Source organism: Rhipicephalus sanguineus, chromosome 8 (assembly GCF_013339695.2).
Source record: "Rhipicephalus sanguineus isolate Rsan-2018 chromosome 8, BIME_Rsan_1.4, whole genome shotgun sequence".
Lineage (NCBI taxonomy): Eukaryota > Metazoa > Arthropoda > Arachnida > Ixodida > Ixodidae > Rhipicephalus > Rhipicephalus sanguineus.
Genome location: NC_051183.1, coordinates 51,883,959 through 51,956,047, shown reverse-complemented (window position 1 = coordinate 51,956,047; position 72,089 = coordinate 51,883,959). Strand labels below are relative to the sequence as shown.

The 72,089-nt window shown below is 45.4% G+C and overlaps 1 long non-coding RNA gene across 1 annotated transcript; it reads right to left on the bottom strand.

Annotated features, from left to right (window-relative positions):
• Positions 1–23,203: 23,203 nt before the first annotated feature.
• Positions 23,204–35,778, bottom strand: LOC119401883 (uncharacterized). Its single transcript, XR_007417111.1, has 3 exons — positions 35,649–35,778; positions 34,923–35,000; positions 23,204–23,436 (listed from the first exon to the last, which is right to left on the bottom strand). It is a non-coding gene; the product is annotated as an uncharacterized LOC119401883 (long non-coding RNA).
• Between the last annotated feature and the right edge of the window lie 36,311 nt (positions 35,779–72,089).

Below are 72,089 nucleotides of genomic sequence, written 5' to 3'. Positions count from 1 at the left end.
ATATCGGGCATAAAAGTGGTCGAAATGCTTTGTAAATACTTGTCACTGGTAATAAATTGTTCTCTCACGAGAAATTAAATTGTGATTGTTGGCGTCATGCTATTCTATTGCTGAAAGTATCCCTTGTGCAAAAGACAATTATAAAAACATGATATCGGTTACTGCTAAACATCATGAAATGTTTTGAAACATTTATGATTGCTCCGATTGATGCCTGCATACCGTCATCATGCTCCGCCTGTGGGAATGTAGTTGTGGACACAGGGCATTTCTTTTTCTTTCTTTCTTCCTGTCGCCATGTTTCTTTTACAGAGAAGCTCCAATAGGCGTCCAAACTTTAGCGCGTGGAGACGCTTGTTTCGAGTTCACGAGCACTCAAAGTCCTACAGAATTGAAGCAAGCGTCTTAGGAAGGGGTCCACTTTCTAAAAAAGCAAAAGCGAAATCACACGGTAATTAGTGCAGAGTTGGACACCTCAAAGAATATGGTCTCAGGGAGGTCAGGTGCACTACATCGCGCATACTGCGAAAGCATACATTCTGGACAGTGTAGGCAGCGCGCGCCACAATACGTCGCAGCGTGATTACAGCCAAGTAGTTACGGATGCGACAAATGAGAACCGAAACGCGCACATTACCCATCTACCACCGTTTTTCTAAGTTGCTTGTAATAATTTTGGTGGTAGGGAAATATTCTGCGCAAATTATATTAGAGGGCATGCACATGGATATTCTCTTTTGTCTCACCAACATGTTAATGTTATTAAAACCCTTTCAGCCCGGGATTGCTTATTTTGGTCTCACAGTTTGTGGGCGTTTTTTTCTAATAGTTAGGACCTCAGAAGACCACAAACGAAAAATTGAGCCAGCGGTGCAATTACATATGGAATAATAAGCATGGAGTCAAATTAGGTCATCAGGGCTCAGTGGTTGTGAAATGATAAAAATGGCTCATTTATTCCTGCTATTCACTAGAGTACTCAAAATGTGAACCAACGACATATTTGTCAGTGTGATACTCCTAGAAACAGCTTCGGTATGTCGTCCCGAAAATGGTGCTTGCCCGCCTCAGCTGAGCCGCCCAGGCGTCACCCACGACTGCGGACAGGCTTCTTCTTTGTGGCTCCCAGCTTCGGAAGCATGCCGAAATTTCGGTGTCAGTCGCAGCGGGGATCATTGAAGAGGTATTCCCCTAAGGATGAAGAGTTTCAGTTTCATCTCTGAGGCGCTAGGAGAAATGTTGTGTGGTAGTGTCAGTTGAGACCGCCAGGGCTGAAAGGGTTAAGAGAGGAGCAATGAATAAATTATGATTGAATGGCTTTAACCCTTTAAATTACGGGGTCTATCTAGCTGCACAAGGAATTTTTTTTTGCATATATGCAATAAAAATACAGATGAGAATTCAAATGGTCCGAAAATGAGAAAGAAAAGTTAGCTTTATTTCTTGAAGATATCGAGTGTCCAGATATACAGATGCAGGGTACACCAGGTAGTCTTATCCATCACGATTCTTCATCTCACATGGGAAATTTCTCGCCGACGGCTCTGTTTCAACGCGTTAATCATTATCATCATCGCTCCTTATCATAGTCTAGGCTTTCATGATGTGCTCGACGAGTTTATCATCCCTATTAATATTATCATATTGATTCATGGTGCATATTTTTGCTTACGTCTCTTTTTCAACGCGTTCGTAATTATCTTTCGGTGTCGTGATGATCAACGCGTTTATTAACATGCCCAAGTTTTCCAACACCATCATTATCCTCACCATTCAAGGCTCTCTTGGTTGCTCGCGGCTATGCTTCGACGCGTTCTTCATCATCATTATGAATGTGCTCACTGTCATCTCCAAATTGAATGCTTTCATCGTCATCAGCAGCGTCGTTCAAGAGGCCTCTGCTTGCAGATGGCTTTGCCTGAACATGTCTATCCTCTAAGTTCTCCAACTCCGAACAATACTTTGCGCTATACCACTCGAACTTATGGCATATATGTCTTTATGGCATAGTCGTCTCGAATAACAGAAATACACCCTAAACACTACTTCAAAAAAGCATATTTATGCCTATTGCAGATAACTGTTTGTGCATTGTTGAACGGCATCCAAGCATTTCCTACTACCATAGGCGTGCTGTGAACGTCTCAAAAGAACTCACCTGGCGACCTCAAGCACGGACGCCACAGCAACAACTCAACCTAAAAAACACTTCCGTTGTTCACAATGCAACAATAGTTGCATAAAAGAAGATAAACTGTTCCTTTTCTCGAATAAAGATAAATAATCAAGAATCCCTTAGGTATGGATGGTAATGACAAAAAATATTGGCATACACCTTACGGGCTACTTGAGGCGTTCGTCATTGCTCTTTGCGCAATTACCGGTGTTTGTTCACCGCAGTTCCCATGCGTACATTTATTTATGAAGCTTTGGAGTAATGCAAAAATTTGACATCAATGCTGAGCAAAATGCGTTGGCTTGCTTAGCACATTTTGCTATATATTTTTTCCACATATGCGGGCGCTGGAATACATTGTTAACGCAGAGAAGGCAAGTTCAGCATTGACGTACGCCGAAGTGCTGTATTTGTTCAGTTTGATCCACGCACAAAGCTTGAAAAAGTGTTTTTATTGTTGTTGCCAAGACTTGTCGATGCCTGTCGAAATATGTCAGATGTGCTCGGCATGATGAGCCTTGAAGTAAGACGTAGGCTGCAGCCACTTCGCTAGCTTTGTTAGAAGAAGAAAAAACAAACCATTTGTGAATCGATTTTTAGCTTGTCCGTACTCTTATCAACCTCAGATGTAAAGACTTGCAAAATGACTGTACACAGTGATGATTCAGGAAACCCTTGCGAGCGAATATTTCGCAGCCTTCTTCATTAAACTATTCCAAACACGTTTTCAAAGCAGTAACAGGTGTGTATTGTCAAAAGCTGATGTCATAAGGCGTAAACAATACATTTCTGAGCAGATACACGGATAATCATGCTCGCGGTCTTTACATAGAAAGACGATTTTCAGTACATTTTCGAAAATACTATCGCAATGTGCTATAATTTGAGGCCACACAAGTACTCTTATTTTTTTTCTCGTTCCTTTACCAACAAATTCAAGCTGAAAACGTCCAGCAAGCTATTTTTGATCAAACTTAATTTACGCGTCATAATTCGCAAACTTTGCAGATGGATTTTGCAAGGTATGTACAATTGTGTAATTTATATAATCAGCGAAGCAAAGGCCACCTGATTATTATTTTACATTTGCCTTGCGGCGAAGGCTGACCCTCTGTTTTGTTTCCGCATTTTAAAGAAATATTTGGCACAGGTTTTGCATCTGTACTAGCACATTGTATATTTTGCTGTTCAAATACCTTTTTAGACGCAGCCATGCTTGCATAATTTTAGTCCATCACAATTTCCGCAAAGGAATCGCCTGGTGATGAAGCGAAGCGCCACTTCATACATACAAGCTGGTCATTTGTTCTCACATCAGCTCTGACTAATGCAAGTTCGCATATTAGCCTAGTCTAACTATGCACAAGGTCCATGGGAATACCCGCGTCTTCCACGTCTCAACTTCTTTCTTCCTGAGAACATCCAGTGATTCATATGTCTTCAAGCCAGTAGGCATGTAATAACGCCTTCAGCTTTGGGCGCAAACACACCATTGGTACAAACGAAAGCCTCTATTTGCTAGCAATGTGGCGTCCCTTGTTGCGTCAGCAGAATGTTTATGGCTGAGAACATCGTACAGCCATAACATTCAGAATTCCCCTTTATGTCCACCAACATAGGCAATATCACGAATGTTAGATAAGATCAATATTCAAAGCACTCGCTCCCGGTATTAGATCCCTGTAAGAAGGTTCCGGGTTCTCGCACTAAATAGAAATTGAGAGCGATGACATCGCTCTCTTCTTCCTACACCCTTCATGCCACACTATTCCGAATGATGCAGGTGCTCGGTGCGCGACCGTCATCACCTTCCATTTTCAACAAGGGCTAGTATCCTCAACAGTTTCATGAAAACTCGTTCACGCGGACGAAACTCTGAAGGAAAGACTGTTTTGCGTTATAGGGCGCTTAAATTTGGGGTAAATATACATGTGAGGTCTTTCGACTGTTCGTGCGGGCGCATCTTATAGCACGCATGTTGCAATGATATTAGAATTCTATCACACCAGCCAATTTTCGCAAAGAGGTCATATGCCTAAATTAATCACTATTTCTCATCTTGTAGTAAAGGTTTTAGTGCTACCTCATAATACTACTTAGCAAAGCTTGCCAGTTCGCTATCACGATGTGGACACTGTCGCGCACTCTCTAGTTCCTAGAGATCAGATAATTCATTCGGTATACAGTTCGCCGATTCTACATTCGATTTTAAGAGTAAGAAATGAAGCTCCCCATATTTTTACTGTGAATATCTTTTTGTGCAGAGCTTTGCCTAAAGTGTTTTTCCATCCCCAAGGCTATCTGCATGTAGCACGTTGTCTTTATTCAAGAACCCTTAAGGCGTTATCCTCCGAACCATGATATGACATACGTCACGCCAATGCACATGGAGTTATTCAAATCAGGGTTTCCAAGTGTTGATGATCTTTCACCACTGAGACGTCATTGTGCTTTGTTTTTATGTTACTAGGCTCCAGGGTTTGTTTCCTGTATTGTCGGCGTACCACTGTATGGTTTCAGAATAATTCTAGCTTGACGTTTCACATATCGACCTCAGTCTTCATATATTTTCGTGCGAAAAGCTCTTGCTAGAACATTCGTATTGATGTTTATATACAGAATTTTCCACGAAGCCTCGACCTAGTAACTGGCTGAGGAAAAACATTTCACGTGAAAGCACATCATGCATTGATGTCTTAACAATCCAGATTACACACATGCTTCTTGGAAGGAGGTAAACGCTTCGTATTCGGTGCCTTACGGCTTGCCCTGCCTATGACGCTGCACATCTATTCAAAATTTTGTTTTATCTCCACGCGTGACAGTATATTTTCGAAATTATTTTCGCCAGAATTCTCTTCAGCACATTCTTGGCAATTCTTTTTCCTCTGCTCTTAAGAATATTTCTCACTTGGTCCTTCTTCCCGACTTTATTTTTCACTGCTTTACATAAAGCAATTGATGCCCTGGGAATAATCTCGTTGTAGCTTATTTTCGCTCTAACAACAAGTTCCTTTCTTCCGTAAATTTAATCGCAGATTGGAAACAGACGTGCACATTGTTCGGTTTTTGGAGAGCGGTATTGATATATTCGCGCGCAAATCACAAACTACCACTAGTATTCCTGGGCTCCCATATCCCGGAAATTGTAACGGAAATTTGCAGTTCGAAACGGTTAGCACGAAGTCAGGATGCCGATAATTCCTTCCTACTCAGATGGCGGAAAGTATATGATGATCTTCATGCAGGCCGCAGTGAGTGGCCTCTGTAAAGCGGGACTGAGGACACCTAAGCTGCAAGATGTGCATCATTTCGGAAGCTTGAGGTTGTCTTGGTAGCACAGCTACTGACTGGAAATCACTCATCCAGTGTAGATTTTAGAGATTGTTTGGCAGCTCGTGTGGGAAGAATATATCTATGGTGTACACCCGTGAGCAAAAGTTGTACCGCAGGGTGTGCCGAAGTTGCCGTCGGCGAGGTCTAGTGGCGACCCGTTTGCTGTCGGGCTCATTCTTCTGGCTGCATATTCACCCGAACAATGCTCGCGACCGCAGAAGGCTCGCCACTGGATGACATAGGCAGCAATTTCGACACGCCCACCCGTCGTCCGCATACGATGTACCCTCCCCCCCCCCCCCCCCCACACACACACACAAGTTTGCGGAAGGTGAAAGTTCTTAGAGAGCTATAGTAAGCCTTTGGGAACACATTCTCTAAATAAATGTTCCAGCGTCTAGTACTAGCGAAGTACACAGCTAACCGCTAGGTTAGAATGTGCCCTGCACTAACAGAGCGGCCGTTAGAGCTTGCATTGGAGCCCCCAGTCCGTAATGTTTTACTGGCGGGTGTAATTCAAGAGGTTATTCTTTCCACTCACGGGTCAATTGCTGATTGGATTTGTTCTCAAAAGTCATCTTGCTGCGCGCATGTATCCAGACGCAGCGAGATGTTTGTTCTCCTGCATCCACACTAATATTAACACTTCTTTTTCTAGCGACAAAGGGTGTTAAACGGTTACGTAGGTGGTAATATATTAAAATACGAGGGGATGTCATGTCATCAATTGCTAACTAGGTTGCCATACCTCAACGCTGTATAAGCGTTGAGATATGGGCTCGTTGATGTAAGTCTCTAATAAGAGCGCAAAAAACAATAGGACTGGGAAGAAAAAAGCTGACAGCAGGAGCGCTCGTCCTATAAGCTTCTTTTCCACTGGCCTGTCCTTTTTCGCGCTCTTATGAAAATGGCACGGATATCGGGTGGCATTTCTTAGAGAGCGGTCTCTATCAAAGCGGGATTCAAGTGATCTGGGCAGTTAACGTGCGTGCAATTTCGAAAGCTTGTGGTTGGCCTGGCAACACAAACGCTGAAGTTAAAGTGCCCACTCTGGAAGGTTGTCAGGAACGCGGTGGCGGCGTTCCGTCGGGAGAATACGTGTGTGATGGAAGCGCTTTCATGATAAAATAATACTTGCGCCAACAGTGTGGAAGCATCGGCCTGACATAATCGAGAAATTCATAACAGAGTTGGAGAAATCTTTGATTCTTATCGCAAGTTGGCACTGGTGAAGAATTCACGAGGGTCCTGCAAGGAATCACCAAAGACGAATTTGGTGCTGATACGAGACAATCTCTTAACTTCAGTATCCTGCCGGTAATTTCTTCCAAGGAGCCTTGCGAGAGACAGTAGTGTCCTCGTATTTCTTCACCTTATAATGAATTTCTTCGAAGACGCCATATTAATTGCCAAGAATATATTAAATAAATGTCATTATGCACTTTTAATTCGCATGAATTTAGGCCATTATGCAGCAATGCTACACTATCACCGAGAACTTTCCAAATTGTATTGGCGCTCTATGGCCCTCAACCGGCCTTCTGCCACTAACCACCATTTAACATCATCATCATTAATGTGTCGACCCCCTTCGAAAGCTTTTTAGAACTAGCGTGCTTTTGCACCGCCTGCAGGATCGAAGGCATTGCAAGCTTTTTGCACCTTCCCTGGTTTTGCAGTGCGTCCTTCCACGGCCTACTTTTGACCAAGATATAATATCATGCAGTGGCATGATCATGCGATGCCACGCTTTGTGACGTCATCCGTGTTGGTGATCTGCGACGTCAAGGTCAAAGACAAGCACTGCTTTTCACCGAAACACACTGCTGTACATGTAATGGCACTGAATTCAATGTGAAATGTTAGTATGTATATTTAAACAGTGGCCAATACAGAACTTTTATGTGCGTAGCACTTCAGGGGCCCGGTTTTTCGCCCCTCCGGTGTCTCAGTAAGATAGTCACGCTCAAAACGAAGTGGTCAATACTGGCCTAAAATAAGGCGAGCGGTGCTCAAAAGAGGGTTAAAATATACGAACAAGATCTAAAATACTGTGTAAACAGAAATAGCCTGAAAATAATCGAAACAGTTAACTTTATATCTGTAAAAACGCATCGGAAACATACAAGTGACACCCACTCCGCCCAAGAGAAGGCGCCACTGCCTCGCCAAGCGACGATTGTTGCACCCGCCGGCACACAACAAACCGCACGAAACTCGCTGCAGACGACACGTACCTCAACTGCCGTAACAAGCAGCAAGTCGATAAAGCGCAGCAAGTCGATAAAGCGCAGCAAAAAGTATCGAGCATGTCTCACACCCAGTTTGCGCATCTACCTAACAGGATTCAACTCGTCCCTAGGAAACCGTACATGCTTACCTCAAACATTGGCGTCATCGATGGTTTGGTAAACGGAGCTGCGGGAACTCTACGAACGGGAATCGCTGGGTGCCCGTGTTACGCACTTTCTCAGGTTTCACAATAGAGGAGCTTCATTTAGCACATGATTCAGTAACTACACCAATCATTGCACAAGAAGGATGTTTTTTTGAAATGCGAAGGCATTTCTTAGCCGAGCTTCTGCGACTTTGAGCGTATCTATCTATCTATCTATCTATCTATCTATCTATCTATCTATCTATCTATCTATCTATCTATCTATCTATCTATCTATCTATCTATCTATCTATCTATCTATCTAGCCGCCTACGAATTTGTGCTCTCCTGGTCGCTTGGTTCATCGAATGTGCACCAAAATGGGTATGGCGTATTATGACTGTATGACGAACATAAATGACAAGTCATAACATGAAAATCATGACACGCATGTCATGTACAGCATGATTTACATGCTACGCTCATGGTGCGCTGGCGGCCGTTTCGCTCGCTTTATATACACCAAAATTAGTATTTTGTGACGTGACTGTATAACGAACATAAATAACACGAGTTCACATGAAAATCATGACACGCATGTCATGTACATGACTTACGTGCCACGCTCATGGGGCGCTGGCGGCCGTTTCGCTATATTTATATACACCAAAATTGGTATCTTGCGACGTGACTGTGTAGCGAACATAACACGAGTTAACATCAAAATCATGACACGCATGTCATGTACAGCATGACTTACGTGCCACGCTCATGGAGCGCTGGCGGCAGTTTCGCTTGCTTGATCTACCCCGAAATTGGTATTCCGCGACGTGAGTGTGTTACGAACATAAAAACACGAGTTAACATGAAAATCATGACACGCATGTCATGTACAGCATGACTTCGTGCCACGCTCATGGAGCGCTGGCGGCCGTTTCGCTAGCTTGATCTGCCCCGAAATTGGTATTGCGCGACGTGACTGTGTGACGAACATAAAAACAGGAGTTAACATGAGAATCATGACACGCATGTCATGTACAGCATGACTTACGTGCCACGCTCATGGGGCGCTGGCGGCCGTTTCGCTATCTTTATATACACCAAAATTGGTATCTTGTGACGTGACTGTGTAACGAACATAAATAACACGAGTTAACATGAAAATCATGACACGCATGTCATGTACAGCATAATTTACGTGCCACGCTCATGGAGCGCTGGCGGCGGTTTCGCTAGCTTGATCTACCCCGAAATTGGCATTACGCGACGTGACTGTGTAACGAACACAAATAACACGCTGCTGTCCGTGTTTTCTTTTCTCTACAACTGCGTCACAATGAAACGCGACCGCGATAAAAACAAGTGGTAAGTTTTGAAATACCTATGCTTCAGTATGGATTAATTCTCACAAGTCACCAGCGGAGACATGAAAAAGGTGAAAGTGGTTTGGATAGGATGAGTATTTGGATTGTGCCTGCTTTAACAGAACGCCATGAGCTTGTGATGGGGCCTCAACAGCCGATCAAGTATATATAATTTATAGCGCGATGAGTTAAATGTGTGCCGATTGTTACAAAGTATAGGAAGCCCGGTGAGTAACGTCGCACGCGCGTAGATGAGACCTCTATAATTCTGCCGACCTTGCATGGCCAAGAGCCTACGTAGCATGAAGTATTCTCCCTGAACACGGGCTATAATTTGCGAGATAAATAGGACAACAAACATGCAATGGAGACGTGGAGGCGTTTGCGAATCGTGTCTACGGAATCGGTAAGTATTATCTCAAGTTGCTGAAGTACGCGAGGGGAAGGTGCCGCCAGGATGTGTGACTCTATTTGCACATCATAAATAATGCAACCGATTCGCGATGATTATTCTTTCTAAAAGGTCAAGTACAGCAGTCCTACAATAAGGAATCCTACAGTAAGAAACATGTGTCAGTGAGAATTGCAAAGGTACTGAAGTGCAAAGGTAATATTAAATGTAGGCTTGACTTCACAGAATAAACGCCTCCAATACAGCTCTTAGGCCGACGTAGGGCATGATTCTAGCTATCACTACCAGATCATCGGCATTGTGCACAAGGATACCGCCAAACCTGTTGAGAAAGCGCCTCACCCGTACGCAGAGTATCACCACATGATAACGTGTCAGTTTGAGGAAGTTGGAACTGCGTATTTGACCACCGTAGAGCGCATAACAATTGGACGAAAGGATGAAAGGCAGGGACAGGCAAAAACTTCGAATTTCTTGACTAGACAGATATAGTATAAAAGAAACAAAAACCTGATTTATTTATGTATTTCATTTATTTGATTGATTCCTACATACTGCAGTCTTGAGGGGTGACCAAATGAATTCGGGTAGTAAATGCAAAAATTGCAAAATAGGACAAAACCGATTGAGCAGGAAGAGAAATTGTTAGTAACTGAAAAACAAACTCACCAAGTGGTAAACATTTAATATGGGCGGGCAAATCATTCCATAGTTCAATAGTGTGGACAAGAAAAGTATATTTATGCGCAGCAGTTCAGTGATGAAAATAAGACACATTAAACTCATAATGATTGCTGGTGGATATTGGCTGAGCGGGTGCGTTGTATTCCCTTAGTCAAGGAAACTGTGTAGCTTGAATCAATGTCTAAAGAAATTTCAAATATTGAACGTGACATAGAGAAGAAAGTTAAGGCTACCAAGGTGGGATCTAGGTGAATGTTTGTGATAGCGTCCATATATGATGAGCATAGTTTTCTTCTGGGCACAATCGTTTTTTTAATGTCAATATTTTCTGAGGGTTCCATATGCGAGACACGTAATGGCGTATTCGATGGACCAGAGTTTTCAAAGTGAGGAGTCGTGTTTCTTGGGACCGAACGTAGTGTACGTTGCAAATATCCTAGACTCATAAGCGCAATGTTGCAGATATGTTCAATGTGATATGACCGAGACAGATACTTAGTGAATCTTAGAATAACAGAGAGCTTGGCATATCGAGAATAGTGGTAGTGCATGCGTGAGCCAACCGTCGATTAACTTGCATAAAGATGAAATCAAATGCCTTAACAGTTATCTTCCACGTAGACCACCACGCGTGCCGGATTGATAGGTTCGCTTGTTGCATGGGCATGCGCAGATAAGTTTTCGTGCCTTCTTTCTTTTCAGCCGTTGTGCGTCTCTTCAGTTGTTAGTCGGCGTTTGTGGTGTCCTCACTTCTTTCTTGTGTCCGTGTTTGCACGCCCTGTCTTTTTAGAATGAATACTTAGTGAATATAAGGCTTAGATATTTGTATTCAGGAACATTGCTTAGAGGGGAACCATTAAACGGACATGCAAGGAGGCAGAGAAATAACGCTTGGTAAGTGATATGGAAATCGCTTTTTTCGGAAGTTAATTCACACCTGCAAAGATTTACACCCTGATTGGTATAATGAAAATAGATTATTAAGGTTGATATGACAATTAAAAATTTAAATCATACGCTACAAAACACGATCATCAGCATATATTGAATTTCGTACACCAGCGTACAGAAAAATTAGGGCACACAAGTGCACAATATACAAGCACGTATCCACTCATCAGATTAGTAGATTTATTGGTGCATAGATTTACCGATGTTCCTCACGCTATTATTGCTCGTTTAAAAGATGCTCGCAGCATCGCTGATTTTACATTGCGGCTGCAGTTCCCTCCGTTCCTCCTAAATCCGCAAGACGACGCGCGCTGCCTGTCTAGCTTCCGGCCCCGCGGAAATGCCTCGGCCGGCGTCTCGGTCGGTGACTCGATAGCGCCGATATCGGGGGAGGTCTGATAGCGAGGATACCAGGTTCATTAGGCCCACGTATAACCCACATTGAAGTTTTACAACGTAAGCTGCTCTGAGCTCACAACGCTATAGAGAAAACGCTATACAGACTGTATCATTGCGTGGTAAAAGGGCGTCATTGAAGAAGACGTCACATCATGGGATTGTTGTAACGAATGCGTGGTTTAAAGCTTCCCAACCGTTACACAGGCCTCAGCAATAGTTCTTTGTCATCCTCGTTATCATCCACCACAGCAAAAACAAAGTGCGCAGCCACGCAGGTCCGCATATTACCTTAAGAACGCGTAGTGAGTGCTTCGCTGCTTACTTGAATAAAATCATTTATTGCCTAAGGGTAGCTTAGAGGCGTACACGCAGACGCCTTAAAACAGTTTAGAGCATGGTCTATGAAGGCCGCTGCACCAGCTTACACTGTAACTGTGCTGCGTGTTCTGCGCAGGCGCGGCATTTTTCCACGGTAGTCTGTTCATCACCTTTAGAAATTCGGCTCATGGGCGGCGAATCTCTTTGGAATTTGGCGAGCAGGTACATGCAGCGTCCGGCTTTTGCTAATAAATCTCGCTAAAGAAATCTGGCACTACTCCAGCCTTAAGTCGCCGAAATTGGCAGGTGGCTACGAAATCCCATTCTTGAATGAGGAAACTGCCCATTACCGAGCAGTTCGAGGTTAGCGTGGTCATTCGGTTCTCCTCAGGAGTAGCCGCAAACCCTCGAACACGCAATTATGTACTGCTGTCCACTGGTACATCAGGAAACTATACGCCCGGTTATATCCTCCGAGTGCTACACTTACAGAGCGGCACCACACAGATAGAGGGAAGACAACTATAGTATTTTTGGGCACAACAGAGAATTCATTTATAGGAGACCTTACATTGACACAAGGTAAAATGGCCCAATGACCGCGATCGTACAGCGCCGGTCTTCAACAAACAAGACAGTTCCACCAATAAGTATGCCCACTAAATATCTTTCAGAAGCAAACTTATTCAAAGCAACGCGTCTGCTAGGCGCGGTATGGTTCCAAGTGCATTGTTTTTATATGTGCTTGTATCCCACCGTGGTGGTAAGCGGTTAAGGTGCGCGACCACTGACCCGCAGATCACGCGATGGAATCCCCGCGGTGGCGGCGGCATTTTTATTAGCGGCGAAAATGCTAGAGGCCCGTCTCCTTAAATTTAGGTGAGCGTTGTTAAAGAACCCCAGGTGGTCAAAATTTACAGAGTCCTCCACTACCCTATCGGAAAAAAAAACAGTGTTTCCAGTGCCTCCCAGTGCCTTTCAGCACACTGGGTGGCACTGGAAACGCTGGACAGTGGGCCCCAGTGTACTACAGCTCTCTGGGAGGCACTGGGACAGACCGTACAGCGTGGCCAGTGCCGCCAAGTGCGCTCAAAGGCGATGGGAATATTGTACAGTGTGACCCAGTGTCTTACAGCGCACTGGGAGGTACTGGCCACGCTCTACAGTGTCTGCCCGCGCAGTGGGAACACTAGCGACGCATTGGAAATAACTGGGCGAGCTGGGTGGAATTAGTATAATATCTTGTATTCGGTCACGAGAAGTCGACAGAAAATCTCATCCCATATTTTGAAAATAACATTCTATTCTGTCTAGCTTTATTATTGATAAAACGACGGACGTTCGTATAAGCTAAGGCAATCATCTGTCGAGGGCACGCTTTCTCAAGTGTCGTGAGGGTAGTTCATATAACTGCATCGAAATAGCGTATCATTCGCAATACAATATGACACATTATTATTAGTCTGATATTAACATCAACCTACTCTAGCAGTCACTCCTTCCGTATGGGCTCGTACGACTGAAAGCCGTACGTCACCGGCAGCAGTGAGCCAGTGTAACGCTCAATCTGGGTGTTTTTAGCTTCTGATTTATGTAATCGAAGGTACAAATATGGCCTCCCTTGAGTCAGGTATGACCGAATGTACAGTTGAACGGGTATTAGATTCTTCGTAATTGAATATTTGCGTTCTTCACAACGATCGTGGTGCACGGAGTACAGCTCTAAGCCAACGGTCGATTCGGCTAGAGTGAACTACTGCGGCTGTAAGTACTACGCGGAACGTAAACAAAAAGCACAGAAAATATGTTCAAACGGGTGACGAAAACTAAAGTGTTCATGGTACAGTTCAGATGCACATTGATTTCTATATTGGTATGACTAACTGCTTAGCGAATCAGTGCGATTGACGCAGTGCATCTGCGGTTACGCTAATTTGTTTTGTGGAAAAACGTGCCAGGTAGACGTTCTGATCCTAGGCAGCACATAACAAACAAATGAGCTATATCATGTTAGGTTCTCGCGGGCATGAAGAAACTGAATTCTGCGTTTCTAAACGAGATAAATGAAAATACTGGCTACGGGAAGTAGTTATAATATGAAGAAAAAAGAGGGTCACTGTAGTCTTCCAGATGTGGTGTAGCGGTGACGTGTGGGACTCGGGGTGTACGGTGTGTCGAGGTGGTGGGTTAGACTCCTGCTAGCTCGTTTCTTTTTCTTCCTTTTTTAAGTGTTTTTTCGCAGTGCTCGTGTTTAAGCCATAATTACAATTTGGGCATGACTACGGTTTTAAAAACAGTTTAAAAGCCCGATTTCGCACGTTAACGGGTGGCGCAGTGTGCAGCGCGCGAGCGTCCAGTGTGCCTCGTGCAGAGTGCCAGCGCCTCAGTACCCAGCGCCACACTGGTCCAGTGATCATGTATGGCACTGGGACTGTGCCGCTGGTTTTTCCAAAAGGGTACAGCGTCTCTCATAATCAAATCGTGGTTTTGGGACCTTAAACCCCAACAGTTATTATGTCGACTCAACGAGTAAATTATCCATCCGCTCGCCCATCTGTCGCACAAGACGACCGCCCATATAAAAAATACTTCAGGCTTCCACACCGCCTCTAGAGTTTGAACCTGTCACCTCACGCTCGGAAAACGATTTCCTTAATCATAACGGCACGCATCCGTGCTTGCGAAACACGGGCATGTGTGCCCTACATAGATGTCTTTTACCCGCGATGCAGAAAGAATGTAACAAGATAGCACACTGAAGGCTTAGTTGAATTTCGTGGAAGTATAATAAAGGCCCTCTGCAAGGAAAGATGTAAAGCCAACAGAAATGACTATACACATAGGGAAAGTTGAAACTTAGCGAAATTTCACTGCTGAACACATGTTTCAGTGGTTGAGAGATGCACGTGCCATGGGACAACGTTTCAGGCACCGTCCCATGGCAGGCGCACTTGTGTTAGAGCAACGCCTCCTCTAGGCACTGGCTACAGAAAATATGAAACACTGAGGAATTCACAGAGAAATGGAAAGACGCCACGCCTGTGCCACCCGAAAATGGTATTTCATGGACGACAGATACGTAAAATAAAACGCAGCGCCTGAATATGACCTAAACCAGGAGTTTGATGTTGAACACTCTTACCCGACTCGTAAACACCTTCATGAAGGTTGCTTACCGACAGGCGCACAAAGATGTGCAGCAGTTCATTAGTTAGTCGTGAACGAAAGTTTCAATTGATGAACATCGTTTTCGAGAAAAACTGTTCGCAGACGTATGCATTGACGAACCTGTTATCACGGCTATTGCAAGTTTCTTCGACCTTTCTTTTTCTGCTCCTGTCCAATCACACTTAAGGTAAAATATTATACCGAGGGGGTGGGAAAGCGTAGTGGGCGTGCGGAGGAGTGAACGGAAGAGGGGCAGTTTAAAGAAAAGCATAGTCGTGCATGGCATAGTATAGAAAGGGGGTACGAAATGGAATTGAGGGTAAGGAGGAGGAAAAGAAGGAGGGGTACGTAAAGTACACTAAGATAAGTATAGTAAAGTATAGCAAATGATGGAAAACACGCCAGGCCTGCGCTGACACCGCAGCACAGTCACAGCGAAAGCTGGAAGAGCGGCGTTTCTAGAGCCCGTTGTTAGCTCTCTTGGGGCTACAATACAAGTACATTAGAAAGGTACCCACTACGCCATAAATGACAATTTTTGTGAAGTAGGGAAGCACTTACTAAGCCTTTATTCGTCATTCGGCGGAGAAGCGAGGCACCAGATACACGCCTGTAAGGCATTATGCGCACTTTGTTGACGCAACGACTGATGGCGATGAAGAATTATGCTTCAGCCCTTTGTAATGGGTTGGAAGCTTTAAACGGCGCGCCAATTATGTAATTTGCATTGGGTGACGCCCGGTCCCTATTTCCATCTCCCGTCATGCTGTATAATATACGTTGACGTGGGAGAGAGACGGGGGGGGGTGAAGAACTTTACTGAGACCCCGAGGAAATGGATCATGCTCTCATGGGCTTCCTTGGCAACCAATACAAGTGCACTTGGGAAGAAACCACTACGCTATAAATCGTTGTAATTTTACTGAGACCCCGAGGAAATGCATCATGCGCTTATGGGCTTCCTTGGAAACCAATACAAGTGCATTTGCGAGCAATCCACTATGCCATAAATCATTGTAATTTTACTGAGACCCTGAGGAAATGGATCATGCGCTTATGGGCTTCATTGGCAACCAATACAAGTGCACTTGCGAGAAACCCACTACGCTATAAATCATTGTAATTTTTGAGAAGTGGGGCAGCAGGCACGGTGCCATTTTTCGTCATTCTACAGAGAGCCGCGGCACCTGCTAAACGCATGTGAGGCATTATGCGCACTTTGTTGATGCTGTGCCTGATGACGATGAAGAATTATGGCAGATCCCTTTGTAATGGGTTGGAAGCATTCAACAACCCACTCGTTGCGCAATTCGCATTGTTTGAAGCCTGGTTACAGGATTTGCGTTGTGCGACGCATGGTGCTTGTTTTACTCTTCTACCACGCTATATTGAATATGCTAATGTGGTTCCTTCCCGACATGAAGTCTGTATAGGACCTTATTGCAAGGCGGTTTCAAGCACCGGCATGGCTCAGAGGTTGAATACTGGGCTCCCACGCAGAGGGCCCAGGTTCGAACCTCGTTCTATCCTGGAATTTTTTACAGCGAAAGCTGTTATGAGATCATTTCACCGGCCGTTTTTGTGGCCGTAGTTGTCCGCCGCCGGCGCCGCAGGTGTCCGTAAGCAGTATCGCTCGAAATAAGAAAAAAAAACGAAATAAGAAAAAAATTCCAGGATGGAACGATGCTCGAACCTGGGCCCTCTGCGTGTGAGCCCAGTATTCAACCTCTGAGCCATGCCGCTGCTTGAAAGTGCTTCGCAAAAAGGTCCTATACAGGGTTCATGTCGGGAAGGAACCACATTAGCATATGCAATATAGCGTGGTAGAAGAGTAAAATAAAAACCAAGCGTCGCACAACGCGAATTCTGTAACCAGGCGTCACACAATGCGAATTGCGCAACGAGTAGGTTGTTGAATGCTTCCAACCCATTACAAAAGGCTCTGCCATAATTTTTCATCAGCATCAGTCACAGCATCAACAAAGTGCGCATTATGCCTTACATGCGTTTAGCAGGTACCAACGCTCTCCGTAGAATGACGAAAAATGGCACAGTGCCTGCTGCCCTACTTCTCAAAAATCAGAATGATTTATAGCGTAGTGATTTTCTCGCAAGTGCACTTGTATTGGTTGGCAAGGAAGCCCATAAGCGCATGATCCATTTCATCGGGGTCTCAGTAAAATTACATTGATTTATAGCATAGTGAGTTCCTCGCAAATGCACTTGTATTGGTTACCAAGGAAGCCCATAAGCCCATGATCCGTTTCCTCGGGGTCTCAGTAAAATTGCAATGATTTAGAGCGTAGTGGGTTCCTCGCAAGTGCACTTGTATTGGTTTCCAAGGAAGGCCATAAGCGCATGATCCATTTCCTCGGGGTCTCAGTAAAATTACAATGATTTATAGCGTAGTGGGTTCCTCGCAAGTGCACTTGTATTGGTGGCCAAGGAAGTCCATAAGCGCATGATGCATTTCCTCGGGGTCTCAGTAAGTTCTTCGCCCCCCCCCGTCTCTCTCCCACGTCAACGTATGTTATACAGCATGACGGGAGAGGGAAATAGCGACCGGGCGTCACCCAATGCAAATTACATAACTGGTGGGCCGTTTAAAGCTTCCAACCCATTACACAGAGCTGAGTCATAATTCTTCATCGTCATCAGTCGTCGCGTCAACAAAGTTCACATAATGCCTTACCGACGTGTAGCTGGTGCCTCGCTTCTCCGCTGAATGACGAATAATGACTTATTAGGCGCTTCCCAACTTCACAAAAAGTGTGATTTATGGCGTAGTGGGTACCTTTCTAGTGTAATTCTATTGTAGCCCCAATAGAGCTTACAAAGGGCTCTAGAAACGCCGCTCTTCCAGCTTTCGCTGTGACTGTGCTGCGGTTTCAGCGCAGGCCTGGCGTTTTTTCTTATTTCGAGCGATACTGGTTACGGACACCGGCGGCGGCGGCGGCGGCGGCAGCGGCGGCGGCAGCGGCGGCGGCGGCGGCGGACAACTACGGCGCCAAAAACGGCCGGTGAAATGATCTCATAACAGCTTTCGCTGTAAAATGGATGCAGTTGGACTCAACGTGGCTGGCGTTCACGGGCAGGCGCGCGCTGGCATCGCAAAAGTGCAGCCTCCTCAGCAGAAACCTTTATTCGTGATAGAGTGGCGCCCTCTCTCTTGCTCATTTTCCTCTCCTCCTAACGCTCTTTCGCCCTCGCGTAACTCCTCTTCCCACACTTTTACAGCGAAAGCTGTTATGAGATCATTTCACCGGCCGTATTTGGCGCCGTAGTTGTCCGCCGCCGCCGCCGCCGCTGCCGCCGCCGCCACCGCTGCGCCGCCGGTGTCCGTAACCAGTATCGCTCGAAATAAGAAAAAAAAACGTGAAATAAGAAAAAAAAGTCCAGGATGGAACGAGGTTCGAACCGGGGCCCTCTGCTTGTGAGCCCAGTATTCAACCTCTGAGCCAAGCCGGTGCTTGAAACTGCTTTGCAAAAAGGTCCTATACAGGCTTCATGTCGGGAAGGAACCACATTAGCATATGCAATATAGCGTGGTAGAACAGTAGAATGAGCACCAAGCGTCGCACAACGCGAATTCTGTGACCAGGCCTCACACAATGCGAATTGCGCAACGAGTAGGTTGTTGAATGCTTCCAACCAATTACAAAGGACTCTGCCATAATTATTTGTCGTCATCAGGCACAGCATCAACAAAGTGCGCATAATGCCTTACATGCGTTTAGCAGGCGCCACGGCTCTCCGTAGAATGACGAAAAATGGCACAGTGCCTGCTGCCCTACTTCTCAAAAATTACAATTATTTATAGCGTAGTGGGTTCCTCGCAAGTGCACTGGTATTGGTTGCCAAGGAAGCCCATAAGCGCACGATCCATTTCCTCGGGGTCTCAGTGAGGTTCTTCACCCCCCGCCCCGTCTCTCTCCCACGTCAACGTATGTTATACAGCATGACGGGAGAGGGAAACAGCGACCGGGCGTCACCCAATGCAAATTACATAACTGGTGGGCCGTTTAAAGATTCCAACCCATTACAAAGGGCTGAGCCATAATTCTTCATCGTCATCAGTCGTCGCGTCAACAAAGTGCGCATAATGCCTTACAGACGTGCAGCTGGTGCCTTGTTTCTCCGCAGAATGACGAATAATGGCTTAGTATGTGCTTCCCAACTTCATAAAATTTGTGATTTATGGCGTAGTGGGTACCTTTCTAGTGTACTTGTATTGTAGCCCCAAGAGAGCTTACAACGGTCTCTAGAAACGCCGCTCTTCCACCTTTCGCTGTGACTGTGCTGCGGTTTCAGCGCAGGCCTGGCGTTTTTTTTTATCACAATTGGTTTTTCTACAAAACTGATTGGGGGTAAATTCCTCATATGATTTTTCAGTTCGCTGCAGGTGTGTTAGCTGCGAGGTGGAGCATTACCCTGACCGTGAACCCTTACTTCCCTCCTTTATTTATTCTTTACCCTCGGGGAAAGAATCTAGCCATGGAGATGCGAAGCAGATGATGCGGCTGTGCTGTAAGCAACTTTTGGTATAGGCCATGAATGAAGCAGTAAATCGACTAAGACAAGGTTTAGAGGTCTGAGTGTGGCACTCGCACTGACTGCGTTGTTGAGCTTTTGATTCACTGTGAGCCATCCTGTAGATATACCCATAGTTCAGTATATATATATATATATATATATATATATATATATATATATATATATATATATATATATATATATATATATATATATATATATATATATATACATAATTTGCCTCTATCCGCGAAAGCTTTCTGCACTTATCGTGACATTGCAGTACCTCCAAGACCGGAAGCATTTCAAGCTACCTGCAGATCACATGGTTTTGCACTACCGCAGGATTGCCACCCTATTGATCATGTCATATATTCGCATGACGACGTCATCGGCTCGCCCCGTCTTAGCTGACGTCAAAATGGCGCCACATGATGTCGTCAAGCAGTAATCTGGTCACGTGACTGCGTTTGATGCCAGTGAACCCACAGTAGCCTTCAGGTTCACCGTACCAAGGCACACCCTGAAGAGCAACTGGTCATAAGCCGGCCCGCCAAAGAAGCAAGCGCCGGAGCAAGTGCACGCTACACGAGCTTTCTTTTCTCATGTAGAGGGTGGTCACAACATTCTAAGGTGCGCTGCTATATAGTTAGATGAGATAGTGGCCGGGAACTTTTCACCAGCCCTGGACGCGAAGCGAACGCTGTGTATGCCGACGCACAGCTGGCGCAACGGGAGTTAGCGAGCACGTGCTGAGCAGGATGTGTTGTCAACACACCAGATCTTCCAGGTTCTTTAGAGTTTTTACAGCGAAAGCTGTTATGAGATCATTTGAACGGCCGTTTTTGGCGCCGTAGTTGTCCGCCGCCGCCGCCGCCGGTGTCTGTAACCACTATCGCGCGAAATAAGAAAAGAAACGAAATAAGAAAAAATATCCATTATGGAACGGGGTTCGAACCTGGGCGCTCTGCGTGGGAACCAAGTGTTCTACCTCACAGCAATACCGGTGCTTGAAACAGCCTTGCAAAAAGACGCTATACAGGCTTCATGTCCGGAAGAAATCACACTGCTCTACGTAATATAGCGCGACAGAAGAGTAAAATAACAAACAGGCGTCACACGGCGTGAATCCTGTAACCAGGCCTCACACAATGCGAATTGCGCAACGAGTAGGTTGTTGAATGCTTCCAACCCATTACCGAGGGTTCTGCCATAATTATTCATCGTCATCAGGCACAACAAAAACAAAGTGGGCAAATGCCTTACTTGTTTTTAGCGGGTACCACGGCTCTCCATTGAATGACGAAAAATGGCATGCTGGCTGCTTCCCTACTTTACAGAAATTATGATGAGTTATAGCATAGTGGGTTACTCGCAAGTGCACTTGTATTGGTTGCCAAGGAAGCCCATCAGCCCATAATCCATTTCCTCAGGACCTCAATAGGGTTCTTCCCCCCACTCTCTCTCTCGCGCTCTTCCTCACGTCAACGTATGTGATATTGCATAATGGGAGAGCGAAAATCACACAATGCGAATTACGTGACTGGCGAGCCGTTTAAAGCTTCCGACGCATTACAAAGGGCTCAGCCACAATCCTTCATCGTCACCAGTGGTCACGTCAACAAAGTGCACATAATGCCTCACAGATGTGTAGCTGGTACCTCATTTCTGCGCAGAATGACGAATAATGGCGTTGTAGGTGCTTAGCAACTTCACAATTATTGTGATTTATGGTGTAGTGGGTACCTTGCTACTGTACTTGTATTAGTAGCCTCAAGAGAGTATACAACGAGCTCTAGAAATGGCGCTCTTCGAGCTTTCACTGTGACTGTGCTGCGCTTTCCGCCCAGGCCTGGCGTTTTTTTTTAAGTTATGTCATTCCTTCATGTCGACTATATAATTGACAACGCTTGCTTAACCCATTCCATAGCATTTATAAACATTGTCGATGATTGTGTGTCTTTGTGTTTTCGTTAAGGGAACTCGGCCGAAGCCACGTAGAAAGAAGCGAGTAGTTGCGATGTGAAGAGCTGTAGGTAAATGATAAACAGTAGGGGCAAATGGTCGTCACAGCTAGTAAACGAATCCCGAATACCGTTAGCACAGGAAATGTTCTGTCGTTGTCGACATAAAACAAACGATATAGCCACAAAATTCTTGTAATGGGGCGTTTGTGAGGTCTGAGAATCTCTCTCCGGAAACGCAGTAAGCGGTGTGGGTCCGGCTGTGTAGAATGCATTTTCTTCTGCCTCCATCCTTTAAATACCCACACCAAGGCCAGTACATACGGGTGAAGTATGGATCTTCGTTCCATAGATATACTTGGATCTATAACAGTAATTTAGTCGGTGAGACTAAACTAATTTGAAGGGTGTTTCTAGAGTACTTGTAACTAAGATTGCAAGTACAGTTGGTTGTGCATATCAAAGAACTACTACGAACTTAAGACAGGTGCATAACATGTTAACCTTGAGTACTTGCCTGTCAATGAGAAAGCACGCCGGGCCATCAGTAAATATTTCGGTTGCATCATGCTGATCAATGCCGCAGAATATTTCTAATTTTCCTCCTAGCGAAAAGTGCCACATCAGGTTAGGTGCGGTGTTCCCAAGTTGTACTCGATAGAATCCGTTAGATAACCCAATATTGTAGTTCAGGAATTAACTGATTTATAAAAATCATAAAGCATTATGTTCCCTCCCTGCTGTCAAACCAATCACTAATAATCGTGTGGCGCACTGGTGATTAAGTTACCTAAGTTGCTGCACTTCAGGCACAAAGAATAAACGTTCTTTCTTGATAAACCTTGAACCTCCCTGACTTGGTCCCTTGTAGAAAGTAGAAGCAACAAAGTTATTTCAATAATTTTGCAGACCTGTATTTCCGGCGTTTCACCTTGCAGAGTTTACTGATATTCTTACTCACAAATAATTTAAAATATAATAGCTGTCCGCTAGCTACAACGAAAAGGTTTGGAAGCGTTGGTGCGATTTCGTTCGGTGTGATGGCTACTGATGGTAGTCGGTGTGCGTAAAACACGAATCAAATGATAATGTTATGACGACTGCATTGTCGAAATTGTCGAAATTGTCGAAAGCATTGTCGAAATTCGGGCTTATTGGTGGTTTGTCTTCGGTTTGTAAAGCACAGAGGACACAAACACAAGCTGAAGAAAAGACGACGTCTGATAGTTTGTCTTCGTTTACCCTGCGCTATGAAACCTGAAGATAAGCACTACGCTTATCTTCAGGTTTCACGCTTATCTTCACAAAAAGAAGTAGACCTGTGCACAAGGAAGCGTCTTTCCGTCCGAGGAGCGTTTTCCACTGAGTTGGCGGCTTCACCAGGAATTGGTTTTGAGGAAACAGTGCACTAAACTAATAGGTGTTTTTTTTTACACTACGCTGACTGAGTGATTTCGAGTCGCTAGTACATGTCGTGTCATGTATATTGAAATTGATTATTGACACCAGTCGAAATTTTGCTGCCAGGTATTTTTTTAATTTGCCAAAATGTGTCCTAACTGTACAACTACAAAAAGACCTATGCATTACTTGACGCTTCTGTTTTCAATTTGTCTCGCTTGAAGCAGATAACGATGTGCAAGATTCGTTATAAATGTTGTATATTGTTTTGTTGAGTGCAAAGTATGTAAACATGAAGTCGCAACATGGCGGTATATCTTTAGTTTTGTTCTCGGGCACCCACAGTTCATAATCTGCAAGAAAGAACAAGGAAGTAGTTAATCAAGTAGAGTAAAATAATGTACTTTATGGATATATAACACAGTGTCATGAATGGACGCTACGCGTATCTACAGAAATAATAGAAAAATAACGTTGTGCAGTTCTTTCCGCATATTTCGTACGTATTCGTCTGAAAACTTTTCGTTGAATAAGTAAACTATATTCCGTTACAACCTAATATCAATTACAAGATCCACCTTCCGAACTGCGGCGAAGCCGCCATTGAAAGAGAATCGCGCTAGGTGTTTTCCGTTGCCACCAGGTGTATTTTTTTGCTGCCAATGCAAACACTACGCATACGAAGAATTAAAATTGTGTCATTGCTCCCAGAAATGTTATGTTTGCATGAGCAGCGGGATCGGATTTAGTATTTCGCTAAAAACCAGCGACACTAACATGTGTCTGCATTGGAAAATCAACAACCTGAAATACGGGAAATGTAGGTGTCATCACGCAAATAAGAAATGCGATTGGATAGGGCATCTATAAAAATTATTTCAGGGTGGAACAGCGCCGGCTGCGAGCTGAGCTTGCATTTTTTCTGAGGTTCTTACCGACAGTAGATGGTACATTCTATTTCTCCGCAGAAGGTGTATTTTGATTGAATGAAGGCGGCGCTAGAACCGCTTTGAGCAGAAATAAATGGCAACTACATAAAATGCATCGATGACGCCTTCGTGCCGCACAAGAACGGATTCTACACATACCTCGCTCGGTTAATAAAGACTGGCTGTGGCGCCATCCCGCTCTGCGCCTTCTGCGGCGACATCACCTACATCGAAAATTTCATCTCATATGCCCGCAGTTTGACAGGGAAAGAGGAGCGGTGCGCCGAAGCCTGAAGAGCGTCGTCGTAGGCACGAGAAAAGTAAAGACATTTTGACAGAGGGCGTGTGGCAGTCAAGACAAGAATGCACCCGTCGTTGTTTGCCTTTCACGGGCTGTTTAACGCCTAGTGACACCCCTGCTGTAAACACCTGGAAGGCCCAGCCGGTACGATCGTCAGGTATGCCAGGCTAACTACACCTTCTGAAACAGCACCACCACTGCCCTCAATCGATAAAGGTGCTCCGATCTAAATGATAAATACATTCTAAAGAGAAATAGATGAAGTTTCCTTGTTGGGCAACAGAAATAATTTTCATTAGAACGACGCATACATAACACCACGCACGATAATATTCACCAAAAGATACGCATAACAAGCAGAGAGGAGACATTCTGGAATAGATTTGAGCTCAAAAGGACCCGACACAAGAAGAGGACTACACGAGCGCTCTCTCTTCTTGTGTCTCGTTCTTTTGCGCTCAAATCTTTTCCAGAATGAACGAACGCGCCCAGCACAGCAGTTTATTAATAGAGGAGACGGAATACCCCAGCTATAAATAGCCCGCGTGCAGAATTAATTGATTCAGAACTTCTGTGCCCAGCATGAGTGGTGGTCGATAGCGCTCCTCTTTCACCTAGGTCGTCTTAAAGGACTACACGATGTCTGCTGTACTCGTCTGCTATACTTCGCACCATCCTGTATACATTATTCATCACTCACTTTGCTGGGGCCACTAGTGAACTATATAAAGACGGAAAGACGGAAACGTCGGATTTATATAAATGTGGTTAAAAAAAATAAGCAATGCAGCGTACTGCATTTTAAGAAAAAATGACACATTTGGGGCGTCTTTGTGGCTCATAACGGTAATCTTGATGTGTATTGCTCGCGTTTCCTACGCTTACAAGTGTTCACTGACCACTTTACTTTCAGAAATGTCACGGTACTCTGATATCGAGTGCCATTTAGAAGAAGCAAGGGGCGTATACACGACAATAACGCACCAGCCACACGCGCGACTGATTGCGATTATTGCTTGAAGGCCGGAAGACGACAAATGCTCGTCAATTTTTGTAGAGTGTGTATAGCGTATATTATTATACATCATAGTTTCTTGTGATTTCGGAGAGTTTTTTTCTTGGCCATCATGTGCGGTGTCTGGAAAAACACCATTTGATGCATTCTGTACAAGGGTGACGGTTGTTCGTATTGTTCTGAGCGCAACCAAAGAGCAAAAAAAAAAAAGAACGTACCTCAACATTTTAAATTAGCAATTATAGGTAATAATGTAATAGTAATGACTTGGTTTTAACTGCCCGAAACCACGATATGGTTATTAGAGACGCCGTAGTGGACGGCTTCGGAAATTTCGACCGCCTGGGATTCTTAAATGTGCACCTAAATTAAATACGCGGGCCTCAATCATATTCACCTCCAAGACATAGGTTATAAAGAATGCATCTAAATCCAACATATCAAATTCTGTCTTGCGGAATTTTAGCTACTCTTTCGCACGTTTCTTGTACGGACGTTGCTTGAGCACGTTTGAAGGATGGTCTATCTACTTGGAAGCTTGCTTCAAATGATTGTTTAAATGCACAAGAAAATCCACACCGTGGAAATTGATGTAATGCGAAGCGGTCAGCAAGAAGCTGCGTACATCGCGTTGTTTGTGTTTGACGCAAATGAAGGTATGCATGTCATCTCATGTAGCTTACAATGGCATGTTTGTCATGCATGTACAATTATATATATATATATATATATATATATATATATATATATATATATATATATATATATATATATATATATATATATATATATATTGTCACGTGGTCGTGACGTCGACGAAGAAAGCAGTCGGCGTTTGCAGAATGAAACTGTTTATTTGGCCGAACTTGTGGCCGGGAAAATGAGAACTAGAACTACAGCAATACACGCTGTACAGTGATAGCGGCGAACAGGGCGTCGTCCGTCGATCAACTGACAAGCGGTCAAGTGCGTCGGTTTTTATACAGGTGCTATGGAACTTTCCAGCGATATCGCTGGTGGCGGCGTTATCTCTCGATAAAGCTGGAACATTCGCGTGCGGCGCGAAATCTTGACAAAACGATCTACTACAATCGAGAAGTCTCTCGAACACTGCTTCGCGGGCAGCGTCGAGCGTTGATAACCGCCCTTGCAGGTCAAACCCAAAAAACATCAAAATAGGACAAGAAGTGGGCGTGGCAATATATATATATATATATATATATATATATATATATATATATATATATATATAGTAAATCGCTTACTCTGATACATGGACTGCATGGCCTGTCACTGGTGTTCGTCACGCACTACTGACGTGGGAGTACCCTGGTGGCGCGCGGCAGCCTCATCGTCTGCACTGAACTCTGATATAGTTGTAATCTCTCTCTCTCTGTCATGCCATGTCATATCAGTTTTCGTAAATACCCATTGAACAAAATTGCCGCAAGTGCACCTAGAGAGTATGATGGAAGGCATGCTGTACATGACATGTATTTGATGATTTTTTGTATTACAATCTTTCCTTTACGTTCATCATACAGTCATGCAAGCGAGAGCAGCGTTGATAAAAACGGCTACAAGAACGAGCATGGCGTCACAAATGCATGTGCGGCATTTGCGGCCGTTTTCAAAGGAACGCCGCGTGCGAACGCGCCAGCGCCGCCACTCAGTGAAATTTTGACAGTGCAGTGACGTGAGCGTGATTGTCGCGCTATCTTTTTGCGAACTGATTATCCCGCCTCCCATGGGCGTATTCGTGGGCGTTTGTCCTCTTTCGGAAAATTCTTTCGTTCCACCGGCAGCATGCAATTTCCACTCTCGAAGGCAACAAGGGCGCATACGCAGCACTCTGGTGCAGCTCGTTTCGCTTCTCTGAAATATTACAGATAAATAAATGGACAGGTTACTGCTATACTTACATTACACGTTTGAAGATTTTTCAGTAGTAACGAATCGGTAGAAACAATGCCTCCACTAACAAGTAAATAATAACATTTCTCGCCGCAAATCCCACCAGGGGCGCTTGCTTCGTGGCTGTGAGTGGTACATCGCGAGCGCGGTGAAGTTGAATGCGAGATATCGTAGCCACGTGATGATATAACATTTAGTTCTTCGTGCGTGTGGGCATAGTGTGTACAATTAAGGTGATAGATGAATCGTGCCGCTCACTAGCGTTGCGCCGTGAGCACTGCTCATCGGCAAGAGGAAACGCAGTGGGCGAACCTGATCTTCGCCGCGGGCGTCTGTCAGTCAAATTGATTGACGTGCGAACTCGGTCACAAACTCGTTGATTCTGAGAAGGCCCCAGTTGAAGTCGTGACTGTCATAGTGTCGGTGTGTCTGTCAAGTGTTTCATGCGGTGGACGCTACTCAGCAGCTTCCTTACATAAAAATATTTTGGTCAGCTTGCACTACATCTGCAAGGCTGGGGCCATCGGAGGAGCTTGTGGTCACCTAGTTTCTTCCAGCTTATTAAGTGGCTCGTCTACTCAGCCTGCTTGGTTTGCTTCGGCGCAATGACCGTGTCAGTTCGGTCTCAATATTGGTGCAATTGATTAGCTAGGCCTTAATTAACATCGCAGTCACAAGTTATGTCTTAGTTGGTAATGTTTGAATTACCACGGCATTAATAACTCAGATTTCTTTACCAAGGTCCTCATTAGCACGAATGTACTTAATATAATGCTAGTTAGAGTGATCCTAACTACCATGTACTTGGTGAGAAAGTACCTAATTAGCTTAGTCCGAATTAGCGTGCTCTTAAATAGTACCGTGTTAATTAAAATGACCTTAATTAGCTCAGGCTTAACTAACATGATATTGAATAGTGCTGTCTTGATTGTTATTGTTTTAATTACAACGATGATAATTACTCGGTGTAATTCGCAAGGTCCTCAATAGTACAAAGGTAACTAACGTAATCCCAACTAGCATTACACTAATAAAAATGATCTTTGTGAGTAAGGTCTTGATTATCTTGGTTTTAATTACACGCTCCTAATTAGCGTCGTGAAAATTAAAATCATCTTATTTAGTTTGTTATCTTTACACGGCTTCATTAGCATGGTCTTATCTAAGACGTGGCTCAATCAGCTCGGCCTTAGGAAGAGTTGGCTCAATCAGCTTCCTCATAGCATGTCCTGACTTAGCGACGTATTCCGCCCAGCCATTTAGCTAATAAGCCGGGCGCACATGCTCGGGGAGCGAGCAGACGATTAATAAGAGGGCGAAGAAGGTGCGCGCCGGCCGAGCAACGCGCTAGAATGTACAGGCCGACCATGGTGATTATGCACATGGCCTCGACGACTAGCTCTAGCCGCGGTGTTGTAAGGCGCTCGATTGGAACTAATTGTTGAAAATGGAAGACAATGACGTTCTCACACCACACGCTTACAATCATCAGTACAATTAGTGCGGCATTAAAGGGGGAAGACGAAGGCAGCCATGCCCTCGGTCTCTGTTCTTTATATTTGGTGCCATGAAACGCGGGACTATGACTCCGGCTTGAACTGAGACCAAGACGGCGACTCATGGATTGATGATTAAGCGTCCGTCGCCTGGAGGATCTCGAGGCGGGAGCCCCTTACGATGTTTTCGGCTCTGGTCTGCCCTTGCCCTTCAAGACGGCGGCTCGGGGTTCGCAAGGCTAGGATGTCCACGAAGAAAGGAGAGTCACATCCTGTCAGCCCAGCCCTCGGAGCAGTTAACGGCATGTCTGCCCATCCACTAGATATTTGCTTCGACAACAACTACATGGCTCGCGAGGAAAGGACGATGAACTTTCGCTGCGATGACACCCGTCCTGCAGGCCTAGCCCTCGAAGCTACCAACTGTTCGCTAGTCGACACTGTGCATGCGTGATGATACTCAATTCAAGGGTCTCGAAGTCGGAATGCTGAAGCCTTTTAATGAGAGCAATCGTGAACGCCCTGCCCTTGGATCAGATAGCGCCACGCCAACATCGTTGCTGTTAACGCGTAATAACTGTGGATTGGCGAGCGCGGAGAGAGAAAGAGTAGAAGACCAAAACATGAAGCAGCTCCAAGTTATGCGGAGATCATTGCGAGCAGATATTGAAGGAGTCATGGAAGAAAGTGACACAGTACTTTCGTCTAGGTCACCTAAGATTGGCAAGCTCAATGATTTGCGCCTAAACCTCGAATTGATGAGGCAAGACTTAAAGAAATTAGACCACCAGATCTACGACACTCTACGTCTTGACGAACTGGAAAGCGATGTCGGAAATTGTGAAAACTTTGACTGCGACATCTTAAGCGTAATATCAGACCTTGAACTTTGATTAGCAGAATTTGAGAAAAGACCGTTGTGCGCACTCGCACAACTAACACAAAGTTCAGTGACAAGATCTAAGCCTAGCTTGACGTACTCGCGGGGCGAGACAATGACCGTCAACGACACTGGAGTAGACACTGTCAGTGTAAGAAATTCTGCTACCAATAAGCAAAATGGCCTAAGCTACGAAACTGTAATAGCGACGGGCTCCAATGATGAAGCAATGACACCAGCTGCGTCTGAACACAAAACGATTGATACAAATCCCAGAAATTCTGCCGGAAGTACAGTTGCGGGATCTGGCGCACTGTTGTCTGTCGGTTGTGGAAGTTCTGAAGACATTTCCAGTTACGACAGATTCGACTTCACTGCGACAAAAGCGTCAAACGTGTGTCACGAAGACCGAAGGATCAAGACGAGGAAAAATCGAAGTTCGCATGAGAATAAACATGGAAATACTGGTGGTAAAGATGAGAAGTGGAAATCGACGTGAGCTATGGGAATGAGGACTTTACCCTTCAGGAGGATAAGTCCGAAGGAGAAAGTACACTTCCCTAGTATACAATCAAAGAGACGGCCATCATGCTCATGGTGTAAATAGCGCAAGGACAAAACGAAAGCACCTTGCGGTTTGGAAAGACAAAGTAATGTCACCGAAAGTAAATAAATTCAGGAAAAAAATGAAACGACAGTCTGATCATGTGAGAGGGGAAGAAGAAGGCAGCTATGACGTCGGTCTCTGTACTTTACACTAATCTCAGAGGCCACGGTGCTGATAATTCTAAAGGGTACTTAGGGCAGACATTAAACGCTTCAAAATGGAGTCAAACTGCCCGCGCACACATAACAAATATAGTTAGTACCTTTCTGTCACTTCTCTTGCACGGGTGCACTTCTGCACTCAGTGGAACGACAAACAAATGAAAGAAGGTTCCTCTAGTTTGAAGACACCACCCAATCTTCTCGGCCGCCCTTGACGTGACGCCGCGTTCCATCGTAACCAATGGAACGGAGCGCGCGCTGAAGGATGGATTTCACCTTCTCGTACTGTTAGCTCGTTCAAAAGGGGGTGTCGCCAGAGCTCGGAAAGATCCCGAGTTTCGCCAAACTCGGGCCATCCTGCATAGCGCCCCTGCATGCCAACATCGGCTGAAAGCTCAGTGCGCTTAGACATATAACTAGCCAAAATTTGTCAGAACAGGCGCGCTCAAGATTCCTTTTTAGGTTAATCGATGCATATTCAGTTTTACTCAAACATCCCACAACTAATTCGTTAACGCTCTTCTCAGAAAAGCTAAGCCTGCACACTTCCGAATGCACAACAAAGATTGTGCGCTTGCATCCAGGGGCGTAGCCAAGGGGGGGGGGGGGTTGGGGGGGGTTCAAACCCCCCCGAAATTTTTCAGTTTTGCTTGCGTATATAGGCACGCACACATACAAACGAACGCACGAACATACATAAAGTATGGTTGAACCCCCCCCCCCGAAAAAAATTTCTGGCTACGCCCCTGCTTGCATCCACAGTTTGGTGAAAAGGGCCAGGTGACAGTGTACGTTTTGCCCAAGTTCAATAAATTTGCTGCTGCTCCTTTGCACTGCCATGTTCGTCCTGTCGCTCAAGATGACCCTTACGAATGTTCATATACCTCGACGTGGACTTTAGTAGCTGTATATTGCCGTGAACATACATCGACTCGCATTTTGAACTAGATAGGGCCTGGTTGACAGTGTACGCTTTGCCCAAGTTCAATAAATCTGCTGCCGCTCCTTAGCACTGCCACGTTCGTCCTGTCACTCAAGGTGTTCGTTACGAACGTTCATATTGCCACGTGCTTTTCTTATTATCACTTTTGCTGTACTCGGTTTTCGCCCACAAAGACTGTCAGCAACGCTAAGCGCAAACCGCGCCTCATTGTTCGAGATGCTTCGCGATTATTGTAGATCATTTTGTTAAGACTGCGCGCAAGACGCGAACACACGAGTTTATTCTAGAACTTGCACGACAACCAGCGATAACGCTGGAATATTCGACGGCACATATATAAATGCCGACGCGCTTCACCGCTTGTCAGTTGAACGATGGTCGACGCTCTGTTCGCCGCTATCAGTGTATTGCTGTAGTTTGACTTTCAGTTTTCCGGCAACAAGTACGGCCAAATAAAGAGTTTCATCTCTGACGTGCTGACTGCTCCCTTCGTCGACGTCACGACCACGTGACATCTGGTGGAGGTCGTGCTTCATGATCCGGACGCCACTGCGGGGTGCTGACCCAAGCCGCGACGAGGACGACGGCAAGGAAAACCCGGATCGTCGAAGAAGCCGCAGGCAGAAGGGACTGCAGCCAGAGCACGGGCTCCTTCCCGAAAAAGCCAGGCAGCCGCAGATCCCAACATCGACCACAGCGACGATGACCGACCCCGTGCAGCCTGCGCCGATCCTTCTTCGGTAGCCCAAGGAGCCGCCAGCCTTCCGCGGATCGTCGTTCGAAGACCCGGACAGCTGACTCGAAGCCGACTACCCGCTTTCAATTCCTGGACCAGGGAAGACAAGCTGCGGCATGTCTATTTCGGTTTGGAAGACGCCGCTTGGACCTGGTTCGAGAACCAACAGCGAGCCCTCACAACATGGGACGTTTTTCGCACCAGGCTCCTGGCAACATTCACCAGCGTCGTCTGCAAGGAGACGGCCGAGGCTCTACTCGAAAACCGAGTACAGCAAAAGTGATAATAAGAAACGCACGTGGCAATTTCGTGCCCCCGTCGACCCACCACCGCCCGACGACCAGGCTGATGACAGCTTCTTGGGAGCCATAAGTACCGACGACTTCGCCGAACGACAGCGAGCCGACCCGGAACTGAAGAGTCTAGTTGAATACCTGGTGGGCAGGACCATCCTTTTCGCAAAAGTATTGAGGCGAGATTTGACATCATTTTTCTTGAAAAACAACGTCCTCGTAAAGAAGAACTTCTCTCCGGCCCGGGCCAGCTACCGTATCGTTGTACCTTCAGGACTGCGACCAGACATTCTGCATGCCCTGCACGACGACCCGACGGCTGGACACCTCGGACTTTCCCGCACGCTCGCACGAGTACAGGAAAAGTACTACTGGCCGCGCCTTGCCGCCGACGTCACTCGATACGTAAGGCCGTGCCGAGACTGTCAGCGACGAAACACACCGCCCACAAGACCAACAGGCTACCTTCAGTCGATCTAGCCTCCTCGGCGACCATTCCAGCAGATCGAGATGGACCTCCTGGGGCCGTTCCCAACGTCGACTTCCGGAAATAAATGGATTGTCATGGCCACCGACTACCTCACCCGCTACGCCGAAACAAAAGCCCTGCCCAAAGGCAGTGCCGCTGAGGTAGCCAAGTTCTTCGTTGACAGCATAGTCCTTGGACACGGCGCCCCAGAGGTTCTCGTCACCGACAGAGGTACAGCGTTTACGGCTGACCTAACTCAGGCGATCTTGGAATACAGCCACACAAGCCACCGCCGGACAACCGCGTACCACCCACAGACCAACGGCCTCACCGAGCGTATAAATAAGACCATCGCCGACATGCTGGTCATGTACGTCGACGTCGAACACAAGACGTGGGACACCATCCTTCCGTACGTGACCTTCGCGTACAACACGGCCGTACAAGAAACGACGCAGATGACGCCACACATGTTCGCCTACGGTCGGAGCCCGGTAACGTCGCTCGACGCCATGTTACCAAACGTGACCGACGAGGAAACATCGACGTGACCACCTACCTACAGCGCGCCGAAGAAGCACGAAAGCTCGCCCGCCTACGGATCAAGAGCCAGCAGACGACTGACAGATGCCGCTACAACCTTCGACGACGCCACATGGAATACCAACCCGGTGACCGTGTATGCGTATGGACGCCATTACGCCGACGGGGACTTGGTGAGAAGCTTCTTCGGCGATACTTCGGACCGTACAGGGTACTTCGACGCCTCGGCGCATTCGACTACGAGGTTGTCCCTGACGGCATTACGAACTCTCAGCGGCGCCTGCGCGACCTGAAGTTGTCCATGTCGTGCACCTCAAGCCATATTACGCGCGTTAGCGAATCTGAGGACTGTAATTTTGCTTTATTATTGTACTTTCTTGCTTGTGCTTATTGCACTTTGTTGCTTTATTCTTGTTATTTATTGTTGCATGCAATGGCCACCCCCACCCGTGTGTTCTGTTTTAAGCATCGGGACGATGCTTTTTCAGAGGGGGGCATTGCCACGTGCGTTTCTTATTATCACTTTTGCTGTACTCGGGTTTCGCCCACAAAGACTGTCAGCAACGCCAAGCGCAAACCGCGCCTCATTGTTCGAGATGCTTCGCGATTATTGTAGATCGTTTTGTTAAGACTGCGCGCAAGACGCGAACACTCGAGTTTATTCTAGAACTTACGCGACAACCAGCGATAACGCTGGAATATTCGACGGCACATGTATAAATGCCGACGCGCTTCACCGCTTGTCAGTTGATCGACGGTCGACGCTCTGTTCGCTGTTATCAGGGTATTGCTGTAGTTGGACTTTCAGTTTGCCGGCCACAAGTTCGGCCAAATAAAGAGTTTCATCTCTGACGTGCTGACTGCTGCCTTCGTCGACGTCACGACCATGTGACAATATACCTTGACCTGGAGTTCCGTAGCTGTATATCGCCGTGAACATACATCGATTCGCATTTTGAACTAGATAGGGCCGGGTGACAGTGTACGCTTTGCCCAAGTGCAATAAATCTGATGCCGCTCCTTTGGACTACGACTTTCGTCCTGTCACTCAAGGTGACCCTTACGAACTTTCATATACCTGGACGTGGACTTTAGTAGCTGTGTATCGCCGTGAACACACATCGATTCGCATTTTGAACTAGATTTGTGGATTGCCTTATAGCTGCGATGTTCTGTGAGGGTGGCAGTTTTAAACGTAGGTGTACAAAGCGTCCGCAGTACGGCATTGTCCCTGAAGTTAATTCTTGAAATAAAAGAATACACGTTCCCTACGTTGCTATATGTGCGTATACGCTGTGTGTCACCAATTAAAATGGGTTTGAAAGATGATTACGCGCTGAGACGCTTCAAGTAACTTATTCATAAACAAAAAACAATTAGTTGAATTCGAGATTCTGGTCAGTGATTGTCACCTCAGCATTGTTGGTCTAAAGTTTTCAAAGCATTTTTCAAACGCTTGCACCTGCACACCTGCACCGTGGCACTAGATCCACTGAACTATGTAAGATACTAGCGAGCTGCACGTTTTTTACGCTGAATTTGATGTACTTACCTCCATCACCAGTGTAGTATATATCGCACTCTTCGTTACTGAAAACAAGAGCGTCTTCGAAGGTAATGGTTTCGTTTCCTGTGAACATAAACATTAGTAAATTAACAATATTTAACATTTTACGATTCACTTATTTCAAACAATCTTTTAAGTCATTTTCACAAAACGATTGAATCGAGACAGAAAAGGCTTCGATTTCGGAAGCTCTGATATTTGAAAGACAATCTCCATGAAGTTTTCCAAATGCAGCAGTAAATCTAACTTGCTTTAAATAAAGGCTGTAATTTTGTACGCAGTGGAAAATAACACAAAATGCACCGTGGCATGTGCACTACCGGCACAGCTCTTAGACAGCCACTTAAGCTTCTTAATGCTCAGTATTTCATAGCGCTTGCTTAACGTTCTCTGTCTGTTAGGCTTAGACGTTTGCAAATACACAGAAGGTAAAAATAAAGGCTACTGTGTCTAAAGCGCGCATTAGAAAAATGCTGATGTGAGCAGAGAAACCCAAAACTGCCTCCTGCTGCCTGTACGGGGCGCACGTAAAGTTCACCACCAACTCGCTTTACATCGTGGTTTCTGACGGCAAACGCGCTCCGCACTGTTATCTCTGAAATATTGTGCAAAATGTTGCGTACAACAGAAACTGCTAATTTGCAGGGACCCCAATAAAGCTAAAACATTGCCTTACGCAAAGCGATCAGTAGCGCTACAGTGCAAACTTACCTTTAACTATTGTATAATTGATGGCATTTTCCTTTGTGTAATTGTACATCTTAACGGCCTGAATTGTTTCTTCAGACTTTTGCCTGAAAATAAACAGCATTTTAGTGCAGACAGCAGATAACAGCGAAGTCCAGCAAGCCGCATAACTCTAGGCTGCTCGTTTACACTTTGTACCTTATACCAAGCTACCTGAACGAAAAACTGCCAAATGATCTGGGTCAATCTACGCTACTTTCAAAGCGCATAATTTCAGTTGCAAAAACCTGAAGGGCGCTTGAGCTTCGCGTTCGAGAGTAGTGCGCAATAACGCAATCGGTGCCCGTGCGCATCGCTTTCTTAGGTGCTAGCCTAGCTTCGGTTCTCGGTGGATGCCTCAACCGTGCTGCAAGCAAACGAACGTCTATGCGCCTATTTCTGGCGGTTTGAAACTATCTTATAATGCTTTCTGCAAGTGTAGTTGCGAAGAGCACGCTACGCCATAATTTTTACTTTTCCGAATCAGCGAAGGGCGCACTAAGCGTTCGAAAGACAATACGCAGACCTACGCAGCTGCTCACTTTGTTGATGCTTTTGCTGATGATGATGAATAAATATGTCTGAGTGCTTTGTAATAGTTGGGACAATAAAACACCGACTCATAGGGCAGGTGACATGTTTTGACACCTGGAGTGATTGCACGTTTCTGCAACGAAATATTGGACGCGTTATGGAGACTCTCCCACTACATGATATTCACATCGTTTTTTTTTTTCGAAGTAGTTTCAAGCAATGGCGTGGCTCTGTTGTAGAGCACCTACTTGCCGCGCAGAAGGTCTGGGTTCGATTCCCACTCGAACCAAATGTTTTTGTTAATTATTTTATTTCGATCTTTCTCAATTTTTCGCTCATGGACAACATTGATTTTTCGCACACATCCAACGACGCCGGCACCGAGGCCGACGCCAACACCGGAATTTCTGCGAAGCTAGCGCTTTATCGCTATCGCGTGAATAGCTAAAGTGTGTGTTGCACGCTGCGGTCTGGCTAACATTCCTGCGGAAATTTCTTATTTTCTTCATCGTTGAATGAACCTGCACTGTTGGTTGTCTGAATGTAATGTACGAGTGGTACGTATGTATCTTTCATATCACCCGAACAAATAAATGTCTTTTCGCTTGTATCGTTGAAGCTTGCAACATTCAATGCCGCTGAGACTTGTGGATGTGAGAACACTGTATGATAATATTTGCAGTATTGATGGCTTGGCCATAGTGCGATTCAGATTGCTTTTTCCTTTTGTGAAGCTACTGAACTAGACTCTTCTGCCTCATGATCTCGTATGCATGGGTCGTGGGCCGTGCCTTGGGCGTTGCATTTTCCCCCATATTTCATCTGGTCTGTCACGTACATGCGGCCTCGTGAAATGTGCAGTACTAGTTACAGGCCGCAGAAGAGCCGCTTGGCGCAAAACATCAGACCAATTAGCAATATGTTGAAGAGTGAGCGACTCAAGGATGACCTTTCGAAATGTCATGGTGAGTGTAGTGCTGTTATCGGACATTCTGCGGCGTTCACACGTAGAGTGCGCCTCTCTATACAACTGCGCTTCAGGCGATATACCTGAACGTCTAAACGTACTGATGCCATTACATCAAGGATAATGTCAAGAACATTGTGGCAAGGTTGCCTTAGACTCCGTAGCATGACAGCCAATAATAGTTTAATATAATTTATGTTAACGGAACACGACTGTTAACGTTGTCGATATTAACCGGTGATGCCAGAAGGCGGCGATGACGCCCATAAAAATATTGTAATATTGGACGTACCACTTAAATCAGGAGAAGATCACTCGCCGCATCACCTTCCCAACGCAACTTGCCAGCGCGTTTGGTCATTATGAGGTAAATTCTAGGGGATGCTTGCCAGGCTTAAGAAACGGTCCCATGAAGCTGTCGTTCCAATTTTGGAGAATTGTGCTGTCCTGCCAGCACTGCTTACAGATAATGGAGAGCGCGCACCCTGCCCAATCACCAAATTGATACGATATCTGACATAGTATATCCGTATGTGTTATGCGGAGCAGACGACGAGGACAGCAAAAGCTTCTTCAAGCGTGAGAGCCTCATTAAGCTATTAATTTTTGAACAGTAGATCAATGCGTCAGTCGCGTAAGTATAGAATACTTTTGAAGGTTAGCAAATTGTGCAGGTTGACGGTCCGCAATCATAGCACTGAAAGCTTCAGCGACATGAGTGCATTGTCGGCGTTCGAAAAGTGCAAGGTACTTTAACGGAAATTGCTGTTTCCTACAGAACGCATGCCTCGCACATTTCTCTATATTTACGATACTGCTTTATGGGGGTCTAGCGACGCACGCCATTGCTTTCATCTCTGCCCCAATAATTTAGCGCTGTTCAGGGTGTACTAAGATCCAGAATGTACTTAGTGTGTTGGTATCTTCCTTTGTGAAGATTGCAGATCGCATGAAATCACAACTCACTTTCACATTTAGCATACCTCGAAGGGTACATGATCATGCGCATGACCACCTGTGCGGTATCTTTAATAGCTTCTTAATGTCCCCAGGAGATGCCTTTCTGAGAAACGTCGTCAAGCTGGCCTTTAAACTGTGACGCTCACAGCCGTTCGTACCTTAAGGGCACGGTTGTTGCATGCACCGAGAACTTAAGCTGGGCTAACCATTGAGAGGGCGATGAACACAGGGCTCGATCACGCTATCGTGGTTTACTCGTGAAGGCAAAGTTCAAGCGTCCTCCAAGATTATTCTTAATTTTTGCGGCTTAACGACTCTCAAAACCACGATATGTTTATGACAGACGCCGTAGGGGAGGGCCCCAGAAATTTGGACCACATGGGGTTCTGTATCGAACACTGAATCTAAGTACATGGGCCTCAAGCATTTCCACCTCCATCGAAAATGTGGCCGCCGCAGCCTGGGTTCGATACCGCGACCAGCGGGTGAGCTGTCGAGACATAATCACAAGACCACCGTGGAAGGTGTGCAGGTCCTGTATCACGGAAGACATATTTTCTAAGTAGATCAGACTGACAAGAGATATTCAGAAATATTGAAACTTGTCAGATGTATTTGTAATCTGGATGAAAGAAAGCACAGCACTCTAAGCAGGCCTATATATATTTCGCAGCTTTTGTTAAATTCAGCATTCTTGTGCAAATCCATAGAGACCACTCTTTCATCAGAAATTAGGTAGCTTAACGATACGCGGCAACTGGCTTTGCGAGCATCTGCGCAAGTTTTAATACGTAGAAAACACACAAAGATGTGTTTAAATTTGCTAGTGTGCAAATACTGAACGAAGTTAAAGAATATCTTAAGCGAGACATTAGCACGAAAAGAATAACTAAGGTTACCAGTATTCCTATTCGCTTTGAAATCTTCGAAAAATTGTTATTAAGAAACATTCTAAAAATATTTCTTTGAAAAGTCAGTAGTCTAGCAGGAAGAAAAGATTCTGCAGTCCTACAGGTACATGTATCAATAAATCTAAGCTAATTATGTGAATAAATAGTCCTTTAATATAAACTTCGAATATGCGAGCATTGTTTTGATAGAATATAGGAAAATTTGCAAGAGGGTCATGAAAGCGGTGTGTTTATGGTTCATATTTAACATTGTAGATGTTCTGGTGACTACAAGTTTTAGAAGTTCGATATTTGCTTTTAGTGTAGAATGGCTATTTCTCAAACTAGTTTGCTTTCAGAAAGAAACTTAAACTCATGTTATAATATACGGGATACATTCTAAGAAACCAGGGCGTGCAAACACGGACACAAGAAAGAAGTCAGGACACCACAAACGCCGACTGACTCTTTCCCGACTTCTTTCTTGTGCCCGTGTTTGCACGCCCTCTCTTTTTAGAATGAATACTTACCAACTGGCTCAGCTCTCTGTTATTCTATACGGGATATTTCCAGTAAAAATAATTTGTTTCGCTCACACTGGAAATTCGTTTTTCTGAATTGTTCCACGCCTTGTTCAATAAAAGTATAACTGCATTTCACACAGTCCAAAAAGCACGTGTTTCAATTGGGCGAGCGAGAACTTGGGTAAGCCCCGCTACCATCTGCAGCAGGTGCAATCAACAAAAGAAAACTCTGTTCTGCAATGTGGTGCACGTGAAACAATTCAAAGAAAATACAGTGATAGAAGAGAGAAAGAGTGCGAAGGGGAAGCGATAGAAAAAAAGACAGAAAAGAAATAGAAAAGAAAGAGAAATAACGGAATAATGACATAAAATATAGAAAGACATAGAAAAAGGAAGAGAGAGAGAGACAAAGGCACGAATTAGAGGTAAAACAAATATAGAAACGACCGGAGGAGAAAAAATTAGAGAAATCAACAGAGCTAAAGAAAGGAAGAGGAAGAAGCAGGGTTAGAAAGACAATGAAAAACGTGGAAAGAGACAGAAGAGGATACAAATGAGCAGATAAAAACGAGATAGAAAAAAAGAGAGCAAAACAGAAAGAGAAAGATATAGATAGAGAAAGAAAGAAGTAGAAAGGAAGACATAGAAACAAACAGATAAAACAGAAGAGGTACAAGAAACAGATAGAAAGAAAGTGAAAGAAAAGGCAGAACGAAAAATGCGAGGAGTTTGCACTAAGTTGCGCAAAGCTTGGCACAACGAATCTGGTTGACACTCATCTGATCATGCTGCATCACAGGAATCACAACTCCGGCGGGGACTGGATCCAGCATGCTTGGCCGAAGAAGCGGCCGCCAAGAGACGGCGACGCGCGGATCCGGAATATGCGCAAGGCGTGCCACTTTGAGCATATTTAAACCGCTCTCCCTGAGCCACGGTGTTAGAAACTGTGGTGGTTGCTATGGCGACGACTGCGAGGCGCGAAGGTAGCTTGACTATTTTCAGCAATGTGGCAGCAAGGCTGTTTTGTTAACAAACGTGTTTCTGCCAGGTTTAAGAGCTTCGCTGCTTAAAAAATAAAGATAAACAAGGAAGACCACTCAGCTCCCCTCCTGCTTCGGGTTTGGCATTACTAGTTTCAAAGTTTGCATAATTTTTAGCGGCGTAGCTGCTCTTAGTCTAACGTTGTCCCATGTCAGGCGTAACCGGCAGTATCTCCCGAACAGTTTAATAGATGGCGCTTTCTCATAGAAGTACATACAAACTGCAGTTTACTGGTGATATACTAGATGACGCTGTACACAATCTGTGTTGGTCCAATAGAAGTGTGTGCAATAGTGCGCTTGTGTGAATCGCCACTAGATGGCGGTGGAAGTGCCGCTACTCTCCGATCGGCTGCTGCGCGGGCTGTGCCTGGGTGCGCGGGGAACGAGTGCCTCTCTCAGTCTCCTGGATCGTCGCCGTGCGTGTCGGATCGTTGGTGGGGCATGGAGGAAGTGGAGCGGTGGGCGCGGAGGGCCGCGGCAGCTCGTGCTCGTCGCCAGGATCCCGCGGTGCGAGCCCGAGAAGCGGCGGCGAAGCGAGCGCGGCGCCTGGCGGATCCCGTGACGGTGTGCGCCAATGGCGCCGCAGCGCAACGTGCACTCCGAGCAGCGGACCCCGAAAGACGAGCCCGAGAAGCGGCGGCCAAGCGGCCGCGGCGCCTGGCAGACCTTCATGGTGCTCGTGCGCGGGAAGCGGCGCCAGCGGTCTCATATTCAAGGAGCCGACGCGCGGTTCGAGCGGGAATTTCAAGCTCATTCGTTTGGCCACATTTGCGACGTGTGTGATCGACTTTGGTTCGACAATAACCTCACCACGGCGTTTCACACTCTTTATATGATGTACTGGGCGAATTTCGCAGAAGAGCTTCACGGTTTACCGATGATACCCTCCGGAGCTTCGCCCGACTCATCATCATTCACCCCGTGGATATGCTGGGATTTTTAGGGGCGTAGCTCCTCTTAGTCTAACCTTGTCCCATATCAGGCGTAACCGCGGCAGTATCTCCCGAACAGTATAATAGATGGCGCTGTCCCATAGAGATAGAAAATAAATAAATGCTACATAAATAAATAAATAAAATAAAATAAATAATAAAAATAAATAAAAATATTAAATATTAAAAAATATAGAAAAATTTAAAAAAGCAGGAAAAACGGAAAAAGGAAAGTGATCAAAGCGACGTATCGCTTTGATTACTGCTGGGCGAAACCACTGAACATTTAACGGTGTACACATGATTACTTCAGGAGCTTCGCCCAAGCTCTTCGTCATTCACCCGTGGATATGCTGTAACTTTTTTTGTTGCTGCGCTGTAAGAGCTAGCAACAATGAAAGTTTATTGAAAAGTTATAGTATACGTAGCTGTGTGCCTTCGGCTACTACATGCAAACAAAAATAAGGAATAAAAAATCATGCACAGCCACATCACATTGTGCCACTTTCCTGAAGCGATTACGAGTAGCAACATTCAACTCTGTCATATTCTCCTGTTGTAGCGCTCAAAAGTCTTATCACCTGGAGTCATTGTGAATATCTCGTTTTCTCTATTTGGTCAATGCGATGGCATAAAACTTATGCCTTATTGACTACTTCGCACTTTTATAAATATACATTGACAAAATATACTGCGATGCGTCCTTGTGCGTAAGGGAATAAATTTATTTATTAGATAAGAGTGAGAAACAAATCTGTTTTCTTGTGTAAATATTTCGTATGTGAAATAAAATGTACTTACAGTGTTGTGTAGTTTCGAGGTTTGTATTGGATGTGAGCACTAATAGTCTTATTGCTTTCTTCCAGAAGAGTTGCATTTACACTGACACAAGTAAATCCTTCTCCCCAAACACTGTCGTTGTTATAAGTCGATTTGAGAAGGTAATATGTTGAGTTTAAATCTCTCTGGAGGCTCTGAAACATATTTCAACGGTATTTTGCTGTAACTAAATTGTCTGATTGAAAGATCATTGCATGCTTTGTATGAAAGAGCACTTTATATCAACTAAATATGTGAACATTTCGTTATCAAGCAAAACAAGTATGATTTCATTGGCGGTAAAGTCTGAGAAACAGGGGACAACACATTGCCGAGTTTTGCGACCCAACCCAAAGGCCAGATAGATATTTCGGGCATTTAAATCACCACAATTGCGAATGCAATCCTAAAAAGAAATTGTTATTTTTTTCCAGATTGAGTACTTATAAAATAACCACTAACAAAATGTGGCACCATACGAGGGCTAAATACTCTAATAAATGGATTCCGTTGTAAACACAACGAGCAAACGCGCGGTGCTACCACGTGTACCAGACTTTCCATAATTGAAAAAAATATTTTTCTCGAGACAGACCCGTTCACAATGAATTTAAGTGTGTGCTTTGAATGCGTGAAATACTTGTATCTCATGATAAATACGTTACACCCACTGAAACATCTGAAAGGTATACTTTTTGAGCAACTGGGGGCTGCTTTGCATGAACTCTTTTTTTCGTATTCTCTGTGAATCTCAAAATAAAGGTGATTGTCTAAATAGCTATAAAACTGCCGACTGCTCTTTCATCTAGGAGTGCCATTCTACAACTCGTGAACTTCTTTTAAGCATTTCAGGATCAGAAAACATTGTAGCTGATCTATTTTATATCGCATTTCCCGGGAAGTTAATGGAATTGCTTTGTTTTAAATATTGACGCAATGCAAGTAACTTGCTGAGTCTCTGCAGAAATTCCATACTGCTCCCTTAATATCACCTCAACGAGGAAAGGTTGGCATAAGCTACGATATGCAGGCATTTCTGTAAAGTGTAGAAAATAAAGGTGTCAGTTTTTTTGCAGGCATCTCTCAGCATAAATGCGGCCATCCACCTCAGCATCAAGGCGCGCCTTGCATACCATGTAGTAATAAGCCATTGGCGGAACCAAGGAGACGATTGGCAACCCCCAGCCCCTGAAATTTTTACCTTTTGTATTTGTATATGTGCACGCCAAGATAAACACATTCACGTACACACATAAAGGGAGGGTTCGAGCCCCCAACCCCCTAAATATATTCTTGCCTAATCTGCTGTTATCAGCACTGACATATGTGTAAAGAAGCACATTGTTAAAGTTATGCAACACTCGTGTTCTGCAACAAGTCGTAAAGTGAAGTTAGCGTTCGGCTTTAGCCTAGTTAGGCGCCGACGCTCCGCTTTATTTGATGTATCAAAGCTCAAGCATTGCTGCTGATTATCTTCCATACAATAAAATACCTCCGGCCTAGGGGCCGCGAGGCCTCTAACTTTCGGAAGTCTTATTAAAAAGTTCAGTAAAGGGACGTTTAAAATATCTGTCGTAAGGATAATATCTGCTAGAGCGAAAGCGTGGAGTACTTGCGAAGGAGTTCTATATATTTGGCCGGGTGGCCATTTGTTCACTGACCTTCAAAACCTGCGACGCTATCGGTCGGTTCAAGACGTCACCACAATTACTGTAATGTTCGCAAACACTATCACAGATTCTAAGTAAATTGCATCAGTGCCGCGAACAGTGTACAGTGCACAGAGCTTTCTTTACATGTGTGGACTATAGACAGTTTCTATCAGCGGAAATTACAGTGACAGAAGCAGAAAAGCATAAACTTCGAACAAAGGCTTGTGTACGCACAGCGATGCAAATCCCAAATTCCCACACGATAAGCTGATATAGTCGTTTAAACCAAACAAGGCAGCACTGAGTGATGTCGTAGAGAAGAGAGGAGACAGATTCATGCTAGCAAAACAGTGAGTCACCGTTAGGGCAGAGAGTGTGTCCACTCTTGACCTATGTATGCAACCTACCAGCAATGCCACAATGACTTCAATTAAATTTATAACCACGTGTGCACTGCAAGGTTTAGGTGTAGAATTGACACCATTGATGCTACACAACGAAAATATCATCACCGGCTGATTATGTAGGTTTCAAGGAAATGCTCTGTCATAGCGTTCTATCAAGTCCACTTAGTAGAGAATTTACAAAGCCTAAACTACGGATGTTGCTTCCGGGTGCCGAAGAACTTATCGCAATTAAATTTACTACCGTAACACAAATCTGCACTACCTCTATCTCTTATTTAGTGCCACAGTTAGGTGGGGTGAGTACATGAGTAAATGCAGTTATTGGTAGCGACAGATTGATTTTCATATATTGCCTGCAAACTTTACTTCTACAAATCCCAGAATGTTGTTGAATGCTGCATACACATGATTTATTGTCGAAGCGATGCGGATGTAAATTTCTTTAAGGTTGTTTTTTTTTCTTTACATTATTTGTACTGTCTACAACGTTCTTCAATGTCAATCAATCGACTATGTTTGTCATGGGAAAAGTCACCAACACAGTATGTGTGTTTAAATCATTACTAATTTAAAGTATCAGGCACCAAATTAGAGATCAGCGCATTGTGATTGTCGTAACGCCTCTATAATTTGCCCACTTGAGAAGTTTCAACAGAGTGCCAAGAAAGACACTTTTCGTCTGAACCACTATTGCAATATTAAAAAAGTAATACGTGCGTCCTTCGTTCCTGTACTCAATAACGGAAGGAAGAGTGTTCAGGTTATGCGTCAAAGTTGTGAAGGCACAACAAAGGCATGGCTGAATGGCTCTAACAGACGAAAGAGCACTGATGAGAACGGCACAGCGTTTGCTAAGAACAGCTGAAACAAGCCATCCAAAATTTTCAGTGGCGTCGTAAGGGCACTCTCAGCTAGAAATACAAAGAATATTATTCAAAATTTGGAATGAGTCGTACGTTATGATGGCACGCGTGCGGTGTGTGTGTTTCGTCATCTTCATCGAGGACGCAGTAGGTGAGGAAATTTGAGCCGACAGAAAGCCCTAGCTGCGCAAGGAGCAGAAGAATTGATAACAGCTGCGAGAAAGAACTTTGCTGAAAATCTTGAGGAAGTCAGCATAGTAGTCTTCGCAGGAATGTCTTACCTCCACATCGTTTCATATTCATGTTCGCATAGTGTAAGAGCAGGGTTCTAGCAATCGTTTATTCACTTGTGTTTGCATCACCTTTTCACAGACTGTGTGCCAAGCTGACAAAACGGAATTGCACTGCCAAAGTTCTGCACTGAATTCGGCTGCAATAGCCCGCGTGGTTCAGAAGAAATTAAACATAATTTCCCTCAATATGAGAAGATTTTATTGAAGGGTACCCCTGATAAACGAAAAAAATCAAGTGAGAATCGCCTTTGCGTTTGCCAAGGCGAAGTGTCATCGTAGAGTTTTATCGTAGGTGGCGGCCTTATAACGATGTTCTTTCGAGTCGCCTTTTATAATATATCTAACGTTCGTGAATGTCTAGAACAACGTCGTGGTGGGCGCGCAAAATCGCCGTCGAAAAGCAAATTTCGCAGTAGAGTTTTGCGATGTGCAATTTCCCTGATCTGTATAAATCAAAAGAGGGCTTCAATTCTACTACCGCTTCGTAGACGGCGTGCCTTTATTTTAAAACTTGTTTTCCAATACCGATGTAACACATTCGTACACCTCGGATGTCTTGAAACGGTGCAGGACAGAGTGTGCAGCCCTGTCGTTAGGGAAATTGTCTTCTGAGCGTGGAGGCTCGGGTTTTAACCAAACTGTGCCACAAAAAATTCACTCTGTTTTATTCATCACCTTTGGTCACATTGTCACTAAGACGATACCATCTTATAAGCTCATCCATGAATGCTCATCGTCTTAGGTGACCGAGAGGGGGAAGGACTGACGAACAAATTCAGTCGACATAAAAAAAACTTACTCAGTAAAAAGAAACCTTACGTCTTAACAAGCAAATATGCTGCCCTTGAAATACATTCAAGACCGTCGAGATATTCGAAACCCGTCTAGAATGCACTTGCGAGAATGATCGATGAAGACAGCACAGTCGTATTGCAACATGGCGCCTTTTGTCCGTTCTCATAAAATAATTCGCGGTCAACAAGACTGGGCAGCAGACGGCTGGTGTTGTCTACTTAGGAGTCGTTTGCCGCCGGCAAGCCGTTTCGTGCCATTCGAATGCCATTGGACGGCGTACATGCTTATACTGCTAAATATCTGATGAAACGCATGCGCTATCTACGTGCAGCATCGCAATGTGTACATACCTGTCCTTCACTGTTACTAATGCTTTCCACCTCCGCATATAATTAACGACGCAGGGTAATCGCGATCCTTCATTGCTTCTTGACAACCCAGCCGCCCAGCCTCTTCCTTGTGCACGCCAATGAAACATACATTGCCGCTGACGATCGTATTATACAGTTGCTGCACTGTGTTTTTTTTAAGGTCTAAATATTCCCTAAACGAATGAAGGTACTTCCAAAGTGCGCGAGGTTTGCCGAACAGCGGCCAGTACCAAGGCACCAGTGAGGTCCAGAGCCGCAATGCAACGATACGAAAGACAGCCTCACGGCTGTCGAGAGGAAGCGACTCGCTTTCCTTCTTTTCGTTTGGTGATCGCATCGGGCACATAGAAAAATCAAAAAGCATATCGTAGCGCGCAGCCTGCCTGAGAATTTTATTCCTCTTATCAGATATAGGCGCCTTTATCATGAACGTGCGTTGAATCGTAAACAAATTTAGCGGAGGCGCCCCAGCTGAATGTACCGTCCCTGTCCTTGCTGTCATCGGAACCTTCATATTAGCTTCTGTCACGTGTTTCTCGCTCGCGAAGCGGTGCCTATATTTGCTTTGTTCCTAAAAAGCTAAGCCGCGTCGTGCATAGTGTCCATTGCAATTTTGACGTAAATATGAAGCCTTCTTAGCCTGCATGCCCGCCGTTGTCTTGGCGGAACCAGTGCTCTCCTTACTCGTCGGGACACCACGTGGCATGTGTTCTGAATTGTCCCAAGCCGCATACCGAAACAGTCGCTGAAGTGTCTTGGATCGGCGATGGATAAAGTCGTTTGTTAACTTCGCATGACGATCCTGCTAGACGATTGTGAACATAGGTTTGTGTCAACACACCTTTAACTCTTTCAGGCACAGAAATCCATGTCTGGCGATAAGCAGAACTCTAGTGAAAAAGATGTGGAACTTTAGTTTAACAACAAAATCTTTTATGCCGGGGTTTATCAAGGCTTTCATCACGTATTCCCGGCACGGAAATATGTCAGCGAAACGAACGCCATCAAATGGCAAAGAAATAAAGTGTAACAGAAATTTCCGTTGACAGCAGTCAAACACATGACCTCTCGGTTCGCCACGATGGCTGGCGGTCGTTTAGCCGACTGAGCTACCGCCAAACACATTACGGAGGCTACATGAACGCGCTTTTTATCTTTCACACTTTCCTTTCACAGTGCTTTTGGATATATGGATCAATTTTTTAGCGTCCCCTTTATGACCAGGCGATGAGATGTGTGTCCCTAGGCTCTAAAAAAAAAGAAAAAGATCACAGCATATCCACGGAGTGAATGATGATGAGTGGGCGAAGCTGCGGAGGTTCATCGGTAAACCGTGAATCTTCCGTGAATTCTGCCCAGTACACCATCACCGACGTGAGATCGGGTGCGTTTATACTAAAGGTTCGATGAGAGTTATGACGACTTGCAGCTCAAATTAATTTTACATGTACGCTGTGAATTTTCATTGTTTAATCACGCACAGGAGAAATCGCACACACGCACTACCTTGGAGGTCAAAATCCAGTGCCTATATATACGGGGTGGTCAGTGAACGGTTGTGCAGCGCGAGCGGTCGGTTTTTTCAATCAAGACGCTGCCGCGACGCTGCCTGCGTCGGCGCCGCTGCGCCGCGAGGCAAGATAGGGGGGGGGGGACCGTAGGAGAGGAGAAAGAGGGGGAAGCGTAGGAGAGGAGAGGGCGATACATATCACGTACTGTCGCAGCGCATTGTCTTTAGGGAGCATTCATGTGTGCACGCCCCCTCCGTTTTTAAGACAGGTTACACACTACTACGACGGGGACGAACGGGTGCTGCTACAAGGAGCTTCGCCCCTAAAAAGGCACCGTTGCTACGACCGTCCCACTCGGCGCCTTTCCAATATAAGTGCAATTTCTTCAACGCTCACACCGCGAGGTGGTGGCTTTAGCTCAAGCCACGCTCACAACATCCATCCATATCGAAAAATAGCTCTCCGACGCTCGCGTGGCTGACGCACCGCGTTCCCTGCTTGCCGGTTGAGAACTAATGGCAAGGCTAGACGGAAGACACGACGCACGTAGCGTTTCTCTACGAGCTTGACGACGCTTTCAAGGAGTGCATATCGAGTATCAGTGTTTATTATATGCTTGTTGATGTCATATAGAAAGAAGAGTTACATCTTGTCAGCGTGGAGCAGCTAACGGTATGTCTGGCCATCCATTACATTTTTGATTCGGGGAAAACTACGAGGTTTGCGAGTCCAGAACGATGAACTTTCGCTGCAATGACGCCCGTTCTGCAGACCTAGCCCTCAAGGCTACCGAATGTTCCGTAGACGATCCACAGTGCTCATGTGACGACAGACATTTCAAGGGTCCCGAAGTCGGAATGCTGAAGCCTTTTAGTGAGAGTAGATGCGAAGGCCCTACCATTGGAGCGGCTAGCGCCACCCCATCATCGTTGATGTTGACGCGTAAGAACTGTGGAATCACGCGCGCGAAGGAGACAGACACAACGATTGACGAGAAGATGTAGCGACTCCAATATATTCGGAAATCATTGCGAACAGCCAGTGAAGAAGTAATGAAAAAAGTCACACTTTCGCTGCAAGGGCGAAGCACTGAATGCGATAGCAAGGAACTAATGCTATACGAAGTGAGGCTCGCCAATGGATACTCTCAGTTTGAACAGAGCTTCTGTTGCAAAGGCGGCCGAAGCAGCGAAGGAAACTAGCGTGCTTCAAGTGTCGAGCTGTGACACTTGATAGTTCGCGCTCATCTTCTGTTTGTTCGTTTAGCGGCCTCCCTGAGCTCGAGTGACATTCGTACGCGCCGTAACATGAGCGCGGACATCACGGTGAAAGCGCGAAACATTCCCCTACCCCTCGCCACGAGAAAACCGCGCGAGCAGACAGCGGAAGGGCAAGCTTCTCCCATGCGCAAATATAAGAAGCGAGCGAGCTCGCCGACGACTTTTAAATGCGCCCGTCGGGCTCCTACCGCCACCTCGCTGGTAATGAAGAAACGCTTATTATCGCCTGCTGTCTCCGAGTCCGTCCAGCGCTAAAGGGTGTGTATATAACGCTCGCCGTTAGCTACGTGGAGGATCTGCGTTTCGTGGCGTAGTGGATAGCGCCGCTCGCTATGGAGCAAGATGTCCCTGGTTCGATTCCGCGCTTCCGAAGCATTTTTCTGAATTATTTTTCTTTTGGGCCTTTATATATATATATATACATACTTATACATATACGGTGCATGACGGCGGCGACGGCGACGGCAAAATCCAGCCGAGACTGTCCATATAATTGCTATCGCAATAAAAAAGTGACGTGGTACTTTCGTCTAGGTTACCGAGAATTTGTGGGCTCAAGGAATTGCACTTAAACCTCGAATTAATAAGACAGGACTTGAAGAAAATAGACCGCCACATTTATGACGCTATACCTCTTGAAGAAATAGAAAGCGACGTCGAAACTTGTGAAAACTTTGACTTAGACATCGTAAGGGCGATATCAGACCTTCAACTTCAATTAGCGGAATTTGAGAAGAGACCATTGTGCGCACTCGCACAACTAACACAAAGTTCAGCGAGAAGGTCTAAGCCTCGCTTGACTTACACGCGGGCGAGACAATGACCGTCCACGACACTGGAAAAGAGCCTGTCAGTTTAAGAAATATCGGTGCCAATGCGCAAAATGGCCTAAAATGCGAAACTGTAATAGTGACGGGTTTCAGTGATGAAGCAATGACACCAGCTGCGTCTGAGCATAAAACGATCGAAACCATTCCCAGAAATTCTGCCGGAAGTACAGTTGTGGGGATCTGCCGACTGTTGTCTGTCGGTTGTGGAAGTTCTGAAGACATTTCCAGTTAGGACATATTCGACTCCACTGCGACAAAAGCGTCAAACTTGTGTCACGAAGACCGAAGGACCAAGCCAAGGAAAGATCGAGGTTCACAAGGAAGCCAAAACGTAAATACTTTTAGAGAAGACACATAGAAATCGGTACAAGCCACACGAATCACGATCTCGGCTATGAAGACGGCAAACCTGAAGGGGAGTGTGCACTTCCATGGCATGCGGCTGAAGAGACGCAACCATCATGTTCAAGGCGTACAGGACACAAGAACGAAGCGAAACCACCTGGCAGCTCGGAAAGACAGAATAACGGCATCGAAAGGAAAGAAACTAAGGAGAAGAAAGAAAACACGGTCTTCACTCGTGAGCGCCAAAGAATGCCTGAAACCAAAGAGAGTTAAAGCACGCGAAGGCTTCAAGAGACGCCACTTCATACCAAGAACGCGCGAGGCACCGACTGACCTAACCACATGCAAGCAGCGACTTCATGCAGGAAGAGCGACTGTGATTGAAGATCACTACAAACGCTTCAAACATCGATGGAAAAGAAAGGTTCTCGTTAACATCCAGATAGCTCCGACTTGACTGCGCGACCACGGACTGGACTAGGACGATTGCGAACTGCGCTTCATTGACTTCGCCGAACTAAAGAATCGTCAAAATGCGTGCGAGAGGAATCTGCGAACGTAAAGTAGTGGTTAGCGCGCGATGCACGTTGAGTGAATCGCGCATCGACCTATCTGCAGCCAGGGAAGGAAAATATGGCGCAACATGGTACAAGTGACATGACTTCGAACTACCGCCTAGCCAGTGCGGTGGCTGAGCAATGCTTTGTTGTATTGTGCCATCCTTTTCTTCCGCTTGTGTGCCATCCTTTCCTTTTGACTTCTTTGTCGCGGGCGGGAAGATGTTGAAAATGGAAGACGATGACGGTCGTGCACCGCGCGCTTGCCATGATCATTAGGATTAGGGTGTGGCATTAAAGGGGGAAGAAGGAGGCAGCCGTGCCATCGGTCTCTGTTTTTTACAATGATCACGATGAAGTCAGGAAGTTCCTGCAAGTACTACGCCATGTGGCAGGGTATTGTGTAATGGACGTGGGCCTGTGTTCATGCAAAAAATGTCTCACACTAACATTTTTCGTGAGCGAATATTTAAACCAACCACGGTGTGAAACACCACTAGCGAAGCTGATCGACCAATGGAAAAACGCACTTGCGAGAGAGAAATTCTGTGGATTGCGCCCTGTGTAGCATTTCTTCAAGATAGAGCGATTAACTCGAGCTTCTCTCAACTTTAATGTCCGTTCTGAGCTCGCTGTGTACAACGTTATAGCGTGACATCCCCAGCACATTTTCAAAGCTGCTTCAGTGTCCATTTGAGAAAAAAGGACTATATTGCTTCGCTGTCAATGCCGAAAAGAAGCGGCAAAACTGCTGGGAGAAAACGGCGTGAAAAGGAGCTGAAGCCAAGCTGCCAACGTGAAACTCATATAGGCAATTAGCGCCTCATCAGTGCGATTTACAGACCTTACTTTTTATTCGAATTTGCGTTATGCTTAGAAACACTCAATCTAGAGTTGCTATCTTGGTTGTTAAACTAAAAGCAAATCGGTTAACGTTTGTGACTGAGTTTAAATACGGGGTATGAAAATTCACATCTCCAGTGCAGCAGATGTTTCGAACGAGATTCTGTCATGCAACATAATCTACAATTTTAGCCACAAAGGTGTGGCTAACATGGCAAAATCATAATTAGAAATTCTGTCAGAAGTCTTAATATATTTACCGCCCAAGCGTCTTGATTTCCGCCGAAGAGTGTTTCATTCGCCCATGCTGGTGTCACTTCTTGTTTCTTTTCTGACTTCACCTCGCAAAAAGCCATTACAAGAACGGCAAAAAGAACTAGAAGTTTCATTTTGATAGCCTTCCAATGTCTCCCAGCGGATGGAATGCTAAGTAAGGTGCAGCCTCAGAATTTATACGGTGCCGCTGTTCAGTATTGCCAATAAGATAACACGTCACAACCTTCAGATAAAGAAATCGTAGATAAAAAGCAGGTTCACTGAAGTTCAAAACTGATTTGAAAACACCGCGGTCTACGCATGAATTTTTTTTTCTTATACAATCGATTCTCGACGTCATGGGCTGATATGTCCTCTTGTTCCTTTTATAGTTACAAGCTTTCGAAATACGAAAAAACAACTATCAGGAATATTTCTCTGAGATTTAATTTTGAGTTCTTAACAGGTTATCTGACGTCATATATGATCAGCTGTACTTGTAGTGCCAACAGAAGCTTCAGGATTATTGGTAATTTCTACAGAAAAAAAGATGTGGGGCATGTTCACTTATGCAAATCACAGTTGTCTGACTTATTGACAGTATATAGCCAACGTCGCAAGCGACCTGGCGCAGCCCCTGCTGGACTCCTTCACCCGATGGCCATCCCTACCATCCCTTTCTTCTGTATTGGTGTTGACCTCTTCGGCCCTTTACCTGAATCAAACTCTGGCAACAAGTGGGTCGCTGTTGCTATAGACGATGTGACCAGGTATGAGACCACTCGAGCGCTCCCCACCAGCACTGCTACTGATGTTGCCGACTTTTAAATGCGAAGCATTTCTTAGCGAACCTTTGGCACTTCCTGCGTATCTATCTATCTATCTATCTATCTATCTATCTATCTATCTATCTATCTATCTATCTATCTATCTATCTATCTATCTATCTATCTATCTATCTATCTATCTATCTATCTATCTATCTATCTATCTATCTATCTAGCCGTATACGTCTTGGTGCTGTTATGATCGCCTCCTCAACTTGGTGCTGACCAAAATTGGCATGAGAAGGAGGGAGGATATGATGAATATGACTGTCGGGTCTTGACATAAATAACGTGAAAATCATTTCGCATACGTCGCCAAACCCTTTCCTCCAGACACGTGTGGCACATAGCCGTTTACCACGGGCGTGGTGTACGGATATGCGCCACAGGTGGTTTACTGTTTATATCTGCCTAGGAACGGCGAGAACTGACATCGATAATTTAAATGAGACATCGTTAAGAAAAACTGACCTCGGCCGCGTTGACCCCACGAATGGAGAGAATAAGAATTAGCATACCAGCAGAAATCGAACCCAAGCATTCTGCGTGGCAATCAGTTATGTTACCGCAGAGCCCCTCCAGGTCTATAAACCGGTTTCAAAAAACTTATGCGGGCGTAATGTCGGTGCAACGTGAATCATGGTCGTGGTGCTGGCTATTTAATTTTACAAGAAAGCAATAGACACTAGATATGTACTCCTACAATTCAGGCGTCATATCAGATTAACATCCGTGGTTCCAGTGTTGGCTCTGCTTTTATGGCAGTCTAATAAAGATTGCATTTTATTCCTGTGATACAGCAACCTATGTTGAAGCATTGCTCGACCCCGGTGGAATACATTAAGGAAAGTTGGAAAGTTACGTGTGATATTGACATAGTTGCACCATAAAGAGCACTTAGTTTTGATAATACTCACGTTTGTACTCTAACGTGAGGGCTGAGGTTAAGTCGCACCATAGGTTACAGTTTAAACGCCAGTGTTGTCGACGTGCCTGCTAAGCGTACAATGTGCCAACGGCTACTGCACCTACAAAACCACGTCGATCGACCTTCTAACGCTTCGCTCAGAACCATAGAATACAACATAGGAGTACTCGTTGAGTGCTTCGCATGAAACCGCTTCCCAAAACGCGTGGGATCTGCCGAATGCTTTGCTCCACGACGTCATTCTACACCATGCCGTTTCTCGCCAATTGCTCCCCGATCGTGGCCACGCAATTTTGCCACGAGTAATGGACGACCTTTTACGCTCTTTGCAAACGCAGCACAAGTTGACCACTTCCTACCATCCTCAAACAAATGGCATCACCGAGCGCCTAAATCGCACTCTCACGGACATGTTCTCCATGTATGTCTCATCTGACTACCATGACTGGGAGCTGGCGCTACCTCAAGCGACCTTCGCTTACAATTCATCGCATCATGACACCGCCGGTTACTCACCTTTTGATATGTTCTATGGCCGTGATTCGGCGTTACGACTGGACACCCTACTTCCGACTACTACACTTTCGCTCAGCGTATACGCACGTGATGCTATTGCTCGTGGCGACCGCGTGCGTCAGATCGCCCGCTCTAGGCTGTCGGCTTCACACGCAACCAAGAAGACCCTCTACGATGACAGCAGGCATGTCGACGTTCGCTTCTCACCTGGTTCCCTAGTTCTCCTGTGGTGCCCAGTTCGTCGTGTTGACCGGTCAGAGAAGTTGTTGTCTCGGTATATGGGTCCACACCGCATCGTCCGCCACGTAACGGACGTAACCTACGAAATCGTTCCCGTCTCCGAGACTAGCAGAGAGAACTGGCCTGGTCTGGCCTCTGTGGGTTTTGTCCACCATCTTGACCGATGCTGTGCACATCAGTGTAAATAGATTGTAAATAGCCACGCCTCCTGTCCTTTTACCTAACAATATATTGTACATGGCAGCTTCGGCTACGATAATGTCCGTCTGTAAAGAAATTCTCATAGCACTAACTTCCTCACCTGTATTTTGTCATGAATTTCCCTCCATAAATGAAGTTCATAACATGTCCGTGAGTATGTTTGTTTATTGAATCTACACAAAGTGGATCCTGCTTAACATGTACATGCATAGTCTCTTTAGATATTTATTTAACATTGAGGCACTGGTTCTCCATACAAGAAGAAGTGTGCTTATGAGCATGGCAACTTCCTCACAGAAATTGTTGCACGTTGCAATAGTTAGTCTTCACCGCTCACGCAGAAAATTTCGCAGTACTGTACTGTTACGGCTGAAGTGTACTTGTGGCGTTTTTTTCCCTAAAAGAGCCAAGTGCACTTTAACTGAAACATAGAATTACGCATTTTTTTGCTACTGACAATTTTGTTGCGCCTGCTTCGACGATTTTTGGCAGCGTGTTCATGTCACCAAAATAAATCAAATCTATGTTGCGGTTAAAATCTATGTAGCCCACTGTCGTCGGTACTCAGGACCGAAATTCGTGTATTGCTCCGATAGAGTAGAACGTGCCATTTGCGCTTGAAGTAGCTCGTAATGGATGTCAAAATTGCAGTCAATGAACAATATAGCTAGATTTTGTGGCAAAATTATCATCATCTTTGAGCTACCATCAGTGCCGTCCTCTGTTGCATGCGCTTAATGGCGATGACTAAACATTCAAACCGAGTGTTCCTTCTGGGAGAAAGGTGCATTATTCTGGATTGTCGACAGGACACTCTTGTTTTAGCATCTAGTGAAGGTCTTCAAAAATGCTTCAACTCTTCTTCGCCTTAGCGCCAGAGCTTCTGCTCAGCCCAATGAAATTGTAAGGTTTTCTTTTAGAGCTTACTGAGGGGCCTCACCATGTCCACAAGCTTTTCACGAAGCTTCGTAACTTTGAGCACAAGCCGATAAAGCTACGGACGTTCTTTGCAGCTTAGCGCACAGAAATTGTCTTAAGTGCGTTGACTTTTGCAAGGTCCCAATGCACATCGTTACAATCAAGGAGACGACCAATTACCGTAATTTGGTTGCACACGAATTGATATTAAATGTAGTTTAGTTGTACGCGATCGCGATTAAAAAGCTCTAAGCGGGTTAAATGGTTACCTATATGGCTTTTAGAAGTCAGAAAGAACAATCACATCGTTCGTGTAACATACGAAGGTGGACAATTTAAAGCCACTTAGCAGAGTCCATCATATGCCTAAATATCACCGGACCGTTACAAAGACCGAACAGCACAACACTGAAGTGATCTGAAGTGATCTGCAGTGCCGGAAGCAGCCTGTATGTTCTTCCATTCCGTTCTCCGTTCTTTCATCAATGTGAAGTATTTGTCGCGCAAGGAATCATTGCTGCAAATATTTATTTAGCTCATTCTGAATTCATCCAAAAGAAGTTTTAACAATGTTTACAAGTTTGCACAAACAACGCTCAGGAGCGAAAGCGAAAACACCGAAGCCATGAGCCTATTTTTTATAACTGTATTCTAGATTTATGCCTTCTCTCTAGAAAAAAAAAATACGGCAGTTTCCTTGTCTATATTTATTTTCATCTTTGTTTCTTCCCTTCTTTCAGTGTCTTTCTCTATATTTCTTGTATATTTTTTGTATCGGTTTCTTCCTATATCTCTCTCACTCTATCTATTTTTTTCTCTTTTTCGCTCTTACTATACTGCTTTCTTTTTCTTCCCCTTCTTTCTCTCTCTCCTTCTATACTTATCGTGTTTTTTTCTTTCTATATCTTTCTCTCTAGCTGTTTCTTCATCTCCTTTTCTTTCGTTCTCTCCCTCTCGCTGTGTTCTTTCTGTCTATTTTTTTTATTTCATGACCATTTCGCTTATTTCACATCATCTTCCTCTGCTCTTCCTTTAGAGTTTTTTTTCTCTCTGTCTCTGTTATGTAATTTTGTGGCTATGTCCTATTCTGTTTTTAACGTCTTATGCCTTTATTCCATTTATTTCTCTCTATCTTGCTCGTTCTCTTTCTTTCTATCCCGTTCTTTCTATCTCTCTCCTAAGTCTATCCTTCTATTTCCTGTTCTTTTCTTGCTTTCTTTCTTTCTCTGTTTTTTGCCTCTGCTGTACACGACAGTCGTGCTCGCGCAAATCCTGTCGTGCTTACCCACCTGAGGAGTTTCGGAGGACGGAGCGCAGATGACCGATACGTTAAAAAGCTTTATTGTAAAGAGAATGGAGAAAGGGCATGTGGGTTCATAATGATGATAGTTTATTACGATGGACCACATCGTACCGACAGCTTGATTATCTTCTCTGTCAAAGTTCTTCAATAGCGAAGAACCACTTGTCGCTTCTATTATCCCATCTTTTATACTGCAACTACCACTTCGTCACACCACAGAACCATAGCAACTAGCCGAAATGTCTTCGTTGTTACAGTGTGTCTAAAGGGCGAAAAATCGCAGCGTTCTCATTCGTGTCGTAGCGAGACTCGTACTGGGAATGCAGATGTCAACGCGGGCGCGGTGATGACAGTACTGAAGGCAAGAAATAGAATTTTCGGGGGGAAGAGCTATATAAGGTACCGGAGCTGAGAACAACAACACATATACAACAAAAGTTGGTAAGAAAAAATAAATTTGGAAAAGGGAGAAAATAGGATTTGTGTGGTGAAGCAGTATTAGTGTCCTGAACGACAGCACTGTCCAACAGTAGGTGTGATTTGGGCAGATGTACATAACATCATCTCCATGACCAAACAATAACATATTTTCTTATTGGGCTGATCTGCTGATGGTCACTGTAAGATTTCTTTTGTGGTGCTTGAACCGCACAGAACATCACTAATAATAAACAAAACGGACTACTTTGCCGAGGTGGCTCAGGTGAAGACGAAGAGGGGAACGGAGCTTCATAAATAGATGTTTTGCAGAAAGATTAGAGTGACGGAAGCCTCAGTTCCAGATATTATGGAGGCCCTCACGGCGTAGACAGATCGCCAACGGCCGTCATAATCCAACAAGTCACATTGGATGTTTTACGAATTGTTGGGTCCTACATGCCTCTGCTGAAGACTTTGAAAGGGAAAGCGAAAATTAGGGTACCCTTAAGCTTCGCCTTTCAGAGTTGAACGCGATAGCGAAATCCCGCCCCTAATGCGCACTTCAACCACTAAGTGCATACTTAATAGTGTGTGTTGTTACACACATACGCACGCGCACAGACACACACATGCACGCGCACGCGACCTGGTCAGGTCAGGAAAGCGGAGATCAAAGGGCAACAACGCCATCAAGATGCCTTGCTGATAGCCAGGAAAGCTGAAATAAAGCGTCGTCGCCGTGATATAGATCACCAACTACGAGCGCGGGAAGCCGATCATAGCAGAGGCGGATCCGGGGGGGGGGGGGGGGGAAGCCTGTGTCAGGCTCTCCCCCTGCCTGCAGTACCTGTCACCCACCTCCTTTAGGAAATGCTTCGGCAACCATTAGACAAAAGGAGGAAGGAGAACTTTGTTCGCGCCCTCTACTTCTCTCCTCACCATACCCTACCAGCCCCCCCCCCCCCCCCCAGTCAGATGGAAATGGAAGGACCGCCCACCCCCCCATAGATTTTGGCGTCAACGACGCCAAAATGACGCAGAACTTCGAGCTTGAGAAGCGGAGGCCAAGCGTCAGCGTCGCCAAGACAACCCTGACATGAGAGCGACTACTTGATATGAAGGTCCCCCCGGCACTCATCGATGAGCAAGGACTCTGCTGTAGTCGCATGGCCTCCGGGATGGCGGGCGCACGCGCGGCGCGCCCGCCATCTCGGAGGCCATAATGTTTGTTGTTTGTTTGATATTATTTCCGCTAGATGGTCATAGTTGTCCATTTTTGAGCTGTTTGTAATTTTGTGCGTGTGTGTGTGCTGTTGGCATGCTTTTTAGCGGCGATTGGTGCACTATACCGGCTTTTCGAGGCACGGCGTCGCGCAAAAAACGTAGTTGGATGGCATGGTCAATGCGCCTACAAATCGCCGAATAGGCGCATTTTCATCGGGACACCTGCCGAACAAAATAAAGAAGAATTCCTAAAGGCTGTTCTTAGTTTCCAAGGCACACGGCAAGACGTCCGAGAGCCGATGGGAGTGCGCAAGATGTGAAGTTGGTCTTCACATGCTTCTGTAATTCAAAGTGTTTTTACGCAAAAATCACACTGAAACCGTTGATGCAGTTAAGCATCACCATGCGCGATTGTGCGCTTCTGCCATGCATCATCAAATGCGTTAAGGAGGCTCCTTTCACTACATGGCATTTATGTACTGTTTTTTTCCGAAGCAGTTGCAAGTAACCTAGTGGTTTGTTGTAGGACACCTACTTGCCACGGAAACGGCCCTAATTCGATTCTCAGTGGGCCCGAATATTTTTACTGTTTATTTTACTTGCATCTTTCTGGATTTTTCGCTTACGGATTATTTTTCGCTCACAACTAACGACGCTGACACCGACGTCGTAGCCGACGCTGACACCGGAATTTCTGCGACACGACCTCTCTAAAGCTATCGTGTTAAAATAACGCAGACGTTTCTGGAGACAAATGACACGGCGGAGGCACTCTACCGATAGCTTGCCACCGTAACCGCGGGCCGAGCCATTCGACTGTCGACCTATCAAGGCGACAACATTAGATATTTCATCAAACGCGAAAATCAACCACCGTCGGCGGTGTCGACACCAGTAATGCGAAAAGACTTCATTACGTATTGGCGCCACCATATGACGCCATCTTATCGTCACAGGTCGTCAACATGGTTGACTTCAGATAACCTGGTGTCACATGATGATGTCATCACATGGCATTTTTCCTTGGTCAAAGGTAGGCTTATGAACGAGGCAGTACGAAACCAGGTGAGATGCAGAAAGCTGCAATGTATCCGATCCTGGAGCCAGTGTAAAACGAATTTAGGTGCAAAAAGCTTTCGGAGGGGATAATTCCATCGGTGGAGGACGAGTATATTCACTGAGAAGAAAAAAGTTGGCCAACGATTAGGATACTGCCTAACATGAATTCTCAGCGGAGCTTCAAGTTGGGGCAACGCCAACTGTGTTTGAAGTTCTCGCTATCCGCAGTTGTTGCAATGTAACATTCGTTACACAATGCCCCAGAAACGGCCATCGCTCGAGTGCTACGCACAATCATCTGTGCATTGCGGGCATCTCGAACCAAGAGAAGCGCTGACAGTGATCGAGTGCTACGACCACCATTCTCTGCAACCTTGTCGTCGCGGACCAAGCGAAACGAGGACAGCCCCGTGCAGTTCATGTGCCAGCACTGCGGGCGCACAAGCTCCGACACGAAGGGCCAGAGGGTGACGGAGGAACGAAGCGAGGTTAGAGGCGAGTGGCTGGTGATATCGACAGAAAAAGGTTCGCTCTCCTTCGTCCCTGTTAGCTATTTTTGGTCCCCGTTTGCTCTATCGATTACGCAGTCGACGCCAACGCCAACGGCGACGCCGCAGCAGAACATGAGTTACGCCTTGGAGTTTTCCTAGGCAAATGCGTAAGAGATGATGCCATTTTTTTGAGTCAATGGTATGTCTGGCGCAAGAACATGGGAATTTAGGTCACCCGATTAATTATGACACTGATTATGGTGTTTGTTGCCGCAAGTGGCAGCGGTGGTCATCATAGAGCGCCCAGAAACGTTAGAAGGTGGTCAATGAAGGTTTATTGTGGCTGCATAATGGCCTGAAATCATGCGCACTAAAGTCGATGAAACATATATAAATAATACAATCTTGGCAGTGAAGTGAAAATTCAATATTATGATATGGTGATTGAAATGAAGTGTACTAAAAGGTGCAGAAATACGAGGAACTACTGCCCCACAAGGGCCTGTCAAAGCAACTGCCCGTAGGATATCGCGTTAAAAAGGTTGTATTGGCACCAAAGTAGTGTTCGGCGATTCCTTGCAGCTCCCTCACCAATTCGTTATCACCGCCTACGTGGTATGAGCATCCAAGATTCCCTCGAACGCTGTTAGGAATTTATTGAATATGTCAGGCAGATGCTCGCACACTGTTAGGGGCCAGCATTCTTTTACCACGACTCAAATACATAATATAGTGGAACAAAACAAGGACAGAGAAAGAGGCATACAGGACGACCGCTAGACTTCAACTGAAAATTTTACTCTGGACACGTGACATATAAAGTGTAAAAAACAACATCTAAACTGATGGAAACGTCACCATGCTGCCTTCACATCAAGCTGCACGTGCCAAGCTACGCGTCGCGCATGCACCCGGCAAGCTATCTTTTCAGTTGAAGTCTAGCGGTCGTCCTGTGTGCTTCTTTCTCTGTCCTTGTTTTGTTCCGCTACATTATGTATTTAAGGCAAGACCAACTAGCCCAAATTTCAGCTTTAACTTTTACCACGACGTCGCGTCTTTCACCCACGTGTTCTCCCGACGGAACACTGCCAGCGCGTCTCTGACAACTTCACACAATGGGCGTTTACATGTCAGCAGCTGTATTGCACGGACAAGTTCTCGTAAGGCCACGCATGTTCGCAGCCCAGACCACTTGAATCCCGCTTCTATAGAGACGGCTCACTAAGACATCCCGTCCGTGAGCCGTAACCCTTTTATAAGAGCGCGAAAATCGAAGTTGCGACGGAATAAGAACCTTAAAGGATGAGCGCCCATCCTATCAGCTTTTTTTGTCTCTTGTCCTATACATTTCGCACTCTTATCGAGAACGTATGCCTTAGTACTCCATATCTAAACGCTTATACAGTATGATTTTCGCCAAATGGGCAGCAAGTGATGACCCGGCATTCCGGCGTTTTTAATATGTTTCCACCTACGTAACTCCACAGCTCCATCTGTCGCCGTAAGAGGTGCTGAATCAGTGCGGACGCGGGAGGACAGACATAATGCTGGTGGTTTGTGATGTGCCCCTGGATATATGCGCGCAGAGGTGTCTTGGAAAACAAATCAGAGATACGCCTCTTTCCAACCAGAAGTTGACATGCGGGTGCAGGGAATAACCGCTTCATGAACACCCACCAACGGAACATTATGGAACAAGGGCTCCACTTCAAATTCCAAAGTGCGCTCTGTCAGTGCACGGCACATCTAACCAAGCCGGTAGTTGTGCAGGTCGCTAGTACTACAGGCTCGAAAATTTATTTGGAGCGGGAATATGACCTTCTAAGTAATGTCACGTTCCACAAGCTTTTCTGTGTGAGGGCGGGGGAGGGGAGGGTTCACCCGTGAGCTTTTGTATGTGGACCATGGGACCGCCTGTCAGAATTGTCGTCTGCGTCATCCAGTGGTGAGCCGTCTGCTGTCGAAATCTTTGCTCCGGTGAATACGCGGCTAGAGCAAAGCGCTCGACAACAGACGGCGCCCCTGTAGACCGCACACGCAGCAGTTTCGGTACACAATCCCGTGCTCCCTAAACGTTTGGCGTCTCTGAAATCAGCACACGATGGGTTCTTTGGGGTCAGCAGCTGTGCTACCAACAAATCATGATCTTTCGGATTGTCGCACATGTTACCAATTCAAATGACCTGAATCCTGTTACAAAAACCACTCAATGCGCTCCGCACGACGACCACCATATAAGTTGCGCCCCCCGGGTAGGAAACAATGATAGGCATCCTGACTTCGTGGAGTATGTTTCGGCTAGAAGCCCTCTGTTACAATTTGCGTGATATGGGAGTTCAGAAATAATGGTGGTGCTTTCTGATCTGCGCATGGGTATATCAAAGCAGCGCTCGAACAACCAAACAAATGGACAGCTATTTCCAATCGGCGGTTAAACTTAAGTGAAGTTGCTGTTAGTGCGAAAATAAGCTGCAGCGAGAATATTCCATGGGCATCAATTGCCTTATACAAACGTGAAAATTGAAGTCGGGAACAACGATCAAGTGAGAAACCATAATAACAGGGGTAGAAAACGGATTGCCTACAACGTGGTAAATAGAAATCTGGCAAAAATTATCGCGAAAAGATCGTGTCACGCTTGCGGTAAATGAATATATTAAAAAAAAATATCCAGATTCATAGGCATGGCCAGCTGTAGAGCACCGAACAGGAAGAGTTTCGCCCCTTCCACAAAGAACGTATACAAACTGGAATATGATGACGTCACTGCATCCACACGAAAACATTTCCCCGTGCGAATAATTAAGTTGAGGCTTCGGGGAAAAGCCTGATATGAAAAAATCGATGTGGAAGTTCTAACAAGTGTCGTTCACACAAACATATATGAATACTCCGGTCGATATGTGAAACGTCAACAAGGTGAAATTATTGTGAAACCGTACAGGGGTAAGTCGGCTGTACAGGAAGCAAAAGCTGATGAATAATGAAAGACGCAGCACAATGACGTCTCAATGGTGAAAGACCACAGAGCTTCAATACTCGGAATACCCTGACTTGAATAACACTAAATTCCATGGCCTGACGCTTCCACGTTTAAATGCACATATATACCCCATAAAATGGACGGCGGGATGGCCGCCGCGGTAGCTCTGTTGGTAGAGCATCGGACGCGTTATTTGAACGGCGCAGGTTCGGTCCCTGCCCTCGGCAAGCTATCTTTCCATGCACTTTTCTGTCTTCACATTTACATTACATTTACTACAAATAACGTCCCCTATACTTTCCTTGGTATTATTGTCTGTTAGAAGTAATATTGTGTATAACAAAGAAAAACGAGCCCTTAAAAGTTCCACTTCTTTCCTTCATTCATAGCGATGGTCTCGTTCTGGCATACTTGATGCTTTCTGATTGCCATGTGTTGCATCAAAGAGTCCTTAATTCTGTCTGCAACGTCGACGTTGAAATCGCCGACGAGTAGAAGCGGTCTCTTCCTGTCGGATCTTCGCGACGCTGCCGTGCCAATTCGGCCTCCCGTTCTAGCACTGCGGGGTTTTCTCGGCGTCACCGAGCAGCCTGACGACACGCTTCGGTCTCTCTTTCACGTACTGCCGGATTCTGTCTGCGAGCGCGTGCTGCACCCGCCTTGCGCTGATAGTTCGTGACAGAAAGAACAAATGAAAAGGGACGCTGTTTTCTGCCTCCCGTCGTGCGGTCACGACCTAGCGCCCTTAGGGATAGGGAAGGGGAAGTAAAAATGATAGAACAAAGAAGATAGAAAGGAATTGGCAGCGTGGAGAGAGTGTCTTGTCAACGAAAGCGGGACCATGCAGCCAAAGCGTTCATCTACAAGACGGCGACGTCCGCAGATGCCGCAAACTCGAGGAAGGCTCGCAGGGCTTGCTCGCCGCTCCGCAGCTGTGTTGCCTCCATCCAGCAGGGGCGTAGCCAAGGCGGGGGTTGGGGGGATTCATGCCCCCCCCCCCGAAAATTTTCATCTTTGCTTGCGCATATAATAAACGCACACATACAAACACACGCACGAACATACATAATGTATGGTTGAACCCCCCCCTGAAAAAAATTTCTGGCTACGCCCCTGCCATCCAGCTACGCCGAGCGAAAGAGAAAGCGAACCAAGAGCGAGCGCCTCGTTTGCCTCCATCAGGCGACTCCGAGCGAAAGAGAAAGTGCGCCAAGAGCGACCGCCTTTTACGATCGCAGGCATCCAATGACATGCGCTATTCGCATCATACAAGCGAAATCTGTCATCTTTAGACAGCAACTCTAGGAAATACATGAAACGCCATCTAGTGAGCAATTCATTAAACTAGAGCTCTAAGAAATACACGAAACGCCATCTAGTGAGCAATTCATTAAACTGGAGCTGGCTACATACACACTACTACTACTACAGAGGAGGGAAGGACCCACACCCTAAGAAGCTTCGCCCCTAATACATCAGAAGAAAAACGATTCCGAAGGACCCCACCGGGATTCGAACCTGCGACCCCTTGGACAGCATCGCGCTGCTTCATAGAACTCGGCCACATGCCACCGGTTGTTTAGCGTAAAAACGGCGAGCTATTTATATACACCATATAACGCTAATGTCACGCATGGCTCGGAGGTGCTTCAGAGTGTATAGTATCGCCCGCGTAATTCCCCGAAGGGCGCGCTTTAAAGCAACGCTGGTACTTTTTCTCTCAGACGCGCACTAAACAGTGGCTCGTCTCTGTACCCACTGACGATTTGGAACGCCGAGTATACATAGCGTGGAAAGCCACCGCGCGGCAGGAGTCGCGAGGGGTCACTCCAGGCACTACAGTTTAAAGAAAAAGAAGTCTAAAAGCGTTGGTTTGGACCGCGCTGCTCAAACACGAAGTAACAACCGTAACAGTTCGCGCTCATCCAGTGCGTACGTGTGCGTTTTTTTCGCGTGTCACTCGTTGTGTTTTTGCAGCGCGCTGCAATTGTCGAGCTGTGACCGATAGTTGCGGTCGTCCTGTGTGTGTTCTTTTCGTTTTGCGCCTTGCAAGTGTCGAGCTGCTTCTCCTTCTTCGTTTGACATTCTAATTTGGTGCTGTTGCATTCTTGCGTCGCCGTTGCAGCAATACTGTGACTTTTTGCACATCGCGGTAGTGTTTTCGAAGATGTACTGCAAAGTGACATTTCCATCCAAAGGCCGTGCGTACGATTTTCGGTGTATATGCGCAGAATTCTCTTATTTACATCTCATGACACCAGCTTCTGACTATAGAGAGCAGTAACTTCTGTGAAAAGTTGTTGGGAATAGTTTAATGAAGACGGCTGGAAATTCTTCGTTCATCAAGATTTCGTGAATCCCCGCTGTGCAGAGGTACTTTGCACGTCTTTAGATCTGAAGCTGATAAGGCTACTAATAATATAGTAATATCTCGGGTTTAACCTCCCCAAACCACGAAATGATTATGAGAGACGCCGCAGTGGAGGACTCCGGAAATTTTGACCACCTGGGGTACTTTAACGTCCACGTAAATCTATGTACACGGGCCTCAAAAATTTTCCTCCACCGAAAATGCAGCCGCCACGGCCGGGATTTGATCCCGCGACCTTCGGGTCAGCAGTCGAGCGCCATAATCACTAGACCACCGTGGCGGGGCGCTGATAAGTCTACGGCACAGCTGAACATCATTTCACAACTTGTTTTTTTTTTCTTTTGCTAACAAAGCTGCAGCTACGTAGCTGCATCCTACGTCATACTTCAAGCCTCGTCATACTGAGCACATGTGACGTATTTCGACAGACATCTAGAAATAATCACAACAACAAAAAAGCGTTTTTAAAGACTTGTGCGTGGTTGAAACTGAACACATGAGGCACTTCGGCGTACGTCAAGCACTAAGGTTGGTGAACTTGGTTTGTCTGCGTTGAACCCTACGTATTCCGATGCTCACATGCGAGGCAAACATACAGCAAGAATGTGCGTAAGCGAGCCAACGCGTTTTTAAACATTGATGAGAATTTTTCGCATTGCTAAAAAGTTTCATAAAGACATCTACGTGTGAGAACTGTCGTGAACAAACACTGACACATTCTAAAAAGACAGGGCGTGCAAACACGGACACAAGAAAGAAGTCAGGACACCACAAACGCCGACTACCAAACTGAAGAGACGCACAACGGCTAAAAAGAAAGAAGGCGCGAAAACTTATCTGCGCATGCCCATGCACAGATAAGTTTTCGTGTCTTCTTGCTTTTCAGCCGTTGTGCGTCTCTTCAGTTGTTATTCGGCGTTTGTTGTGTCCTGACTTCTTTCTTGTGTCCGTGTTTGCACGCCCTGTCATTTTAGAATGAATACTTACCAACTAGCTCAGCTCTCTGTTATGCGCACAGATCAATGACGTGCGCCTGAAGTGGTCCGTAAAGTATATGCCTATATTTTTTTACGTAATCACCTTGAGTGTCTTTGATTATTTGGCGCTATTCGAGAAAAGGAACCCTTTACTTATTTTTATGCAGCTTTCGTTGCATTGTGAGCACCGAAAGTTTGTTTTAACTTGAGCTCTCGCTCCGTTGTCCAAGTCTGAGGACGTCAAGCATACCGGGATCTTGTGAGAAATTGACAGCAGGCCGTATGGTAGTAGCACACTTGACTGCCGTTTAACATTGCACCAAAAATGACCTGCAATATGGCTAAAGGTGAATTTTTTTAGTTGTGTTTAGGATTCATATCTTTTATTCGAGACGTGGATTATGCGATAAAGACTTTAAAAAATTCACAAGGGCCCTGCAAGGAATCACCAAAGACGAATTTGGTGCTAATACGAGACAATATCCGTTTTACGCAGTATCCTTCGGGTACTTGCTTCCATGAACCCTTGCGGGACAGTAGTGTCCTCGTATTTGTTCACCTTCTAATAATTTTATCGTAGACATCATATTATTTTTTAATCTCGTACTTTACTGCCAAGAATGTATTAAATATTCTGATTATGCACTTTCATTTCGCATGAATACAAGACATTATGCAGGACCTCTACACTATCATCGACCACCTTCTAACTTGTATTGGCGCTCTATAGCCATTATTGGCCCTTGCGCCACTAACCACCATGTAACTTCATCATCATTAATCGGGCGACAGAAATTTGATACTTTTTGCGGCAACATATCATTGAGTCAGAAGAAAACATGCAGGGTCTCTTATGCATTGCCTAGAAGAAGTCTATAGGGAAAGTCATCTTCTTCACCTTTTTTTGATCTCGGTCAGTGTATCGACCTCCACCGATGTGTTGAACCCCTTCGAAAGCTTTGTAGAACTACCGTGCTTTTGCACTGTGTCCTTCGTCGGCCTACCTTTGACCAAGACAAAATATGTAATGGCACCATCGTGCTATGCCACTTTTTGTGAAGTCACCCATGTTGGTGATCGGCAACGACAAGATCAAACAAAGAGGAGCACAGTAAATATAATTAAACAGTGGCCAATACAGAACTTCCATGTGCTCAACACTTTAGGGGCCCGGTTTGTCGTCCCTTCAGTGTCTCAGTTCGCAAAGTCACGCTTAAAACGTAAGGCTCGCAATGCTGAAAACGGGGTTAAAATATACAAACAAGATATAAAATACTATATTAACAGAAATACCCTAGAAATATTCACAATAGGTTACTTTATATATCTAAAACGCATCGGAAACAAACAGCTGACACCCACGCCGCGCAAGACGGGGTGCCACTGCCTCGCGAAGCGACGATTGTTCCACCCGGCGGTGCTTCATCGGTAAATCTGAAGGGGGAAACAACCACGCGGAACCCGCTGCTGGTGACACGCATCTCAACTGCCGTAACACGCAGGAAGTCAATAAAGCCCAGCAAAAAGTAGAGAGCATGTCACACACTTAGTTTGCGCATATCTCTAACACGGTTCAAGTCGTGCCTGGGAAACCGCACATGCTTACGTCAAATACTGGCCTCATCGACGGTTCAGTAAACGGAGATGTGGGATTTGTACGAACGGAAATAGCTGGGTGCACCTGTTACGCCCTTCCTCAGGTTTCCCAGTAGTGGAGCTTCATTTAGAGCAGGATATTTACATTTATATTTTCCCCGGTTGCGCCCTGCATACCATCTTCATTTTCAGCCTTTGGTAATGTAGCTGTGCAGAGAGTGCTTGGCTTTTTCTTTCGTTGCTCCTGTCGTCATGTTCATCCCATGAAACATGGACATCTCAGAGAAGTTCCAATAAGGCGTAAAATTTAACGTGCTTAAGAGGTTGTTCGTAGTCCACGAGGACTGAGATTCTAATAAAAATAAAGGAAGCGTCCTTGAAAACGGGCACCGTTAAAAAAACCGGAATCGAGTCACACAGTAATAAGCGCAGATATGGATTCCTGCAGAAAAATGGCCTCAGCAAGGTCACGCGCAGTACCTTGTGAATGCTTCGATCGCAGATTCCGGAAAGTGTATGGAGTACCCGCCATCGTATGTTGCAGGATGACTCGGCCAAGTAGTTGCTGATGCGACAGATGAGAAAGGAAACGCGCACAATACACATGCTGCACAATTTTTGCAATATGCTTGTCAATTTTTGACGGTAACGAAATATTTTCCGCAAATTATAGTAAAGTGCATGCGCGTGGATATTCGCTTTTGTCTCCCCCACATGTGAATATTGGTAGCCGAGGAACAGCGAACAAGTTAGAATTGTCTGCCTTGAACCTTTTAAATCCCACGGTCAATCCAGCTGCGCAAGTAATTCTGCTTTGCATATATGGAATAACAATACAGATAAGAAAAGGAATAGCCCGAAAATCGGAAAAAAAGCCTGGCTCAATTTTCTGAAGAAAGCAAGTGTGCACATATATATCACATGGGGAATTTCCTTGCCGACATCTGTTTCAACGCATTGTTCAATATCATCATCACAACTTAACGTAATCAACGCTTTTGGTGATCGCTTGGACGCGTTTTTCATCCGTATTTTCGTCGTCATAATGATTCATGGGGTCTCTCTCTGCTTACGGCTCTCTTTCAACGCGTTCATCGTTATCCTTGGGGGGCATCATCATTAACGCGCTTATTCCCATGTTCAACGTTTTCAACATAACCATCATCCTCACCATTGAAGGCTATCTTGCTTGCCCGCAGTTCTGCTTTGATGCGTTCGTCATCATCATTATCAATGTCTTCACTGTTATCTCCAAATTAAACGCTTTCACCGTCATCAGCAGCGTCGCTCAAGAGGCCTCTGCTTGCAGAAGGCTCTGTTTGAACGTGTTTATCAGCATAGTTCTCCAACTGACAACATCGCTAGCGCTATGCAGCTCGAATTTATGGCATATGTCTCCGTCGCATAGTAAACGTCTCAAATAAAAGAAATATATCCAAAACACAACTCCAAAAAGGCATCTTTTCCATTTTGCAGATAACGTTTTGGCATTGTTAAACGGCGGTCAAGCGTATCCTACTACCAAACGGCGTGCGGTGAATTTCTCACAAGATCTCGCCGTGCTTGGCGTCCTCAAACGTGCACACCGAAGCGACAGCTCAAGTTAAAACAAACTTTCGCGGCTCACAACGCAACAAAAGGTGCATAAAAATAAGTAAATCCTTCCTTTTCTGGAATAAAGCCGGACAATCAAAATTATCATAGACACTCAAGGTGATTGCGTAAAAAAATAGGCGTAGACCTTACGGGCGACTTCAGGCGAACGTCATTGATCAGTGCGCATTTATCGTTGTTTGTTCATGCCTGTTCTCACACGTAGATGTCTTTACGAAACGTTTTAGTAATGCAAGCATTTCTCATCAATGTTTAGGAAAATGAGTTCGTTCGCTTATGCACATTTCGCTGTGTGTTTGCCCATATATGTGGGCATCGGAATACACAGGGTTCAACGCAGATAAACCAAGTTCACCAACCTGAGTGCTTCACGTACGCCGATGTGCTTCATTTGTTCAGTTTGAACCACGCACAAGTCTTCTAAAATGATTTGTTGTTGTTGTTGTGATTATTTGTATATGTCTGTCGAAATATGTCAGATGTGCTCGGTATGATGAGGCTCGAAGTATGACGTAGCCTACAGCTACTTCTCTAGCTTTCTTAAAAGAAGAAAAAAAAACAGTTTGTGAATGGATTTTCGGCTGTAGCGTAGTCTTATCCGTCTCAGATCTAAAGACCTGCAAAGTACCTCTACACAACGGGGATTCAGGAAGTCTTTATGAGCGAGCAATTCCCAGCCGTCTTTGTTAGACTATTCGGAACAACTTTACAAAGAATTAACCGCTCTCCACAGTCAAAAGCTGTTGTCATGTGGTGTAAACAAGAGAATTCTGCGCATATACGCGGAAGTTCATACGCACGGCCTTTGGATAGAAAGGCCACTTTTCAGTACATCTTCGAAAACACTACCGTGATGTGCTAAAAGTCACAGTTTTGCTGCAACGGCGAAGCAATAAATGCAACAACATCAAATTAAATTGTCAAACAAAGAACGAGAAGCAGGTCGATACTTGCAAGGCGCAAAACGAAAGGAACGCACGCAGGACGACCACGAACTATCGCTCACAGCTCGACAATTGTAGCGCGCTGCAAAAACACAACGAGTGACACGCGAAAAAAAACGCACACGTACGCACTGGATGTGCGCGAACTGTTACGGTTGTTACTTCGTGTTTGAGCAGCGCGCTACAAACCAACGCTTTTAGATTTCTTTTTCTTTAAACTGTTGCGCGTGGTGTGACCCCTCGCGTCTCCTGCCGCGCGGTGGCGTTCCACGTATTCTTTACTCGGCGTTCCACGTCGTCAGTGGGTACAGAGAGGGGCCACTGTTTAATGCGCCTCTGAGAGAAAAAGTAGCAGCGTCGCATTAAAGGGCGCCCTTCGGGGAATTACGCGGGCGATATTATACACACTGAAGCATCTCCGTGCTCTGCGTGACGTTAGCGTTATGTGGTGTATATAAATAGCTCGCGGTTGTTATGCTGAACAGCCGGCGGTGTGGCCGAGTTCTATGAAGCAGCGCGATGCTATCCGAGGGGTCGCAGGTTCGAATCCCGGTGGGGCCCTTCGGAATCGTTTTTCTTCTGATGTATTAGGGGCGAAGCTTCTTCGGGTGTGGGTCGTTCCCTCCTCTGCAGTAATAGTAGTATGTATGTAGCCAGCTCCAGTTTCATGAATTGCTCACTAGATAACGTCTCATGTATTTCTTAGAGCTGTAGTTTAATGAATTGCCCACTAGATGGCGTTTCATGTAATTCTTAGAGTTGCTGTCTAAAGATGACAGATGGCGCTTGTATAATGCGAATGGCGCATGTCATTGGATGCTTGCGATCGTAAAAGGCAGTCGATCTTGGCGCACTTTCCAAGGTCAATCTAAATAGGTCGCGAAAGTCGGAACGAAAAGTGGTCGGAAACCTATTGCGACAAACATCCACACCCGCGTGACGATTAAAGCGCTACTAGGTGAGGGGGGGACAAATAATGAAAACAAAAAATTGATTAAGCGTTTATTTTCATTAGCTTTAAATTTATTTGTCACGAATTAAATTAGTAGATTACTTTAATCAAACTTTAGTCTTTGGTATGTGGTTGAGTGGCCAATTTTTTTTGTTTGTTTTCAGAAACAGCGGGCACATGCAGGCAGT